We start from the raw sequence: 61348 nt of genomic DNA, 5'->3' as shown, positions 1-61348 counted from the left end.
AGTTGTGTAAGGTAGTAGTAGGAATGATGGACATAGTTCCGTTTTCAGTACAATACCAGGTGATATATTTGTGTTGATCCAAGTTTACACAGGGCAGGTCTACTTGGCAACAGTGAAACACTGTGATGGAGATGTGTGAATGAGCCTAAAATGTTGAGGGGACATGTGGTGAGAGAAACCAAGTTAGCATTGTGTTAGTAGCTGTAGTTACGTTCCTGTGAAATGTCAGTCAGATGTAATCCAGTTTGGTGAATGTTGTTATTACAGGAAGAATTGCTAGTGCAAAACAAAGAGTGATAGATTTAGTATCTGAAAGCAGTTAATAACTGAGTAGCTACTGGTGTCATGTGACACAAACTGGTTTGTGATGTTGCTGTCTATTCCAAAATCCTGAAGCTAGCTAGTGTTTTGTGTCTTGACTGCCTCTGTATCTGCTTATGTGCTAGAGCTTCTGTGTATGTGACATGATGAATATTGCATTCAGGGTTTGTCCAATCTTTCTGCTAGACACAGGATGAGAGGTGCATCAGCTGTATTTGTGAACAGCATCGACTTGTATGACATTGATGGGATTCAAAGTGCTGTCAAAATAGTAGAGCCTCACATCTAAATACTATATGTTAATACTAGCATACTGGTCTGCTTTCTAAACACTTCAGTGTTGTGGTATTCATTGGCTGACACTTTTGAATTTAATTTAGGTAACTATATGTAGTGGCAGATTGCCAGACATGTGGGAAAATACTTTGTGCGTCACACCAGTGAAATTTGTACATGACTTGCTTGTGCACCACAGATTTGCTGTAATAGTTGGTTTTTAGGTGAAGGGCAGTGGCTTATTACACAGGCAGATATGCTTCAGTTAAGAATCTGATGAGGTGTCACCTGCAGTCTGTATTATGAGGCTGCAGCTGGATAGCAAGGCCACTAGGAAAGTTACTTGAAACATAATGTTAAATGAACTTCTTGTAAAGGGGTAGCTTGCACACTTAATGATTAAAGAGACATCTTCCTTCACATGTTTATTTATGGTGCTGAAACAATTATGGCATCAGCTGCAGCCATGAAGATGAATAAAGTTAAATGTTGTGGGTCTTTGTGCAGTCAGTATGTGATAGTGGCATACAGGCACCAGAAGCTTTGTAGGCGTTAGAGAAAAATAAATATTAGGTAATGCAAGCTAATTTTAGAGCGCTAGAGTGTATTTAAGCAGTAGTGTGAGTGAAAGTATGTGAGTGAGAAAGATTTGGAACATGCAGCTATCTTGTGTAAAGTTGATGTAAGGTTTCCAAATGTTGTGTGTGGCAGTAGGTGTGTGTTATGAAATAACGTGATTGAGACAGTAGGGAGAGATGTTGTGACAGCAGAGTGTGATACTGAGGAAGAGAAGAGGCTTTTGCCTGTGCTAGGCTTAGTCTTAGACTGGCTGTGATTTGTGTCAGGTTTGTGAATGAGCTGAAGGGGTGCTAGTGACATGTACTTGTGTCAGTGTAGTTGTGGTTTTGGTGTGCTTGCTGAGTTGTTATTAGAGTGACATTTTAGATGTGCATTGGTGATGTAAGGGATAGGTTTATTGCCAGTTTTATCATGTTCTGTTGTGAATGAAAGAGAGTGGAGGAGAACTGCGTAAATGGACAGCATAGTTTGTGACAAGTGGGTGCAGATATGAAGCGAAACTTGTGTAGGTGGCTGAGGGTATTAGCAGCTGATGTGAGACATGAGAGAGTGAGATTGCGAAAAAAATGTGGAACGCTTCACGATTTTGCGTGTCATCCTTGCGCAGGGGCCATGCTAATCTTCTCTGTATCGTTCCAATTTTAGTATATGTACCGCCGAAGCGAGTACATTCGTGGAGCCCGCTGAAATTGTATATATAGTTATGGCGTCGCGTCAAATATGGTTCGGCTTGGACGTAGCTTTACGCAGCTCTGGCGAGGAACACAAGGCCTGCCGAGTGCTAATCTGTGAATTAATTACTGCGAGGTGTCGTTCTTAGTAAGTGGCAGCTCTGTTAACCGTATTATTTGGCAGTATTGGATGTAAAACTTAGATCGTAGAGTCGCTTGCTCTCGCAGCATCCACCCAGAGCAGCAGCAGCAGGTTCACACAGCTGCCGCTAGGCGGCAGCAAGACATGATGGCACGTATTGTCGCCATGTTCTCACATTCCGAGTTATAGGCATACCTATGAAACACACTTCTCTAATGTGTGGGATAAATGGCGCTGATTGGAGCTGGTAGCAGGTCTTGAAGACTCTCAAAACAAGCGAATATTTTTGCGAAACTGTCTTCACTGCTAACACAAATTGCATTACTCTTTCAGTGGTACTTTCTCACGATACTAATCGATTTAATGACAGAGTGCAAGGCAACTTTTAACTCACACATCAAGTACAGCACAAGAAGACACAGTGTGTGAAAATCTAAATTATTGAGTAACTCCTATTCATCCAATGGCGCCAGAAGACAATAGTGACTGCAAAAAGAGACACAGTAGCCTCACGAACCATTAAAAACACCATTCATATTGCACACTTTGAAACACAGCAGTGTAGGTCACTACTAGCGCATGGATGGGTGAATGCGAGTTGTGTAAGGTAGTAGTAGGAATGATGGACATAGTTCCGTTTTCAGTACAATACCAGGTGATATATTTGTGTTGATCCAAGTTTACACAGGGCAGGTCTACTTGGCAACAGTGAAACACTGTGATGGAGATGTGTGAATGAGCCTAAAATGTTGAGGGGACATGTGGTGAGAGAAACCAAGTTAGCATTGTGTTAGTAGCTGTAGTTATGTTCCTGTGAAATGTCAGTCAGATGTAATCCAGTTTGGTGAATGTTGTTATTACAGGAAGAATTGCTAGTGCAAAACAAAGAGTGATAGATTTAGTATCTGAAAGCAGTTAATAACTGAGTAGCTACTGGTGTCATGTGACACAAACTGGTTTGTGATGTTGCTGTCTATTCCAAAATCCTGAAGCTAGCTAGTGTTTTGTGTCTTGACTGCCTCTGTATCTGCTTATGTGCTAGAGCTTCTGTGTATGTGACATGATGAATATTGCATGCAGGGTTTGTCCAATCTTTCTGCTAGACACAGGATGAGAGGTGCATCAGCTGTAATTGTGAACAGCATCGACTTGTATGACATTGATGGGATTCAAAGTGCTGTCAAAATAGTAGAGCCTCACATCTAAATACTATATGTTAATACTAGCATACTGGTCTGCTTTCTAAACACTTCAGTGTTGTGGTATTCATTGGCTGACACTTTTGAATTTAATTTAGGTAACTATATGTAGTGGCAGATTGCCAGACATGTGGGAAAATACTTTGTGCGTCACACCAGTGAAATTTGTACATGACTTGCTTGTGCACCACAGATTTGCTGTAATAGTTGGTTTTTAGGTGAAGGGCAGTGGCTTATTACACAGGCAGATATGCTTCAGTTAAGAATCTGATGAGGTGTCACCTGCAGTCTGTATTATGAGGCTGCAGCTGGATAGCAAGGCCACTAGGAAAGTTACTTGAAACATAATGTTAAATGAACTTCTTGTAAAGGGGTAGCTTGCACACTTAATGATTAAAGAGACATCTTCCTTCACATGTTTATTTATGGTGCTGAAACAATTATGGCATCGGCTGCAGCCATGAAGATGAATAAAGTTAAATGTTGTGGGTCTGTGTGCAGTCAGTATGTGATAGTGGCATACAGGCACCAGAAGCTTTGTAGGCGTTAGAGAAAAATAAATATTAGGTAATGCAAGCTAATTTTAGAGCGCTAGAGTGTATTTAAGCAGTAGTGTGAGTGAAAGTATGTGAGTGAGAAAGATTTGGAACATGCAGCTATCTTGTGTAAAGTTGATGTAAGGTTTCCAAATGTTGTGTGTGGCAGTAGGTGTGTGTTATGAAATGACGTGATTGAGACAGTAGGAAGAGATGTTGTGACAGCAGAGTGTGATACTGAGGAAGAGAAGAGGCTTTTGCCTGTGCTAGGCTTAGTCTTAGACTGGCTGTGATTTGTGTCAGGTTTGTGAGTGAGCTGAAGGGGTGCTAGTGACATGTACTTGTGTCAGTGTAGTTGTGGTTTTGGTGTGCTTGCTGAGTTGTTATTAGAGTGACATTTTAGATGTGCATTGGTGATGTAAGGGATAGGTTTATTACCAGTTTTATCATGTTCTGTTGTGAATGAAAGAGAGTGGAGGAGAACTGCGTAAATGGACAGCATAGTTTGTGACAAGTGGGTGCAGATATGAATCGAAACTTGTGTAGGTGGCTGAGGGTATTAGCAGCTGATGTGAGACATGAGAGAGTGAGATTGCGAAAAAAATGTGGAACGCTTCACGATTTTGCGTGTCATCCTTGCGCAGGGGCCATGCTAATCTTCTCTGTATCGTTCCAATTTTAGTATATGTACCGCCGAAGCGAGTACATTCGAGGAGCCCTCTGAAATTGTATATATAGTTATGGCGTCGCGTCAAATATGGTTCGGCTTGGACGTAGCTTTACGCAGCTCTGGCGAGGAACACAAGGCCTGCCGAGTGCTAATCTGTGAATTAATTACTGCGAGGTGTCGTTCTTAGTAAGTGGCAGCTCTGTTAACCGTATTATTTGGCAGTATTGGATGTAAAACTTAGATCGTAGAGTCGCTTGCTCTCGCAGCATCCACCCAGAGCAGCAGCAGCAGGTTCACACAGCTGCCGCTAGGCGGCAGCAAGACGTGATGGCACGTAATGTCGCCATGTTCTCACATTCCGAGTTTAGTGTCTTATAGGCATACCTATGAAACACACTTCTCTAATGTGTGGGATAAATGGCGCTGATTGGAGCTGGTAGCAGGTCTTGAAGACTCTCAAAACAAGCGAATATTTTTGCGAAACTGTCTTCACTGCTAACACAAACTGCATTACTCTTTCAGTGGTACTTTCTCACGATACTAATCGATTTAATGACAGAGTGCAAGGCAACTTTTAACTCACACATCAAGTACAGCACAAGAACACAGTGTGTGACCATCTAAATTATTGAGTAACTCCTATTCATCCAATGGCGCCAGAAGACAATAGTGACTGCAAAAAGAGACACAGTAGCCTCACGAACCATTAAAAACACCATTCATATTGCACACTTTGAAACACAGCAGTGTAGGTCACTACTAGCGCATGGATGGGTGAATGCGAGTTGTGTGAGGTAGTAGTAGGAATGATGGACATAGTTCCGTTTTCAGTACAATACCAGGTGATATATTTGTGTTGATCCAAGTTTACACAGGGCAGGTCTACTTGGCAACAGTGAAACACTGTGATGGAGATGTGTGAATGAGCCTAAAATGTTGAGGGGACATGTGGTGAGAGAAACCAGGTTAGCATTGTGTTAGTAGCTGTAGTTATGTTCCTGTGAAATGTCAGTCAGATGTAATCCAGTTTGGTGAATGTTGTTATTACAGGAAGAATTGCTAGTGCAAAACAAAGAGTGATAGATTTAGTATCTGAAAGCAGTTAATAACTGAGTAGCTACTGGTGTCATGTGACACAAACTGGTTTGTGATGTTGGTGTCTATTCCAAAATCCTGAAGCTTGCTAGTGTTTTGTGTCTTGACTGCCTCTGTATCTGCTTATGTGCTAGAGCTTCTGTGTATGTGACATGATGAATATTGCATGCAGGGTTTGTCCAATCTTTCTGCTAGACACAGGATGAGAGGTGCATCAGCTGTATTTGTGAACAGCATCGACTTGTATGACATTGATGGGATTCAAAGTGTTGTCAAAATAGTAGAGCCTCACATCTAAATACTATATGTTAATACTAGCATACTGGTCTGCTTTCTAAACACTTCAGTGTTGTGGTATTCATTGGCTGACACTTTTGAATTTAATTTAGGTAACTATATGTAGTGGCAGATTGCCAGACATGTGGGAAACTACTTTGTGCGTCACACCAGTGAAATTTGTACATGACATGCTTGTGCACCACAGATTTGCTGTAATAGTTGGTTTTTAGGTGAAGGGCAGTGGCTTATTACACAGGCAGATATGCTTCAGTTAAGAATCTGATGAGGTGTCACCTGCAGTCTGTATTATGAGGCTGCAGCTGGATAGCAAGGCCACTAGGAAAGTTACTTGAAACATAATGTTAAATGAACTTCTTGTAAAGGGGTAGCTTGCACACTTAATGATTAAAGAGACATCTTCCTTCACATGTTTATTTATGGTGCTGAAACAATTATGGCATCGGCTGCAGCCATGAAGATGAATAAAGTTAAATGTTGTGGGTCTGTGTGCAGTCAGTATGTGATAGTGGCATACAGGCACCAGAAGCTTTGTAGGCGTTAGAGAAAAATAAATATTAGGTAATGCAAGCTAATTTTAGAGCGCTAGAGTGTATTTAAGCAGTAGTGTGAGTGAAAGTATGTGAGTGAGAAAGATTTGGAACATGCAGCTATCTTGTGTAAAGTTGATGTAAGGTTTCCAAATGTTGTGTGTGGCAGCAGGTGTGTGTTATGAAATGACGTGATTGAGACAGTGGGAAGAGATGTTGTGACAGCAGAGTGTGATACTGAGGAAGAGAAGAGGCTTTTGCCTGTGCTAGGCTTAGTCTTAGACTGGCTGTGATTTGTGTCAGGTTTGTGAATGAGCTGAAGGGGTGCTAGTGACATGTACTTGTGTCAGTGTAGTTGTGGTTTTGGTGTGCTTGCTGAGTTGTTATTAGAGTGACATTTTAGATGTGCATTGGTGATGTAAGGGATAGGTTTATTGCCAGTTTTATCATGTTCTGTTGTGAATGAAAGAGAGTGGAGGAGAACTGCGTAAATGGACAGCATAGTTTGTGACAAGTGGGTGCAGATATGAAGCGAAACTTGTGTAGGTGGCTGAGGGTATTAGCAGCTGATGTGAGACATGAGAGAGTGAGATTGCGAAAAAAATGTGGAACGCTTCACGATTTTGCGTGTCATCCTTGCGCAGGGGCCATGCTAATCTTCTCTGTATCGTTCCAATTTTAGTATATGTACCGCCGAAGCGAGTACATTCGAGGAGTCCTCTGAAATTGTATATATAGTTATGGCGTCGCGTCAAATATGGTTCGGCTTGGACGTAGCTTTACGCAGCTCTGGCGAGGAACACAAGGCCTGCCGAGTGCTAATCTGTGAATTAATTACTGCGAGGTGTCGTTCTTAGTAAGTGGCAGCTCTGTTAACTGTATTATTTGGCAGTATTGGATGTAAAACTTAGATCGTAGAGTCGCTTGCTCTCGCAGCATCCACCCAGAGCAGCAGCAGCAGGTTCACACAGCTGCCGCTAGGCGGCAGCAAGACATGATGGCACGTATTGTCGCCATGTTCTCACATTCCGAGTTTAGTGTCTTATAGGCATACCTATGAAACACACTTCTCTAATGTGTGGGATAAATGGCGCTGATTGGAGCTGGTAGCAGGTCTTGAAGACTCTCAAAACAAGCGAATATTTTTGCGAAACTGTCTTCACTGCTAACACAAATTGCATTACTCTTTCAGTGGTACTTTCTCACGATACTAATCGATTTAATGACAGAGTGCAAGGCAACTTTTAACTCACACATCAAGTACAGCACAAGAAGACACAGTGTGTGAAAATCTAAATTATTGAGTAACTCCTATTCATCCAATGGCGCCAGAAGACAATAGTGACTGCAAAAAGAGACACAGTAGCCTCACGAACCATTAAAAACACCATTCATATTGCACACTTTGAAACACAGCAGTGTAGGTCACTACTAGCGCATGGATGGGTGAATGCGAGTTGTGTAAGGTAGTAGTAGGAATGATGGACATAGTTCCGTTTTCAGTACAATACCAGGTGATATATTTGTGTTGATCCAAGTTTACACAGGGCAGGTCTACTTGGCAACAGTGAAACACTGTGATGGAGATGTGTGAATGAGCCTAAAATGTTGAGGGGACATGTGGTGAGAGAAACCAAGTTAGCATTGTGTTAGTAGCTGTAGTTATGTTCCTGTGAAATGTCAGTCAGATGTAATCCAGTTTGGTGAATGTTGTTATTACAGGAAGAATTGCTAGTGCAAAACAAAGAGTGATAGATTTAGTATCTGAAAGCAGTTAATAACTGAGTAGCTACTGGTGTCATGTGACACAAACTGGTTTGTGATGTTGCTGTCTATTCCAAAATCCTGAAGCTAGCTAGTGTTTTGTGTCTTGACTGCCTCTGTATCTGCTTATGTGCTAGAGCTTCTGTGTATGTGACATGATGAATATTGCATGCAGGGTTTGTCCAATCTTTCTGCTAGACACAGGATGAGAGGTGCATCAGCTGTAATTGTGAACAGCATCGACTTGTATGACATTGATGGGATTCAAAGTGCTGTCAAACTAGTAGAGCCTCACATCTAAATACTATATGTTAATACTAGCATACTGTTCTGCTTTCTAAACACTTCAGTGTTGTGGTATTCATTGGCTGACACTTTTGAATTTAATTTAGGTAACTATATGTAGTGGCAGATTGCCAGACATGTGGGAAAATACTTTGTGCGTCACACCAGTGAAATTTGTACATGACTTGCTTGTGCACCACAGATTTGCTGTAATAGTTGGTTTTTAGGTGAAGGGCAGTGGCTTATTACACAGGCAGATATGCTTCAGTTAAGAATCTGATGAGGTGTCACCTGCAGTCTGTATTATGAGGCTGCAGCTGGATAGCAAGGCCACTAGGAAAGTTACTTGAAACATAATGTTAAATGAACTTCTTGTAAAGGGGTAGCTTGCACACTTAATGATTAAAGAGACATCTTCCTTCACATGTTTATTTATGGTGCTGATACAATTATGGCATCAGCTGCAGCCATGAAGATGAATAAAGTTAAATGTTGTGGGTCTGTGTGCAGTCAGTATGTGATAGTGGCATACAGGCACCAGAAGCTTTGTAGGCGTTAGAGAAAAATAAATATTAGGTAATGCAAGCTAATTTTAGAGCGCTAGAGTGTATTTAAGCAGTAGTGTGAGTGAAAGTATGTGAGTGAGAAAGATTTGGAACATGCAGCTATCTTGTGTAAAGTTGATGTAAGGTTTCCAAATGTTGTGTGTGGCAGTAGGTGTGTGTTATGAAATGACGTGATTGAGACAGTAGGAAGAGATGTTGTGACAGCAGAGTGTTATACTGAGGAAGAGAAGAGGCTTTTGCCTGTGCTAGGCTTAGTCTTAGACTGGCTGTGATTTGTGTCAGGTTTGTGAATGAGCTGAAGGGGTGCTAGTGACATGTACTTGTGTCAGTGTAGTTGTGGTTTTGGTGTGCTTGCTGAGTTGTTATTAGAGTGACATTTTAGATGTGCATTGGTGATGTAAGGGATAGGTTTATTGCCAGTTTTATCATGTTCTGTTGTGAATGAAAGAGAGTGGAGGAGAACTGCGTAAATGGACAGCATAGTTTGTGACAAGTGGGTGCAGATATGAAGCGAAACTTGTGTAGGTGGCTGAGGGTATTAGCAGCTGATGTGAGACATGAGAGAGTGAGATTGCGAAAAAAATGTGGAACGCTTCACGATTTTGCGTGTCATCCTTGCGCAGGGGCCATGCTAATCTTCTCTGTATCGTTCCAATTTTAGTATATGTACCGCCGAAGCGAGTACATTCGAGGAGCCCTCTGAAATTGTATATATAGTTATGGCGTCGCGTCAAATATGGTTCGGCTTGGACGTAGCTTTACGCAGCTCTGGCGAGGAACACAAGGCCTGCCGAGTGCTAATCTGTGAATTAATTACTGCGAGGTGTCGTTCTTAGTAAGTGGCAGCTCTGTTAACCGTATTATTTGGCAGTATTGGATGTAAAACTTAGATCGTAGAGTCGCTTGCTCTCGCAGCATCCACCCAGAGCAGCAGCAGCAGGTTCACACAGCTGCCGCTAGGCGGCAGCAAGACATGATGGCACGTATTGTCGCCATGTTCTCACATTCCGAGTTTAGTGTCTTATAGGCATACCTATGAAACACACTTCTCTAATGTGTGGGATAAATGGCGCTGATTGGAGCTGGTAGCAGGTCTTGAAGACTCTCAAAACAAGCGAATATTTTTGCGAAACTGTCTTCACTGCTAACACAAATTGCATTACTCTTTCAGTGGTACTTTCTCACGATACTAATCGATTTAATGACAGAGTGCAAGGCAACTTTTAACTCACACATCAAGTACAGCACAAGAAGACACAGTGTGTGAAAATCTAAATTATTGAGTAACTCCTATTCATCCAATGGCGCCAGAAGACAATAGTGACTGCAAAAAGAGACACAGTAGCCTCACGAACCATTAAAAACACCATTCATATTGCACACTTTGAAACACAGCAGTGTAGGTCACTACTAGCGCATGGATGGGTGAATGCGAGTTGTGTAAGGTAGTAGTAGGAATGATGGACATAGTTCCGTTTTCAGTACAAGACCAGGTGATATATTTGTGTTGATCCAAGTTTACACAGGGCAGGTCTACTTGGCAACAGTGAAACACTGTGATGGAGATGTGTGAATGAGCCTAAAATGTTGAGGGGACATGTGGTGAGAGAAACCAAGTTAGCATTGTGTTAGTAGCTGTAGTTATGTTCCTGTGAAATGTCAGTCAGATGTAATCCAGTTTGGTGAATGTTGTTATTACAGGAAGAATTGCTAGTGCAAAACAAAGAGTGATAGATTTAGTATCTGAAAGCAGTTAATAACTGAGTAGCTACTGGTGTCATGTGACACAAACTGGTTTGTGATGTTGCTGTCTATTCCAAAATCCTGAAGCTAGCTAGTGTTTTGTGTCTTGACTGCCTCTGTATCTGCTTATGTGCTAGAGCTTCTGTGTATGTGACATGATGAATATTGCATGCAGGGTTTGTCCAATCTTTCTGCTAGACACAGGATGAGAGGTGCATCAGCTGTAATTGTGAACAGCATCGACTTGTATGACATTGATGGGATTCAAAGTGCTGTCAAAATAGTAGAGCCTCACATCTAAATACTATATGTTAATACTAGCATACTGGTCTGCTTTCTAAACACTTCAGTGTTGTGGTATTCATTGGCTGACACTTTTGAATTTAATTTAGGTAACTATATGTAGTGGCAGATTGCCAGACATGTGGGAAAATACTTTGTGCGTCACACCAGTGAAATTTGTACATGACTTGCTTGTGCACCACAGATTTGCTGTAATAGTTGGTTTTTAGGTGAAGGGCAGTGGCTTATTACACAGGCAGATATGCTTCAGTTAAGAATCTGATGAGGTGTCACCTGCAGTCTGTATTATGAGGCTGCAGCTGGATAGCAAGGCCACTAGGAAAGTTACTTGAAACATAATGTTAAATGAACTTCTTGTAAAGGGGTAGCTTGCACACTTAATGATTAAAGAGACATCTTCCTTCACATGTTTATTTATGGTGCTGAAACAATTATGGCATCAGCTGCAGCCATGAAGATGAATAAAGTTAAATGTTGTGGGTCTTTGTGCAGTCAGTATGTGATAGTGGCATACAGGCACCAGAAGCTTTGTAGGCGTTAGAGAAAAATAAATATTAGGTAATGCAAGCTAATTTTAGAGCGCTAGAGTGTATTTAAGCAGTAGTGTGAGTGAAAGTATGTGAGTGAGAAAGATTTGGAACATGCAGCTATCTTGTGTAAAGTTGATGTAAGGTTTCCAAATGTTGTGTGTGGCAGTAGGTGTGTGTTATGAAATGACGTGATTGAGACAGTAGGAAGAGATGTTGTGACAGCAGAGTGTGATACTGAGGAAGAGAAGAGGCTTTTGCCTGTGCTAGGCTTAGTCTTAGACTGGCTGTGATTTGTGTCAGGTTTGTGAATGAGCTGAAGGGGTGCTAGTGACATGTACTTGTGTCAGTGTAGTTGTGGTTTTGGTGTGCTTGCTGAGTTGTTATTAGAGTGACATTTTAGATGTGCATTGGTGATGTAAGGGATAGGTTTATTGCCAGTTTTATCATGTTCTGTTGTGAATGAAAGAGAGTGGAGGAGAACTGCGTAAATGGACAGCATAGTTTGTGACAAGTGGGTGCAGATATGAAGCGAAACTTGTGTAGGTGGCTGAGGGTATTAGCAGCTGATGTGAGACATGAGAGAGTGAGATTGCGAAAAAAATGTGGAACGCTTCACGATTTTGCGTGTCATCCTTGCGCAGGGGCCATGCTAATCTTCTCTGTATCGTTCCAATTTTAGTATATGTACCGCCGAAGCGAGTACATTCGAGGAGCCCTCTGAAATTGTATATATAGTTATGGCGTCGCGTCAAATATGGTTCGGCTTGGACGTAGCTTTACGCAGCTCTGGCGAGGAACACAAGGCCTGCCGAGTGCTAATCTGTGAATTAATTACTGCGAGGTGTCGTTCTTAGTAAGTGGCAGCTCTGTTAACCGTATTATTTGGCAGTATTGGATGTAAAACTTAGATCGTAGAGTCGCTTGCTCTCGCAGCATCCACCCAGAGCAGCAGCAGCAGGTTCACACAGCTGCCGCTAGGCGGCAGCAAGACATGATGGCACGTATTGTCGCCATGTTCTCACATTCCGAGTTTAGTGTCTTATAGGCATACCTATGAAACACACTTCTCTAATGTGTGGGATAAATGGCGCTGATTGGAGCTGGTAGCAGGTCTTGAAGACTCTCAAAACAAGCGAATATTTTTGCGAAACTGTCTTCACTGCTAACACAAATTGCATTACTCTTTCAGTGGTACTTTCTCACGATACTAATCGATTTAATGACAGAGTGCAAGGCAACTTTTAACTCACACATCAAGTACAGCACAAGAACACAGTGTGTGACCATCTAAATTATTGAGTAACTCCTATTCATCCAATGGCGCCAGAAGACAATAGTGACTGCAAAAAGAGACACAGTAGCCTCACGAACCATTAAAAACACCATTCATATTGCACACTTTGAAACACAGCAGTGTAGGTCACAACTAGCGCATGGATGGGTGAATGCGAGTTGTGTGAGGTAGTAGTAGGAATGATGGACATAGTTCCGTTTTCAGTACAATACCAGGTGATATATTTGTGTTGATCCAAGTTTACACAGGGCAGGTCTACTTGGCAACAGTGAAACACTGTGATGGAGATGTGTGAATGAGCCTAAAATGTTGAGGGGACATGTGGTGAGAGAAACCAAGTTAGCATTGTGTTAGTAGCTGTAGTTATGTTCCTGTGAAATGTCAGTCAGATGTAATCCAGTTTGGTGAATGTTGTTATTACAGGAAGAATTGCTAGTGCAAAACAAAGAGTGATAGATTTAGTATCTGAAAGCAGTTAATAACTGAGTAGCTACTGGTGTTATGTGACACAAACTGGTTTGTGATGTTGCTGTCTATTCCAAAATCCTGAAGCTAGCTAGTGTTTTGTGTCTTGACTGCCTCTGTATCTGCTTATGTGCTAGAGCTTCTGTGTATGTGACATGATGAATATTGCATGCAGGGTTTGTCCAATCTTTCTGCTAGACACAGGATGAGAGGTGCATCAGCTGTAATTGTGAACAGCATCGACTTGTATGACATTGATGGGATTCAAAGTGCTGTCAAAATAGTAGAGCCTCACATCTAAATACTGTATGTTAATACTAGCATACTGGTCTGCTTTCTAAACACTTCAGTGTTGTGGTATTCATTGGCTGACACTTTTGAATTTAATGTAGGTAACTATATGTAGTGGTAGATTGCCAGACATGTGGGAAAATACTTTGTGCGTCACACCAGTGAAATTTGTACATGACTTGCTTGTGCACCACAGATTTGCTGTAATAGTTGGTTTTTAGGTGAAGGGCAGTGGCTTATTACACAGGCAGATATGCTTCAGTTAAGAATCTGATGAGGTGTCACCTGCAGTCTGTATTATGAGGCTGCAGCTGGATAGCAAGGCCACTAGGAAAGTTACTTGAAACATAATGTTAAATGAACTTCTTGTAAAGGGGTAGCTTGCACACTTAATGATTAAAGAGACATCTTCCTTCACATGTTTATTTATGGTGCTGAAACAATTATGGCATCAGCTGCAGCCATGAAGATGAATAAAGTTAAATGTTGTGGGTCTGTGTGCAGTCAGTATGTGATAGTGGCATACAGGCACCAGAAGCTTTGTAGGCGTTAGAGAAAAATAAATATTAGGTAATGCAAGCTAATTTTAGAGCGCTAGAGTGTATTTAAGCAGTAGTGTGAGTGAAAGTATGTGAGTGAGAAAGATTTGGAACATGCAGCTATCTTGTGTAAAGTTGATGTAAGGTTTCCAAATGTTGTGTGTGGCAGTAGGTGTGTGTTATGAAATGACGTGATTGAGACAGTAGGAAGAGATGTTGTGACAGCAGAGTGTGATACTGAGGAAGAGAAGAGGCTTTTGCCTGTGCTAGGCTTAGTCTTAGACTGGCTGTGATTTGTGTCAGGTTTGTGAATGAGCTGAAGGGGTGCTAGTGACATGTACTTGTGTCAGTGTAGTTGTGGTTTTGGTGTGCTTGCTGAGTTGTTATTAGAGTGACATTTTAGATGTGCATTGGTGATGTAAGGGATAGGTTTATTGCCAGTTTTATCATGTTCTGTTGTGAATGAAAGAGAGTGGAGGAGAACTGCGTAAATGGACAGCATAGTTTGTGACAAGTGGGTGCAGATATGAAGCGAAACTTGTGTAGGTGGCTGAGGGTATTAGCAGCTGATGTGAGACATGAGAGAGTGAGATTGCGAAAAAAATGTGGAACGCTTCACGATTTTGCGTGTCATCCTTGCGCAGGGGCCATGCTAATCTTCTCTGTATCGTTCCAATTTTAGTATATGTACCGCCGAAGCGAGTACATTCGAGGAGCCCTCTGAAATTGTATATATAGTTATGGCGTCGCGTCGAATATGGTTCGGCTTGGACGTAGCTTTACGCAGCTCTGGCGAGGAACACAAGGCCTGCCGAGTGCTAATCTGTGAATTAATTACTGCGAGGTGTCGTTCTTAGTAAGTGGCAGCTCTGTTAACCGTATTATTTGGCAGTATTGGATGTAAAACTTAGATCGTAGAGTCGCTTGCTCTCGCAGCATCCACCCAGAGCAGCAGCAGCAGGTTCACACAGCTGCCGCTAGGCGGCAGCAAGACATGATGGCACGTATTGTCGCCATGTTCTCACATTCCGAGTTTAGTGTCTTATAGGCATACCTATGAAACACACTTCTCTAATGTGTGGGATAAATGGCGCTGATTGGAGCTGGTAGCAGGTCTTGAAGACTCTCAAAACAAGCGAATATTTTTGCGAAACTGTCTTCACTGCTAACACAAACTGCATTACTCTTTCAGTGGTACTTTCTCACGATACTAATCGATTTAATGACAGAGTGCAAGGCAACTTTTAACTCACACATCAAGTACAGCACAAGAACACAGTGTGTGACCATCTCAATTATTGAGTAACTCCTATTCATCCAATGGCGCCAGAAGACAATAGTGACTGCAAAAAGAGACACAGTAGCCTCACGAACCATTAAAAACACCATTCATATTGCACACTTTGAAACACAGCAGTGTAGGTCACTACTAGCGCATGGATGGGTGAATGCGAGTTGTGTGAGGTAGTAGTAGGAATGATGGACATAGTTCCGTTTTCAGTACAATACCAGGTGATATATTTGTGTTGATCCAAGTTTACACAGGGCAGGTCTACTTGGCAACAGTGAAACACTGTGATGGAGATGTGTGAATGAGCCTAAAATGTTGAGGGGACATGTGGTGAGAGAAACCAGGTTAGCATTGTGTTAGTAGCTGTAGTTATGTTCCTGTGAAATGTCAGTCAGATGTAATCCAGTTTGGTGAATGTTGTTATTACAGGAAGAATTGCTAGTGCAAAACAAAGAGTGATAGATTTAGTATCTGAAAGCAGTTAATAACTGAGTAGCTACTGGTGTCATGTGACACAAACTGGTTTGTGATGTTGCTGTCTATTCCAAAATCCTGAAGCTTGCTAGTGTTTTGTGTCTTGACTGCCTCTGTATCTGCTTATGTGCTAGAGCTTCTGTGTATGTGACATGATGAATATTGCATGCAGGGTTTGTCCAATCTTTCTGCTAGACACAGGATGAGAGGTGCATCAGCTGTAATTGTGAACAGCATCGACTTGTATGACATTGATGGGATTCAAAGTGCTGTCAAAATAGTAGAGCCTCACATCTAAATACTATATGTTAATACTAGCATACTGGTCTGCTTTCTAAACACTTCAGTGTTGTGGTATTCATTGGCTGACACTTTTGAATTTAATTTAGGTAACTATATGTAGTGGCAGATTGCCAGACATGTGGGAAAATACTTTGTGCGTCACACCAGTGAAATTTGTACATGACTTGCTTGTGCACCACAGATTTGCTGTAATAGTTGGTTTTTAGGTGAAGGGCAGTGGCTTATTACACAGGCAGATATGCTTCAGTTAAGAATCTGATGAGGTGTCACCTGCAGTCTGTATTATGAGGCTGCAGCTGGATAGCAAGGCCACTAGGAAAGTTACTTGAAACATAATGTTAAATGAACTTCTTGTAAAGGGGTAGCTTGCACACTTAATGATTAAAGAGACATCTTCCTTCACATGTTTATTTATGGTGCTGAAACAATTATGGCATCAGCTGCAGCCATGAAGATGAATAAAGTTAAATGTTGTGGGTCTGTGTGCAGTCAGTATGTGATAGTGGCATACAGGCACCAGAAGCTTTGTAGGCGTTAGTGAAAAATAAATATTAGGTAATGCAAGGTAATTTTAGAGCGCTAGAGTGTATTTAAGCAGTAGTGTGAGTGAAAGTATGTGAGTGAGAAAGATTTGGAACATGCAGCTATCTTGTGTAAAGTTGATGTAAGGTTTCCAAATGTTGTGTGTGGCAGTAGGTGTGTGTTATGAAATGACGTGATTGAGACAGTAGGAAGAGATGTTGTGACAGCAGAGTGTGATACTGAGGAAGAGAAGAGGCTTTTGCCTGTGCTAGGCTTAGTCTTAGACTGGCTGTGATTTGTGTCAGGTTTGTGAATGAGCTGAAGGGGTGCTAGTGACATGTACTTGTGTCAGTGTAGTTGTGGTTTTGGTGTGCTTGCTGAGTTGTTATTAGAGTGACATTTTAGATGTGCATTGGTGATGTAAGGGATAGGTTTATTGCCAGTTTTATCATGTTCAGTTGTGAATGAAAGAGAGTGGAGGAGAACTGCGTAAATGGACAGCATAGTTTGTGACAAGTGGGTGCAGATATGAAGCGAAACTTGTGTAGGTGGCTGAGGGTATTAGCAGCTGATGTGAGACATGAGAGAGTGAGATTGCGAAAAAAATGTGGAACGCTTCACGATTTTGCGTGTCATCCTTGCGCAGGGGCCATGCTAATCTTCTCTGTATCGTTCCAATTTTAGTATATGTACCGCCGAAGCGAGTACATTCGAGGAGCCCTCTGAAATTTTATATATAGTTATGGCGTCGTGTCAAATATGGTTTGGCTTGGACGTAGCTTTACGCAGCTCTGGCGAGGAACACAAGGCCTGCCGAGTGCTAATCTGTGAATTAATTACTGCGAGGTGTCGTTCTTAGTAAGTGGCAGCTCTGTTAACTGTATTATTTGGCAGTATTGGATGTAAAACTTAGATCGTAGAGTCGCTTGCTCTCGCAGCATCCACCCAGAGCAGCAGCAGCAGGTTCACACAGCTGCCGCTAAGCGGCAGCAAGACGTGATGGCACGTATTGTCGCCATGTTCTCACATTCCGAGTTTAGTGTCTTATAGGCATACCTATGAAACACACTTCTCTAATGTGTGGGATAAATGGCGCTGATTGGAGCTGGTAGCAGGTCTTGAAGACTCTCAAAACAAGCGAATATTTTTGCGAAACTGTCTTCACTGCTAACACAAACTGCATTACTCTTTCAGTGGTACTTTCTCACGATACTAATCGATTTAATGACAGAGTGCAAGGCAACTTTTAACTCACACATCAAGTGCAGCACAAGAACACAGTGTGTGACCATCTAAATTATTGAGTAACTCCTATTCATCCAATGGCGCCAGAAGACAATAGTGACTGCAAAAAGAGACACAGTAGCCTCACGAACCATTAAAAACACCATTCATATTGCACACTTTGAAACACAGCAGTGTAGGTCACTACTAGCGCTTGGATGGGTGAATGTGAGTTGTGTGAGGTAGTAGTAGGAATGATGGACATACACTTCTGGAAATGAAAAAAAAGAACACACTGACACCGGTGTGTCAGACCCACCATACTTGCTCCGGACACTGCGAGAGGGCTGTACAAGCAATGATCACACGCACGGCACAGCGGACACACCAGGAACCGCGGTGTTGGCCGTCGAATGCCGCTAGCTGTGCAGCATTTGTGCACCGCCGCCGTCAGTGTCAGCCAGTTTGCCGTGGCATACGGAGCTCCATCGCAGTCTTTAACACTGGTAGCATGCCGCGACAGCGTGGACGTGAACCGTATGTGCAGTTGACGGACTTTGAGCGAGGGCGTATAGTGGGCATGCGGGAGGCCGGGTGGACGTACCGCCGAATTGCTCAACACGTGGGGCGTGAGGTCTCCACAGTACATCGATGTTGTCGCCAGTGGTCGGCGGAAGGTGCACGTGCCCGTCGACCTGGGACCGGACCGCAGCGACGCACGGATGCACGCCAAGACCGTAGGAACCTACGCAGTGCCGTAGGGGACCGCACCGCCACTTCCCAGCAATTTAGGGACACTGTTGCTCCTGGGGTATCGGCGAGGACCATTCGCAACCGTCTCCATGAAGCTGGGCTACGGTCCCGCACACCGTTAGGCCGTCTTCCGCTCACGCCCCAACATCGTGCAGCCCGCCTCCAGTGGTGTCGCGACAGGCGTGAATGGAGGGACGAATGGAGACGTGTCGTCTTCAGCGATGAGAGTCGCTTCTGCCTTGGTGCCAATGATGGTCGTATGCGTGTTTGGCGCCGTGCAGGTGAGCGCCACAATCAGGACTGCATACGACCGAGGCCCACAGGGCCAACACCCGGCATCATGGTGTGGGGAGCGATCTCCTACACTGGCCGTACTCCACTGGTGATCGTGGAGGGGACACTGAATAGTGCACGGTACATCCAAACCATCATCGAACCCGTCGTTCTACCGTTCCTAGACCGGCAAGGTAACTTGCTGTTCCAACAGGACAATGCACGTCCGCATGTATCCCGTGCCACCCAACGTGCTCTAGAAGGTGTAAGTCAACTACCCTGGCCAGCAAATCTCCGGATCTGTCCCCCATTGAGCATGTTTGGGACTGGATAAAGCGTCGTCTCACGCGGTCTGCACGTCCAGCACGAACGCTGGTCCAACAGAGGCGCCAGGTGGAAATGGCATGGCAAGCCATTCCACAGGACTACATCCAGCATCTCTACGATCGTCTCCATGGGACAATAGCAGCCTGCATTGCTGCGAAAGGTGGATATACACTGTACTAGTGTCGATATTGTGCATGCTCTGTTGCCTGTGTCTATGTGCCTGTGGTTCTGTCAGTGTGATCATGTGATGTATCTGACCACAGGAATGTGTCAATAAAGTTTCCCCTTCCTGGGACAATGAATTCACGGTGTTCCTATTTCAATTTCCAGGAGTGTAGTTCCGTTTTCAGTACAATACCAGGTGATATATTTGTGTTGATCCAAGTTTACACAGGGCAGGTCTACTTGGCAACAGTGAAACACTGTGATGGAGATGTGTGAATGAGCCTAAAATGTTGAGGGGACATGTGGTGAGAGAAACCAGGTTAGCATTGTGTTAGTAGCTGTAGTTATGTTCCTGTGAAATGTCAGTCAGATGTAATCCAGTTTGGTGAATGTTGTTATTACAGGAAGAATTGCTAGTGCAAAACAAAGAGTGATAGATTTAGTATCTGAAAGCAGTTAATAACTGAGTAGCTACTGGTGTCATGTGACACAAACTGGTTTGTGATGTTGGTGTCTATTCCAAAATCCTAAAGCTTGCTAGTGTTTTGTGTCTTGACTGCCTCTGTATCTGCTTATGTGCTAGAGCTTCTGTGTATGTGACATGATGAATATTGCATGCAGGGTTTGTCCAATCTTTCTGCTAGACACAGGATGAGTGGTGCATCAGCTGTAATTGTGAACAGCATCGACTTGTATGACATTGATGGGATTCAAAGTGTTGTCAAAATAGTAGAACCTCACATCTAAATACTATATGTTAATACTAGCATACTGGTCTGCTTTCTAAACACTTCAGTGTTGTGGTATTCATTGGCTGACACTTTTGAATTTAATTTAGGTAACTATATGTAGTGGCAGATTGCCAGACATGTGGGAAAATACTTTGCGCGTCACACCAGTGAAATTTGTACATGACATGCTTGTGCACCACAGATTTGCTGTAATAGTTGGTTTTTAGGTGAAGGGCAGTGGCTTATTACACAGGCAGATATGCTTCAGTTAAGAATCTGATGAGGTGTCACCTGCAGTCTGTATTATGAGGCTGCAGCTGGATAGCAAGGCCACTAGGAAAGTTACTTGAAACATAATGTTAAATGAACTTCTTGTAAAGGGGTAGCTTGCACACTTAATGATTAAAGAGACATCTTCCTTCTCATGTTTATTTATGGTGCTGAAACAATTATGGCATCAGCTGCAGCCATGAAGATGAATAAAGTTAAATGTTGTGGGTCTGTGTGCAGTCAGTATGTGATAGTGGCATACAGGCACCAGAAGCTTTGTAGGCGTTAGAGAAAAATAAATATTAGGTAATGCAAGGTAATTTTAGAGCGCTAGAGTGTATTTAAGCAGTAGTGTGAGTGAAAGTATGTGAGTGAGAAAGATTTGGAACATGCAGCTATCTTGTGTAAAGTTGATGTAAGGTTTCCAAATGTTGTGTGTGGCAGTAGGTGTGTGTTATGAAATGACGTGATTGAGACAGTAGGAAGAGATGTTGTGACAGCAGAGTGTGATACTGAGGAAGAGAAGAGGCTTTTGCCTGTGCTAGGCTTAGTCTTAGACTGGCTGTGATTTGTGTCAGGTTTGTGAATGAGCTGAAGGGGTGCTAGTGACATGTACTTGTGTCAGTGTAGTTGTGGTTTTGGTGTGCTTGCTGAGTTGTTATTAGAGTGACATTTTAGATGTGCATTGGTGATGTAAGGGATAGGTTTATTGCCAGTTTTATCATGTTCTGTTGTGAATGAAAGAGAGTGGAGGAGAACTGCGTAAATGGACAGCATAGTTTGTGACAAGTGGGTGCAGATATGAAGCGAAACTTGTGTAGGTGGCTGAGGGTATTAGCAGCTGATGTGAGACATGAGAGAGTGAGATTGCGAAAAAAATGTGGAACGCTTCACGATTTTGCGTGTCATCCTTGCGCAGGGGCCATGCTAATCTTCTCTGTATCGTTCCAATTTTAGTATATGTACCGCCGAAGCGAGTACATTCGAGGAGCCCTCTGAAATTGTATATATAGTTATGGCGTCGCGTCAAATATGGTTCGGCTTGGACGTAGCTTTACGCAGCTCTGGCGAGGAACACAAGGCCTGCCGAGTGCTAATCTGTGAATTAATTACTGCGAGGTGTCGTTCTTAGTAAGTGGCAGCTCTGTTAACCGTATTATTTGGCAGTATTGGATGTAAAACTTAGATCGTAGAGTCGCTTGCTCTCGCAGCATCCACCCAGAGCAGCAGCAGCAGGTGCACACAGCTGCCGCTAGGCGGCAGCAAGACATGATGGCACGTATTGTCGCCATGTTCTCACATTCCGAGTTTAGTGTCTTATAGGCATACCTATGAAACACACTTCTCTAATGTGTGGGATAAATGGCGCTGATTGGAGCTGGTAGCAGGTCTTGAAGACTCTCAAAACAAGCGAATATTTTTGCGAAACTGTCTTCACTGCTAACACAAATTGCATTACTCTTTCAGTGGTACTTTCTCACGATACTAATCGATTTAATGACAGAGTGCAAGGCAACTTTTAACTCACACATCAAGTACAGCACAAGAAGACACAGTGTGTGACCATCTAAATTATTGAGTAACTCCTATTCATCCAATGGCGCCAGAAGACAATAGTGACTGCAAAAAGAGACACAGTGGCCTCACGAACCATTAAAAACACCATTCATATTGCACACTTTGAAACACAGCAGTGTAGGTCACTACTAGCGCATGGATGGGTGAATGCGAGTTGTGTGAGGTAGTAGTAGGAATGATGGACATAGTTCCGTTTTCAGTACAATACCAGGTGATATATTTGTGTTGATCCAAGTTTACACAGGGCAGGTCTACTTGGCAACAGTGAAACACTGTGATGGAGATGTGTGAATGAGCCTAAAATGTTGAGGGGACATGTGGTGAGAGAAACCAGGTTAGCATTGTGTTAGTAGCTGTAGTTATGTTCCTGTGAAATGTCAGTCAGATGTAATCCAGTTTGGTGAATGTTGTTATTACAGGAAGAATTGCTAGTGCAAAACAAAGAGTGATAGATTTAGTATCTGAAAGCAGTTAATAACTGAGTAGCTACTGGTGTCATGTGACACAAACTGGTTTGTGATGTTGCTGTCTATTCCAAAATCCTGAAGCTAGCTAGTGTTTTGTGTCTTGACTGCCTCTGTATCTGCTTATGTGCTAGAGCTTCTGTGTATGTGACATGATGAATATTGCATGCAGGCTTTGTCCAATCTTTCTGCTAGACACAGGATGAGAGGTGCATCAGCTGTAATTGTGAACAGCATCGACTTGTATGACATTGATGGGATTCAAAGTGCTGTCAAAATAGTAGAGCCTCACATCTAAATACTATATGTTAATACTAGCATACTGGTCTGCTTTCTAAACACTTCAGTGTTGTGGTATTCATTGGCTGACACTTTTGAATTTAATTTAGGTAACTATATGTAGTGGCAGATTGCCAGACATGTGGGAAAATACTTTGTGCGTCACACCAGTGAAATTTGTACATGACTTGCTTGTGCACCACAGATTTGCTGTAATAGTTGGTTTCTAGGTGAAGGGCAGTGGCTTATTACACAGGCAGATATGCTTCAGTTAAGAATCTGATGAGGTGTCACCTGCAGTCTGTATTATGAGGCTGCAGCTGGATAGCAAGGCCACTAGGAAAGTTACTTGAAACATAATGTTAAATGAACTTCTTGTAAAGGGGTAGCTTGCACACTTAATGATTAAAGAGACATCTTCCTTCACATGTTTATTTATGGTGCTGAAACAATTATGGCATCAGCTGCAGCCATGAAGATGAATAAAGTTAAATGTTGTGGGTCTTTGTGCAGTCAGTATGTGATAGTGGCATACAGGCACCAGAAGCTTTGTAGGCGTTAGAGAAAAATAAATATTAGGTAATGCAAGCTAATTTTAGAGCGCTAGAGTGTATTTAAGCAGTAGTGTGAGTGAAAGTATGTGAGTGAGAAAGATTTGGAACATGCAGCTATCTTGTGTAAAGTTGATGTAAGGTTTCCAAATGTTGTGTGTGGCAGTAGGTGTGTGTTATGAAATGACGTGATTGAGACAGTAGGAAGAGATGTTGTGACAGCAGAGTGTGATACTGAGGAAGAGAAGAGGCTTTTGCCTGTGCTAGGCTTAGTCTTAGACTGGCTGTGATTTGTGTCAGGTTTGTGAATGAGCTGAAGGGGTGCTAGTGACATGTACTTGTGTCAGTGTAGTTGTGGTTTTGGTGTGCTTGCTGAGTTGTTATTAGAGTGACATTTTAGATGTGCATTGGTGATGTAAGGGATAGGTTTATTGCCAGTTTTATCATGTTCTGTTGTGAATGAAAGAGAGTGGAGGAGAACTGCGTAAATGGACAGCATAGTTTGTGACAAGTGGGTGCAGATATGAAGCGAAACTTGTGTAGGTGGCTGAGGGTATTAGCAGCTGATGTGAGACATGAGAGAGTGAGATTGCGAAAAAAATGTGGAACGCTTCACGATTTTGCGTGTCATCCTTGCGCAGGGGCCATGCTAATCTTCTCTGTATCGTTCCAATTTTAGTATATGTACCGCCGAAGCGAGTACATTCGAGGAGCCCTCTGAAATTTTATATATAGTTATGGCGTCGTGTCAAATATGGTTCGGCTTGGACGTAGCTTTACGCAGCTCTGGCGAGGAACACAAGGCCTGCCGAGTGCTAATCTGTGAATTAATTACTGCGAGGTGTCGTTCTTAGTAAGTGGCAGCTCTGTTAACTGTATTATTTGGCAGTATTGGATGTAAAACTTAGATCGTAGAGTCGCTTGCTCTCGCAGCATACACCCAGAGCAGCAGCAGCAGGTTCACACAGCTGCCGCTAAGCGGCAGCAAGACGTGATGGCACGTATTGTCGCCATGTTCTCACATTCCGAGTTTAGTGTCTTATAGGCATACCTATGAAACACACTTCTCTAATGTGTGGGATAAATGGCGCTGATTGGAGCTGGTAGCAGGTCTTGAAGACTCTCAAAACAAGCGAATATTTTTGCGAAACTGTCTTCACTGCTAACACAAACTGCATTACTCTTTCAGTGGTACTTTCTCACGATACTAATCGATTTAATGACAGAGTGCAAGGCAACTTTTAACTCACCCATCAAGTGCAGCACAAGAACACAGTGTGTGACCATCTAAATTATTGAGTAACTCCTATTCATCCAATGGCGCCAGAAGACAATAGTGACTGCAAAAAGAGACACAGTAGCCTCACGAACCATTAAAAACACCATTCATATTGCACACTTTGAAACACAGCAGTGTAGGTCACTACTAGCGCATGGATGGGTGAATGTGAGTTGTGTGAGGTAGTAGTAGGAATGATGGACATAGTTCCGTTTTCAGTACAATACCAGGTGATATATTTGTGTTGATCCAAGTTTACACAGGGCAGGTCTACTTGGCAACAGTGAAACACTGTGATGGAGATGTGTGAATGAGCCTAAAATGTTGAGGGGACATGTGGTGAGAGAAACCAGGTTAGCATTGTGTTAGTAGCTGTAGTTATGTTCCTGTGAAATGTCAGTCAGATGTAATCCAGTTTGGTGAATGTTGTTATTACAGGAAGAATTGCTAGTGCAAAACAAAGAGTGATAGATTTAGTATCTGAAAGCAGTTAATAACTGAGTAGCTACTGGTGTCATGTGACACAAACTGGTTTGTGATGTTGCTGTCTATTCCAAAATCCTGAAGCTAGCTAGTGTTTTGTGTCTTGACTGCCTCTGTATCTGCTTATGTGCTAGAGCTTCTGTGTATGTGACATGATGAATATTGCATGCAGGCTTTGTCCAATCTTTCTGCTAGACACAGGATGAGAGGTGCATCAGCTGTAATTGTGAACAGCATCGACTTGTATGACATTGATGGGATTCAAAGTGCTGTCAAAATAGTAGAGCCTCACATCTAAATACTATATGTTAATACTAGCATACTGGTCTGCTTTCTAAACACTTCAGTGTTGTGGTATTCATTGGCTGACACTTTTGAATTTAATTTAGGTAACTATATGTAGTGGCAGATTGCCAGACATGTGGGAAAATACTTTGTGCGTCACACCAGTGAAATTTGTACATGACTTGCTTGTGCACCACAGATTTGCTGTAATAGTTGGTTTTTAGGTGAAGGGCAGTGGCTTATTACACAGGCAGATATGCTTCAGTTAAGAATCTGATGAGGTGTCACCTGCAGTCTGTATTATGAGGCTGCAGCTGGATAGCAAGGCCACTAGGAAAGTTACTTGAAACATAATGTTAAATGAACTTCTTGTAAAGGGGTAGCTTGCACACTTAATGATTAAAGAGACATCTTCCTTCACATGTTTATTTATGGTGCTGAAACAATTATGGCATCAGCTGCAGCCATGAAGATGAATAAAGTTAAATGTTGTGGGTCTGTGTGCAGTCAGTATGTGATAGTGGCATACAGGCACCAGAAGCTTTGTAGGCGTTAGAGAAAAATAAATATTAGGTAATGCAAGGTAATTTTAGAGCGCTAGAGTGTATTTAAGCAGTAGTGTGAGTGAAAGTATGTGAGTGAGAAAGATTTGGAACATGCAGCTATCTTGTGTAAAGTTGATGTAAGGTTTCCAAATGTTGTGTGTGGCAGTAGGTGTGTGTTATGAAATGACGTGATTGAGACAGTAGGAAGAGATGTTGTGACAGCAGAGTGTGATACTGAGGACGAGAAGAGGCTTTTGCCTGTGCTAGGCTTAGTCTTAGACTGGCTGTGATTTGTGTCAGGTTTGTGAATGAGCTGAAGGGGTGCTAGTGACATGTACTTGTGTCAGTGTAGTTGTGGTTTTGGTGTGCTTGCTGAGTTGTTATTAGAGTGACATTTTAGATGTGCATTGGTGATGTAAGGGATAGGTTTATTGCCAGTTTTATCATGTTCTGTTGTGAATGAAAGAGAGTGGAGGAGAACTGCGTAAATGGACAGCATAGTTTGTGACAAGTGGGTGCAGATATGAAGCGAAACTTGTGTAGGTGGCTGAGGGTATTAGCAGCTGATGTGAGACATGAGAGAGTGAGATTGCGAAAAAAATGTGGAACGCTTCACGATTTTGCGTGTCATCCTTGCGCAGGGGCCATGCTAATCTTCTCTGTATCGTTCCAATTTTAGTATATGTACCGCCGAAGCGAGTACATTCGAGGAGCCCTCTGAAATTGTATATATAGTTATGGCGTCGCGTCAAATATGGTTCGGCTTGGACGTAGCTTTACGCAGCTCTGGCGAGGAACACAAGGCCTGCCGAGTGCTAATCTGTGAATTAATTACTGCGAGGTGTCGTTCTTAGTAAGTGGCAGCTCTGTTAACTGTATTATTTGGCAGTATTGGATGTAAAACTTAGATCGTAGAGTCGCTTGCTCTCGCAGCATCCACCCAGAGCAGCAGCAGCAGGTTCACACAGCTGCCGCTAAGCGGCCGCAAGACGTGATGGCACGTATTGTCGCCATGTTCTCACATTCCGAGTTTAGTGTCTTATAGGCATACCTATGAAACACACTTCTCTAATGTGTGGGATAAATGGCGCTGATTGGAGCTGGTAGCAGGTCTTGAAGACTCTCAAAACAAGCGAATATTTTTGCGAAACTGTCTTCACTGCTAACACAAACTGCATTACTCTTTCAGTGGTACTTTCTCACGATACTAATCGATTTAATGACAGAGTGCAAGGCAACTTTTAACTCACACATCAAGTACAGCACAAGAAGACACAGTGTGTGACCATCTAAATTATTGAGTAACTCCTATTCATCCAATGGCGCCAGAAGACAATAGTGACTGCAAAAAGAGACACAGTAGCCTCACGAACCATTAAAAACACCATTCATATTGCACACTTTGAAACACAGCAGTGTAGGTCACTACTAGCGCATGGATGGGTGAATGCGAGTTGTGTGAGGTAGTAGTAGGAATGATGGACATAGTTCCGTTTTCAGTACAATACCAGGTGATATATTTGTGTTGATCCAAGTTTACACAGGGCAGGTCTACTTGGCAACAGTGAAACACTGTGATGGAGATGTGTGAATGAGCCTAAAATGTTGAGGGGACATGTGGTGAGAGAAACCAGGTTAGCATTGTGTTAGTAGCTGTAGTTATGTTCCTGTGAAATGTCAGTCAGATGTAACCCAGTTTGGTGAATGTTGTTATTACAGGAAGAATTGCTAGTGCAAAACAAAGAGTGATAGATTTAGTATCTGAAAGCAGTTAATAACTGAGTAGCTACTGGTGTCATGTGACACAAACTGGTTTGTGATGTTGGTGTCTATTCCAAAATCCTAAAGCTTGCTAGTGTTTTGTGTCTTGACTGCCTCTGTATCTGCTTATGTGCTAGAGCTTCTGTGTATGTGACATGATGAATATTGCATGCAGGGTTTGTCCAATCTTTCTGCTAGACACAGGATGAGAGGTGCATCAGCTGTAATTGTGAACAGCATCGACTTGTATGACATTGATGGGATTCAAAGTGTTGTCAAAATAGTAGAGCCTCACATCTAAATACTATATGTTAATACTAGCATACTGGTCTGCTTTCTAAACACTTCAGTGTTGTGGTATTCATTGGCTGACACTTTTGAATTTAATTTAGGTAACTATATGTAGTGGCAGATTGCCAGACATGTGGGAAAATACTTTGTGCGTCACACCAGTGAAATTTGTACATGACATGCTTGTGCACCACAGATTTGCTGTAATAGTTGGTTTTTAGGTGAAGGGCAGTGGCTTATTACACAGGCAGATATGCTTCAGTTAAGAATCTGATGAGGTGTCACCTGCAGTCTGTATTATGAGGCTGCAGCTGGATAGCAAGGCCACTAGGAAAGTTACTTGAAACATAATGTTAAATGAACTTCTTGTAAAGGGGTAGCTTGCACACTTAATGATTAAAGAGACATCTTCCTTCACATGTTTATTTATGGTGCTGAAACAATTATGGCATCGGCTGCAGCCATGAAGATGAATAAAGTTAAATGTTGTGGGTCTGTGTGCAGTCAGTATGTGATAGTGGCATACAGGCACCAGAAGCTTTGTAGGCGTTAGAGAAAAATAAATATTAGGTAATGCAAGCTAATTTTAGAGCGCTAGAGTGTATTTAAGCAGTAGTGTGAGTGAAAGTATGTGAGTGAGAAAGATTTGGAACATGCAGCTATCTTGTGTAAAGTTGATGTAAGGTTTCCAAATGTTGTGTGTGGCAGTAGGTGTGTGTTATGAAATGACGTGATTGAGACAGTAGGAAGAGATGTTGTGACAGCAGAGTGTGATACTGAGGAAGAGAAGAGGCTTTTGCCTGTGCTAGGCTTAGTCTTAGACTGGCTGTGATTTGTGTCAGGTTTGTGAATGAGCTGAAGGGGTGCTAGTGACATGTACTTGTGTCAGTGTAGTTGTGGTTTTGGTGTGCTTGCTGAGTTGTTATTAGAGTGACATTTTAGATGTGCATTGGTGATGTAAGGGATAGGTTTATTGCCAGTTTTATCATGTTCTGTTGTGAATGAAAGAGAGTGGTGGAGAACTGCGTAAATGGACAGCATAGTTTGTGACAAGTGGGTGCAGATATGAATCGAAACTTGTGTAGGTGGCTGAGGGTATTAGCAGCTGATGTGAGACATGAGAGAGTGAGATTGCGAAAAAAATGTGGAACGCTTCACGATTTTGCGTGTCATCCTTGCGCAGGGGCCATGCTAATCTTCTCTGTATCGTTCCAATTTTAGTATATGTACCGCCGAAGCGAGTACATTCGAGGAGCCCTCTGAAATTGTATATATAGTTATGGCGTCGCGTCAAATAGGGTTCGGCTTGGACGTAGCTTTACGCAGCTCTGGCGAGGAACACAAGGCCTGCCGAGTGCTAATCTGTGAATTAATTACTGCGAGGTGTCGTTCTTAGTAAGTGGCAGCTCTGTTAACCGTATTATTTGGCAGTATTGGATGTAAAACTTAGATCGTAGAGTCGCTTGCTCTCGCAGCATCCACCCAGAGCAGCAGCAGCAGGTTCACACAGCTGCCGCTAGGCGGCAGCAAGACATGATGGCACGTATTGTCGCCATGTTCTCACATTCCGAGTTTAGTGTCTTATAGGCATACCTATGAAACACACTTCTCTAATGTGTGGGATAAATGGCGCTGATTGGAGCTGGTAGCAGGTCTTGAAGACTCTCAAAACAAGCGAATATTTTTGCGAAACTGTCTTCACTGCTAACACAAATTGCATTACTCTTTCAGTGGTACTTTCTCACGATACTAATCGATTTAATGACAGAGTGCAAGGCAACTTTTAACTCACACATCAAGTACAGCACAAGAAGACACAGTGTGTGACCATCTAAATTATTGAGTAACTCCTATTCATCCAATGGCGCCAGAAGACAATAGTGACTGCAAAAAGAGACACAGTAGCCTCACGAACCATTAAAAACACCATTCATATTGCACACTTTGAAACACAGCAGTGTAGGTCACTACTAGCGCATGGATGGGTGAATGCGAGTTGTGTAAGGTAGTAGTAGGAATGATGGACATAGTTCCGTTTTCAGTACAATACCAGGTGATATATTTGTGTTGATCCAAGTTTACACAGGGCAGGTCTACTTGGCAACAGTGAAACACTGTGATGGAGATGTGTGAATGAGCCTAAAATGTTGAGGGGACATGTGGTGAGAGAAACCAAGTTAGCATTGTGTTAGTAGCTGTAGTTATGTTCCTGTGAAATGTCAGTCAGATGTAATCCAGTTTGGTGAATGTTGTTATTACAGGAAGAATTGCTAGTGCAAAACAAAGAGTGATAGATTTAGTATCTGAAAGCAGTTAATAACTGAGTAGCTACTGGTGTCATGTGACACAAATTGGTTTGTGATGTTGCTGTCTATTCCAAAATCCTGAAGCTAGCTAGTGTTTTGTGTCTTGACTGCCTCTGTATCTGCTTATGTGCTAGAGCTTCTGTGTATGTGACATGATGAATATTGCATGCAGGGTTTGTCCAATCTTTCTGCTAGACACAGGATGAGAGGTGCATCAGCTGTAATTGTGAACAGCATCGACTTGTATGACATTGATGGGATTCAAAGTGCTGTCAAAATAGTAGAGCCTCACATCTAAATACTATATGTTAATACTAGCATACTGGTCTGCTTTCTAAACACTTCAGTGTTGTGGTATTCATTGGCTGACACTTTTGAATTTAATTTAGGTAACTATATGTAGTGGCAGATTGCCAGACATGTGGGAAAATACTTTGTGCGTCACACCAGTGAAATTTGTACATGACTTGCTTGTGCACCACAGATTTGCTGTAATAGTTGGTTTTTAGGTGAAGGGCAGTGGCTTATTACACAGGCAGATATGCTTCAGTTAAGAATCTGATGAGGTGTCACCTGCAGTCTGTATTATGAGGCTGCAGCTGGATAGCAAGGCCACTAGGAAAGTTACTTGAAACATAATGTTAAATGAACTTCTTGTAAAGGGGTAGCTTGCACACTTAATGATTAAAGAGACATCTTCCTTCACATGTTTATTTATGGTGCTGAAACAATTATGGCATCAGCTGCAGCCATGAAGATGAATAAAGTTAAATGTTGTGGGTCTGTGTGCAGTCAGTATGTGATAGTGGCATACAGGCACCAGAAGCTTTGTAGGCGTTAGAGAAAAATAAATATTAGGTAATGCAAGCTAATTTTAGAGCGCTAGAGTGTATTTAAGCAGTAGTGTGAGTGAAAGTATGTGAGTGAGAAAGATTTGGAACATGCAGCTATCTTGTGTAAAGTTGATGTAAGGTTTCCAAATGTTGTGTGTGGCAGTAGGTGTGTGTTATGAAATGACGTGATTGAGACAGTAGGAAGAGATGTTGTGACAGCAGAGTGTGATACTGAGGAAGAGAAGAGGCTTTTGCCTGTGCTAGGCTTAGTCTTAGACTGGCTGTGATTTGTGTCAGGTTTGTGAATGAGCTGAAGGGGTGCTAGTGACATGTACTTGTGTCAGTGTAGTTGTGGTTTTGGTGTGCTTGCTGAGTTGTTATTAGAGTGACATTTTAGATGTGCATTGGTGATGTAAGGGATAGGTTTATTGCCAGTTTTATCATGTTCTGTTGTGAATGAAAGAGAGTGGAGGAGAACTGCGTAAATGGACAGCATAGTTTGTGACAAGTGGGTGCAGATATGAAGCGAAACTTGTGTAGGTGGCTGAGGGTATTAGCAGCTGATGTGAGACATGAGAGAGTGAGATTGCGAAAAAAGTGTGGAACGCTTCACGATTTTGCGTGTCATCCTTGCGCAGGGGCCATGCTAATCTTCTCTGTATCGTTCCAATTTTAGTATATGTACCGCCGAAGCGAGTACATTCGAGGAGCCCTCTGAAATTGTATATATAGTTATGGCGTCGCGTCAAATATGGTTCGGCTTGGACGTAGCTTTACGCAGCTCTGGCGAGGAACACAAGGCCTGCCGAGTGCTAATCTGTGAATTAATTACTGCGAGGTGTCGTTCTTAGTAAGTGGCAGCTCTGTTAACCGTATTATTTGGCAGTATTGGATGTAAAACTTAGATCGTAGAGTCGCTTGCTCTCGCAGCATCCACCCAGAGCAGCAGCAGCAGGTTCACACAGCTGCCGCTAGGCGGCAGCAAGACATGATGGCACGTATTGTCGCCATGTTCTCACATTCCGAGTTTAGTGTCTTATAGGCATACCTATGAAACACACTTCTCTAATGTGTGGGATAAATGGCGCTGATTGGAGCTGGTAGCAGGTCTTGAAGACTCTCAAAACAAGCGAATATTTTTGCGAAACTGTCTTCACTGCTAACACAAATTGCATTACTCTTTCAGTGGTACTTTCTCACGATACTAATCGATTTAATGACAGAGTGCAAGGCAACTTTTAACTCACACATCAAGTACAGCACAAGAACACAGTGTGTGACCATCTAAATTATTGAGTAACTCCTATTCATCCAATGGCGCCAGAAGACAATAGTGACTGCAAAAAGAGACACAGTAGCCTCACGAACCATTAAAAACACCATTCATATTGCACACTTTGAAACACAGCAGTGTAGGTCACTACTAGCGCATGGATGGGTGAATGCGAGTTGTGTGAGGTAGTAGTAGGAATGATGGACATAGTTCCGTTTTCAGTACAATACCAGGTGATATATTTGTGTTGATCCAAGTTTACACAGGGCAGGTCTACTTGGCAACAGTGAAACACTGTGATGGAGATGTGTGAATGAGCCTAAAATGTTGAGGGGACATGTGGTGAGAGAAACCAGGTTAGCATTGTGTTAGTAGCTGTAGTTATGTTCCTGTGAAATGTCAGTCAGATGTAATCCAGTTTGGTGAATGTTGTTATTACAGGAAGAATTGCTAGTGCAAAACAAAGAGTGATAGATTTAGTATCTGAAAGCAGTTAATAACTGAGTAGCTACTGGTGTCATGTGACACAAACTGGTTTGTGATGTTGCTGTCTATTCCAAAATCCTGAAGCTAGCTAGTGTTTTGTGTCTTGACTGCCTCTGTATCTGCTTATGTGCTAGAGCTTCTGTGTATGTGACATGATGAATATTGCATGCAGGCTTTGTCCAATCTTTCTGCTAGACACAGGATGAGAGGTGCATCAGCTGTAATTGTGAACAGCATCGACTTGTATGACATTGATGGGATTCAAAGTGCTGTCAAAATAGTAGAGCCTCACATCTAAATACTATATGTTAATACTAGCATACTGGTCTGCTTTCTAAACACTTCAGTGTTGTGGTATTCATTGGCTGACACTTTTGAATTTAATTTAGGTAACTATATGTAGTGGCAGATTGCCAGACATGTGGGAAAATACTTTGTGCGTCACACCAGTGAAATTTGTACATGACTTGCTTGTGCACCACAGATTTGCTGTAATAGTTGGTTTTTAGGTGAAGGGCAGTGGCTTATTACACAGGCAGATATGCTTCAGTTAAGAATCTGATGAGGTGTCACCTGCAGTCTGTATTATGAGGCTGCAGCTGGATAGCAAGGCCACTAGGAAAGTTACTTGAAACATAATGTTAAATGAACTTCTTGTAAAGGGGTAGCTTGCACACTTAATGATTAAAGAGACATCTTCCTTCACATGTTTATTTATGGTGCTGAAACAATTATGGCATCAGCTGCAGCCATGAAGATGAATAAAGTTAAATGTTGTGGGTCTTTGTGCAGTCAGTATGTGATAGTGGCATACAGGCACCAGAAGCTTTGTAGGCGTTAGAGAAAAATAAATATTAGGTAATGCAAGGTAATTTTAGAGCGCTAGAGTGTATTTAAGCAGTAGTGTGAGTGAAAGTATGTGAGTGAGAAAGATTTGGAACATGCAGCTATCTTGTGTAAAGTTGATGTAAGGTTTCCAAATGTTGTGTGTGGCAGTAGGTGTGTGTTATGAAATGACGTGATTGAGACAGTAGGAAGAGATGTTGTGACAGCAGAGTGTGATACTGAGGAAGAGAAGAGGCTTTTGCCTGTGCTAGGCTTAGTCTTAGACTGGCTGTGATTTGTGTCAGGTTTGTGAATGAGCTGAAGGGGTGCTAGTGACATGTACTTGTGTCAGTGTAGTTGTGGTTTTGGTGTGCTTGCTGAGTTGTTATTAGAGTGACATTTTAGATGTGCATTGGTGATGTAAGGGATAGGTTTATTGCCAGTTTTATCATGTTCTGTTGTGAATGAAAGAGAGTGGAGGAGAACTGCGTAAATGGACAGCATAGTTTGTGACAAGTGGGTGCAGATATGAAGCGAAACTTGTGTAGGTGGCTGAGGGTATTAGCAGCTGATGTGAGACATGAGAGAGTGAGATTGCGAAAAAAATGTGGAACGCTTCACGATTTTGCGTGTCATCCTTGCGCAGGGGCCATGCTAATCTTCTCTGTATCGTTCCAATTTTAGTATATGTACCGCCGAAGCGAGTACATTCGAGGAGTCCTCTGAAATTGTATATATAGTTATGGCGTCGCGTCAAATATGGTTCGGCTTGGACGTAGCTTTACGCAGCTCTGGCGAGGAACACAAGGCCTGCCGAGTGCTAATCTGTGAATTAATTACTGCGAGGTGTCGTTCTTAGTAAGTGGCAGCTCTGTTAACCGTATTATTTGGCAGTATTGGATGTAAAACTTAGATCGTAGAGTCGCTTGCTCTCGCAGCATCCACCCAGAGCAGCAGCAGCAGGTTCACACAGCTGCCGCTAGGCGGCAGCAAGACATGATGGCACGTATTGTCGCCATGTTCTCACATTCCGAGTTTAGTGTCTTATAGGCATACCTATGAAACACACTTCTCTAATGTGTGGGATAAATGGCGCTGATTGGAGCTGGTAGCAGGTCTTGAAGACTCTCAAAACAAGCGAATATTTTTGCGAAACTGTCTTCACTGCTAACACAAATTGCATTACTCTTTCAGTGGTACTTTCTCACGATACTAATCGATTTAATGACAGAGTGCAAGGCAACTTTTAACTCACACATCAAGTACAGCACAAGAACACAGTGTGTGACCATCTAAATTATTGAGTAACTCCTATTCATCCAATGGCGCCAGAAGACAATAGTGACTGCAAAAAGAGACACAGTAGCCTCACGAACCATTAAAAACACCATTCATATTGCACACTTTGAAACACAGCAGTGTAGGTCACTACTAGCGCATGGATGGGTGAATGCGAGTTGTGTGAGGTAGTAGTAGGAATGATGGACATAGTTCCGTTTTCAGTACAATACCAGGTGATATATTTGTGTTGATCCAAGTTTACACAGGGCAGGTCTACTTGGCAACAGTGAAACACTGTGATGGAGATGTGTGAATGAGCCTAAAATGTTGAGGGGACATGTGGTGAGAGAAACCAGGTTAGCATTGTGTTAGTAGCTGTAGTTATGTTCCTGTGAAATGTCAGTCAGATGTAATCCAGTTTGGTGAATGTTGTTATTACAGGAAGAATTGCTAGTGCAAAACAAAGAGTGATAGATTTAGTATCTGAAAGCAGTTAATAACTGAGTAGCTACTGGTGTCATGTGACACAAACTGGTTTGTGATGTTGCTGTCTATTCCAAAATCCTGAAGCTAGCTAGTGTTTTGTGTCTTGACTGCCTCTGTATCTGCTTATGTGCTAGAGCTTCTGTGTATGTGACATGATGAATATTGCATGCAGGCTTTGTCCAATCTTTCTGCTAGACACAGGATGAGAGGTGCATCAGCTGTAATTGTGAACAGCATCGACTTGTATGACATTGATGGGATTCAAAGTGCTGTCAAAATAGTAGAGCCTCACATCTAAATACTATATGTTAATACTAGCATACTGGTCTGCTTTCTAAACACTTCAGTGTTGTGGTATTCATTGGCTGACACTTTTGAATTTAATTTAGGTAACTATATGTAGTGGCAGATTGCCAGACATGTGGGAAAATACTTTGTGCGTCACACCAGTGAAATTTGTACATGACTTGCTTGTGCACCACAGATTTGCTGTAATAGTTGGTTTTTAGGTGAAGGGCAGTGGCTTATTACACAGGCAGATATGCTTCAGTTAAGAATCTGATGAGGTGTCACCTGCAGTCTGTATTATGAGGCTGCAGCTGGATAGCAAGGCCACTAGGAAAGTTACTTGAAACATAATGTTAAATGAACTTCTTGTAAAGGGGTAGCTTGCACACTTAATGATTAAAGAGACATCTTCCTTCACATGTTTATTTATGGTGCTGAAACAATTATGGCATCAGCTGCAGCCATGAAGATGAATAAAGTTAAATGTTGTGGGTCTTTGTGCAGTCAGTATGTGATAGTGGCATACAGGCACCAGAAGCTTTGTAGGCGTTAGAGAAAAATAAATATTAGGTAATGCAAGCTAATTTTAGAGCGCTAGAGTGTATTTAAGCAGTAGTGTGAGTGAAAGTATGTGAGTGAGAAAGATTTGGAACATGCAGCTATCTTGTGTAAAGTTGATGTAAGGTTTCCAAATGTTGTGTGTGGCAGTAGGTGTGTGTTATGAAATGACGTGATTGAGACAGTAGGAAGAGATGTTGTGACAGCAGAGTGTGATACTGAGGAAGAGAAGAGGCTTTTGCCTGTGCTAGGCTTAGTCTTAGACTGGCTGTGATTTGTGTCAGGTTTGTGAATGAGCTGAAGGGGTGCTAGTGACATGTACTTGTGTCAGTGTAGTTGTGGTTTTGGTGTGCTTGCTGAGTTGTTATTAGAGTGACATTTTAGATGTGCATTGGTGATGTAAGGGATAGGTTTATTGCCAGTTTTATCATGTTCTGTTGTGAATGAAAGAGAGTGGAGGAGAACTGCGTAAATGGACAGCATAGTTTGTGACAAGTGGGTGCAGATATGAAGCGAAACTTGTGTAGGTGGCTGAGGGTATTAGCAGCTGATGTGAGACATGAGAGAGTGAGATTGCGAAAAAAATGTGGAACGCTTCACGATTTTGCGTGTCATCCTTGCGCAGGGGCCATGCTAATCTTCTCTGTATCGTTCCAATTTTAGTATATGTACCGCCGAAGCGAGTACATTCGAGGAGCCCTCTGAAATTGTATATATAGTTATGGCGTCGCGTCAAATATGGTTCGGCTTGGACGTAGCTTTACGCAGCTCTGGCGAGGAACACAAGGCCTGCCGAGTGCTAATCTGTGAATTAATTACTGCGAGGTGTCGTTCTTAGTAAGTGGCAGCTCTGTTAACCGTATTATTTGGCAGTATTGGATGTAAAACTTAGATCGTAGAGTCGCTTGCTCTCGCAGCATCCACCCAGAGCAGCAGCAGCAGGTTCACACAGCTGCCGCTAGGCGGCAGCAAGACATGATGGCACGTATTGTCGCCATGTTCTCACATTCCGAGTTTAGTGTCTTATAGGCATACCTATGAAACACACTTCTCTAATGTGTGGGATAAATGGCGCTGATTGGAGCTGGTAGCAGGTCTTGAAGACTCTCAAAACAAGCGAATATTTTTGCGAAACTGTCTTCACTGCTAACACAAATTGCATTACTCTTTCAGTGGTACTTTCTCACGATACTAATCGATTTAATGACAGAGTGCAAGGCAACTTTTAACTCACACATCAAGTACAGCACAAGAACACAGTGTGTGACCATCTAAATTATTGAGTAACTCCTATTCATCCAATGGCGCCAGAAGACAATAGTGACTGCAAAAAGAGACACAGTAGCCTCACGAACCATTAAAAACACCATTCATATTGCACACTTTGAAACACAGCAGTGTAGGTCACTACTAGCGCATGGATGGGTGAATGCGAGTTGTGTGAGGTAGTAGTAGGAATGATGGACATAGTTCCGTTTTCAGTACAATACCAGGTGATATATTTGTGTTGATCCAAGTTTACACAGGGCAGGTCTACTTGGCAACAGTGAAACACTGTGATGGAGATGTGTGAATGAGCCTAAAATGTTGAGGGGACATGTGGTGAGAGAAACCAGGTTAGCATTGTGTTAGTAGCTGTAGTTATGTTCCTGTGAAATGTCAGTCAGATGTAATCCAGTTTGGTGAATGTTGTTATTACAGGAAGAATTGCTAGTGCAAAACAAAGAGTGATAGATTTAGTATCTGAAAGCAGTTAATAACTGAGTAGCTACTGGTGTCATGTGACACAAACTGGTTTGTGATGTTGCTGTCTATTCCAAAATCCTGAAGCTTGCTAGTGTTTTGTGTCTTGACTGCCTCTGTATCTGCTTATGTGCTAGAGCTTCTGTGTATGTGACATGATGAATATTGCATGCAGGGTTTGTCCAATATTTCTGCTAGACACAGGATGAGAGGTGCATCAGCTGTAATTGTGAACAGCATCGACTTGTATGACATTGATGGGATTCAAAGTGCTGTCAAAATAGTAGAGCCTCACATCTAAATACTATATGTTAATACTAGCATACTGGTCTGCTTTCTAAACACTTCAGTGTTGTGGTATTCATTGGCTGACACTTTTGAATTTAATTTAGGTAACTATATGTAGTGGCAGATTGCCAGACATGTGGGAAAATACTTTGTGCGTCACACCAGTGAAATTTGTACATGACTTGCTTGTGCACCACAGATTTGCTGTAATAGTTGGTTTTTAGGTGAAGGGCAGTGGCTTATTACACAGGCAGATATGCTTCAGTTAAGAATCTGATGAGGTGTCACCTGCAGTCTGTATTATGAGGCTGCAGCTGGATAGCAAGGCCACTAGGAAAGTTACTTGAAACATAATGTTAAATGAACTTCTTGTAAAGGGGTAGCTTGCACACTTAATGATTAAAGAGACATCTTCCTTCACATGTTTATTTATGGTGCTGAAACAATTATGGCATCAGCTGCAGCCATGAAGATGAATAAAGTTAAATGTTGTGGGTCTGTGTGCAGTCAGTATGTGATAGTGGCATACAGGCACCAGAAGCTTTGTAGGCGTTAGTGAAAAATAAATATTAGGTAATGCAAGCTAATTTTAGAGCGCTAGAGTGTATTTAAGCAGTAGTGTGAGTGAAAGTATGTGAGTGAGAAAGATTTGGAACATGCAGCTATCTTGTGTAAAGTTGATGTAAGGTTTCCAAATGTTGTGTGTGGCAGTAGGTGTGTGTTATGAAATGACGTGATTGAGACAGTAGGAAGAGATGTTGTGACAGCAGAGTGTGATACTGAGGAAGAGAAGAGGCTTTTGCCTGTGCTAGGCTTAGTCTTAGACTGGCTGTGATTTGTGTCAGGTTTGTGAATGAGCTGAAGGGGTGCTAGTGACATGTACTTGTGTCAGTGTAGTTGTGGTTTTGGTGTGCTTGCTGAGTTGTTATTAGAGTGACATTTTAGATGTGCATTGGTGATGTAAGGGATAGGTTTATTGCCAGTTTTATCATGTTCTGTTGTGAATGAAAGAGAGTGGAGGAGAACTGCGTAAATGGACAGCATAGTTTGTGACAAGTGGGTGCAGATATGAAGCGAAACTTGTGTAGGTGGCTGAGGGTATTAGCAGCTGATGTGAGACATGAGAGAGTGAGATTGCGAAAAAAATGTGGAACGCTTCACGATTTTGCGTGTCATCCTTGCGCAGGGGCCATGCTAATCTTCTCTGTATCGTTCCAATTTTAGTATATGTACCGCCGAAGCGAGTACATTCGAGGAGCCCTCTGAAATTGTATATATAGTTATGGCGTCGCGTCAAATATGGTTCGGCTTGGACGTAGCTTTACGCAGCTCTGGCGAGGAACACAAGGCCTGCCGAGTGCTAATCTGTGAATTAATTACTGCGAGGTGTCGTTCTTAGTAAGTGGCAGCTCTGTTAACCGTATTATTTGGCAGTATTGGATGTAAAACTTAGATCGTAGAGTCGCTTGCTCTCGCAGCATCCACCCAGAGCAGCAGCAGCAGGTTCACACAGCTGCCGCTAGGCGGCAGCAAGACATGATGGCACGTATTGTCGCCATGTTCTCACATTCCGAGTTTAGTGTCTTATAGGCATACCTATGAAACACACTTCTCTAATGTGTGGGATAAATGGCGGTGATTGGAGCTGGTAGCAGGTCTTGAAGACTCTCAAAACAAGCGAATATTTTTGCGAAACTGTCTTCACTGCTAACACAAATTGCATTACTCTTTCAGTGGTACTTTCTCACGATACTAATCGATTTAATGACAGAGTGCAAGGCAACTTTTAACTCACACATCAAGTACAGCACAAGAACACAGTGTGTGACCATCTAAATTATTGAGTAACTCCTATTCATCCAATGGCGCCAGAAGACAATAGTGACTGCAAAAAGAGACACAGTAGCCTCACGAACCATTAAAAACACCATTCATATTGCACACTTTGAAACACAGCAGTGTAGGTCACTACTAGCGCATGGATGGGTGAATGCGAGTTGTGTGAGGTAGTAGTAGGAATGATGGACATAGTTCCGTTTTCAGTACAATACCAGGTGATATATTTGTGTTGATCCAAGTTTACACAGGGCAGGTCTACTTGGCAACAGTGAAACACTGTGATGGAGATGTGTGAATGAGCCTAAAATGTTGAGGGGACATGTGGTGAGAGAAACCAGGTTAGCATTGTGTTAGTAGCTGTAGTTATGTTCCTGTGAAATGTCAGTCAGATGTAATCCAGTTTGGTGAATGTTGTTATTACAGGAAGAATTGCTAGTGCAAAACAAAGAGTGATAGATTTAGTATCTGAAAGCAGTTAATAACTGAGTAGCTACTGGTGTCATGTGACACAAACTGGTTTGTGATGTTGCTGTCTATTCCAAAATCCTGAAGCTTGCTAGTGTTTTGTGTCTTGACTGCCTCTGTATCTGCTTATGTGCTAGAGCTTCTGTGTATGTGACATGATGAATATTGCATGCAGGGTTTGTCCAATCTTTCTGCTAGACACAGGATGAGAGGTGCATCAGCTGTAATTGTGAACAGCATCGACTTGTATGACATTGATGGGATTCAAAGTGCTGTCAAAATAGTAGAGCCTCACATCTAAATACTATATGTTAATACTAGCATACTGGTCTGCTTTCTAAACACTTCAGTGTTGTGGTATTCATTGGCTGACACTTTTGAATTTAATTTAGGTAACTATATGTAGTGGCAGATTGCCAGACATGTGGGAAAATACTTTGTGCGTCACACCAGTGAAATTTGTACATGACTTGCTTGTGCACCACAGATTTGCTGTAATAGTTGGTTTTTAGGTGAAGGGCAGTGGCTTATTACACAGGCAGATATGCTTCAGTTAAGAATCTGATGAGGTGTCACCTGCAGTCTGTATTATGAGGCTGCAGCTGGATAGCAAGGCCACTAGGAAAGTTACTTGAAACATAATGTTAAATGAACTTCTTGTAAAGGGGTAGCTTGCACACTTAATGATTAAAGAGACATCTTCCTTCACATGTTTATTTATGGTGCTGAAACAATTATGGCATCAGCTGCAGCCATGAAGATGAATAAAGTTAAATGTTGTGGGTCTGTGTGCAGTCAGTATGTGATAGTGGCATACAGGCACCAGAAGCTTTGTAGGCGTTAGTGAAAAATAAATATTAGGTAATGCAAGCTAATTTTAGAGCGCTAGAGTGTATTTAAGCAGTAGTGTGAGTGAAAGTATGTGAGTGAGAAAGATTTGGAACATGCAGCTATCTTGTGTAAAGTTGATGTAAGGTTTCCAAATGTTGTGTGTGGCAGTAGGTGTGTGTTATGAAATGACGTGATTGAGACAGTAGGAAGAGATGTTGTGACAGCAGAGTGTGATACTGAGGAAGAGAAGAGGCTTTTGCCTGTGCTAGGCTTAGTCTTAGACTGGCTGTGATTTGTGTCAGGTTTGTGAATGAGCTGAAGGGGTGCTAGTGACATGTACTTGTGTCAGTGTAGTTGTGGTTTTGGTGTGCTTGCTGAGTTGTTATTAGAGTGACATTTTAGATGTGCATTGGTGATGTAAGGGATAGGTTTATTGCCAGTTTTATCATGTTCTGTTGTGAATGAAAGAGAGTGGAGGAGAACTGCGTAAATGGACAGCATAGTTTGTGACAAGTGGGTGCAGATATGAAGCGAAACTTGTGTAGGTGGCTGAGGGTATTAGCAGCTGATGTGAGACATGAGAGAGTGAGATTGCGAAAAAAATGTGGAATGCTTCACGATTTTGCGTGTCATCCTTGCGCAGGGGCCATGCTAATCTTCTCTGTATCGTTCCAATTTTAGTATATGTACCGCCGAAGCGAGTACATTCGAGGAGCCCTCTGAAATTGTATATATAGTTATGGCGTCGCGTCAAATATGGTTCGGCTTGGACGTAGCTTTACGCAGCTCTGGCGAGGAACACAAGGCCTGCCGAGTGCTAATCTGTGAATTAATTACTGCGAGGTGTCGTTCTTAGTAAGTGGCAGCTCTGTTAACCGTATTATTTGGCAGTATTGGATGTAAAACTTAGATCGTAGAGTCGCTTGCTCTCGCAGCATCCACCCAGAGCAGCAGCAGCAGGTTCACACAGCTGCCGCTAGGCGGCAGCAAGACATGATGGCACGTATTGTCGCCATGTTCTCACATTCCGAGTTTAGTGTCTTATAGGCATACCTATGAAACACACTTCTCTAATGTGTGGGATAAATGGCGCTGATTGGAGCTGGTAGCAGGTCTTGAAGACTCTCAAAACAAGCGAATATTTTTGCGAAACTGTCTTCACTGCTAACACAAATTGCATTACTCTTTCAGTGGTACTTTCTCACGATACTAATCGATTTAATGACAGAGTGCAAGGCAACTTTTAACTCACACATCAAGTACAGCACAAGAACACAGTGTGTGACCATCTAAATTATTGAGTAACTCCTATTCATCCAATGGCGCCAGAAGACAATAGTGACTGCAAAAAGAGACACAGTAGCCTCACGAACCATTAAAAACACCATTCATATTGCACACTTTGAAACACAGCAGTGTAGGTCACTACTAGCGCATGGATGGGTGAATGCGAGTTGTGTGAGGTAGTAGTAGGAATGATGGACATAGTTCCGTTTTCAGTACAATACCAGGTGATATATTTGTGTTGATCCAAGTTTACACAGGGCAGGTCTACTTGGCAACAGTGAAACACTGTGATGGAGATGTGTGAATGAGCCTAAAATGTTGAGGGGACATGTGGTGAGAGAAACCAGGTTAGCATTGTGTTAGTAGCTGTAGTTATGTTCCTGTGAAATGTCAGTCAGATGTAATCCAGTTTGGTGAATGTTGTTATTACAGGAAGAATTGCTAGTGCAAAACAAAGAGTGATAGATTTAGTATCTGAAAGCAGTTAATAACTGAGTAGCTACTGGTGTCATGTGACACAAACTGGTTTGTGATGTTGCTGTCTATTCCAAAATCCTGAAGCTAGCTAGTGTTTTGTGTCTTGACTGCCTCTGTATCTGCTTATGTGCTAGAGCTTCTGTGTATGTGACATGATGAATATTGCATGCAGGCTTTGTCCAATCTTTCTGCTAGACACAGGATGAGAGGTGCATCAGCTGTAATTGTGAACAGCATCGACTTGTATGACATTGATGGGATTCAAAGTGCTGTCAAAATAGTAGAGCCTCACATCTAAATACTATATGTTAATACTAGCATACTGGTCTGCTTTCTAAACACTTCAGTGTTGTGGTATTCATTGGCTGACACTTTTGAATTTAATTTAGGTAACTATATGTAGTGGCAGATTGCCAGACATGTGGGAAAATACTTTGTGCGTCACACCAGTGAAATTTGTACATGACTTGCTTGTGCACCACAGATTTGCTGTAATAGTTGGTTTTTAGGTGAAGGGCAGTGGCTTATTACACAGGCAGATATGCTTCAGTTAAGAATCTGATGAGGTGTCACCTGCAGTCTGTATTATGAGGCTGCAGCTGGATAGCAAGGCCACTAGGAAAGTTACTTGAAACATAATGTTAAATGAACTTCTTGTAAAGGGGTAGCTTGCACACTTAATGATTAAAGAGACATCTTCCTTCACATGTTTATTTATGGTGCTGAAACAATTATGGCATCAGCTGCAGCCATGAAGATGAATAAAGTTAAATGTTGTGGGTCTTTGTGCAGTCAGTATGTGATAGTGGCATACAGGCACCAGAAGCTTTGTAGGCGTTAGAGAAAAATAAATATTAGGTAATGCAAGCTAATTTTAGAGCGCTAGAGTGTATTTAAGCAGTAGTGTGAGTGAAAGTATGTGAGTGAGAAAGATTTGGAACATGCAGCTATCTTGTGTAAAGTTGATGTAAGGTTTCCAAATGTTGTGTGTGGCAGTAGGTGTGTGTTATGAAATGACGTGATTGAGACAGTAGGAAGAGATGTTGTGACAGCAGAGTGTGATACTGAGGAAGAGAAGAGGCTTTTGCCTGTGCTAGGCTTAGTCTTAGACTGGCTGTGATTTGTGTCAGGTTTGTGAATGAGCTGAAGGGGTGCTAGTGACATGTACTTGTGTCAGTGTAGTTGTGGTTTTGGTGTGCTTGCTGAGTTGTTATTAGAGTGACATTTTAGATGTGCATTGGTGATGTAAGGGATAGGTTTATTGCCAGTTTTATCATGTTCTGTTGTGAATGAAAGAGAGTGGAGGAGAACTGCGTAAATGGACAGCATAGTTTGTGACAAGTGGGTGCAGATATGAAGCGAAACTTGTGTAGGTGGCTGAGGGTATTAGCAGCTGATGTGAGACATGAGAGAGTGAGATTGCGAAAAAAATGTGGAACGCTTCACGATTTTGCGTGTCATCCTTGCGCAGGGGCCATGCTAATCTTCTCTGTATCGTTCCAATTTTAGTATATGTACCGCCGAAGCGAGTACATTCGAGGAGCCCTCTGAAATTGTATATATAGTTATGGCGTCGCGTCAAATATGGTTCGGCTTGGACGTAGCTTTACGCAGCTCTGGCGAGGAACACAAGGCCTGCCGAGTGCTAATCTGTGAATTAATTACTGCGAGGTGTCGTTCTTAGTAAGTGGCAGCTCTGTTAACCGTATTATTTGGCAGTATTGGATGTAAAACTTAGATCGTAGAGTCGCTTGCTCTCGCAGCATCCACCCAGAGCAGCAGCAGCAGGTTCACACAGCTGCCGCTAGGCGGCAGCAAGACATGATGGCACGTATTGTCGCCATGTTCTCACATTCCGAGTTTAGTGTCTTATAGGCATACCTATGAAACACACTTCTCTAATGTGTGGGATAAATGGCGCTGATTGGAGCTGGTAGCAGGTCTTGAAGACTCTCAAAACAAGCGAATATTTTTGCGAAACTGTCTTCACTGCTAACACAAATTGCATTACTCTTTCAGTGGTACTTTCTCACGATACTAATCGATTTAATGACAGAGTGCAAGGCAACTTTTAACTCACACATCAAGTACAGCACAAGAACACAGTGTGTGACCATCTAAATTATTGAGTAACTCCTATTCATCCAATGGCGCCAGAAGACAATAGTGACTGCAAAAAGAGACACAGTAGCCTCACGAACCATTAAAAACACCATTCATATTGCACACTTTGAAACACAGCAGTGTAGGTCACTACTAGCGCATGGATGGGTGAATGCGAGTTGTGTGAGGTAGTAGTAGGAATGATGGACATAGTTCCGTTTTCAGTACAATACCAGGTGATATATTTGTGTTGATCCAAGTTTACACAGGGCAGGTCTACTTGGCAACAGTGAAACACTGTGATGGAGATGTGTGAATGAGCCTAAAATGTTGAGGGGACATGTGGTGAGAGAAACCAGGTTAGCATTGTGTTAGTAGCTGTAGTTATGTTCCTGTGAAATGTCAGTCAGATGTAATCCAGTTTGGTGAATGTTGTTATTACAGGAAGAATTGCTAGTGCAAAACAAAGAGTGATAGATTTAGTATCTGAAAGCAGTTAATAACTGAGTAGCTACTGGTGTCATGTGACACAAACTGGTTTGTGATGTTGCTGTCTATTCCAAAATCCTGAAGCTAGCTAGTGTTTTGTGTCTTGACTGCCTCTGTATCTGCTTATGTGCTAGAGCTTCTGTGTATGTGACATGATGAATATTGCATGCAGGCTTTGTCCAATCTTTCTGCTAGACACAGGATGAGAGGTGCATCAGCTGTAATTGTGAACAGCATCGACTTGTATGACATTGATGGGATTCAAAGTGCTGTCAAAATAGTAGAGCCTCACATCTAAATACTATATGTTAATACTAGCATACTGGTCTGCTTTCTAAACACTTCAGTGTTGTGGTATTCATTGGCTGACACTTTTGAATTTAATTTAGGTAACTATATGTAGTGGCAGATTGCCAGACATGTGGGAAAATACTTTGTGCGTCACACCAGTGAAATTTGTACATGACTTGCTTGTGCACCACAGATTTGCTGTAATAGTTGGTTTTTAGGTGAAGGGCAGTGGCTTATTACACAGGCAGATATGCTTCAGTTAAGAATCTGATGAGGTGTCACCTGCAGTCTGTATTATGAGGCTGCAGCTGGATAGCAAGGCCACTAGGAAAGTTACTTGAAACATAATGTTAAATGAACTTCTTGTAAAGGCGTAGCTTGCACACTTAATGATTAAAGAGACATCTTCCTTCACATGTTTATTTATGGTGCTGAAACAATTATGGCATCAGCTGCAGCCATGAAGATGAATAAAGTTAAATGTTGTGGGTCTTTGTGCAGTCAGTATGTGATAGTGGCATACAGGCACCAGAAGCTTTGTAGGCGTTAGAGAAAAATAAATATTAGGTAATGCAAGCTAATTTTAGAGCGCTAGAGTGTATTTAAGCAGTAGTGTGAGTGAAAGTATGTGAGTGAGAAAGATTTGGAACATGCAGCTATCTTGTGTAAAGTTGATGTAAGGTTTCCAAATGTTGTGTGTGGCAGTAGGTGTGTGTTATGAAATGACGTGATTGAGACAGTAGGAAGAGATGTTGTGACAGCAGAGTGTGATACTGAGGAAGAGAAGAGGCTTTTGCCTGTGCTAGGCTTAGTCTTAGACTGGCTGTGATTTGTGTCAGGTTTGTGAATGAGCTGAAGGGGTGCTAGTGACATGTACTTGTGTCAGTGTAGTTGTGGTTTTGGTGTGCTTGCTGAGTTGTTATTAGAGTGACATTTTAGATGTGCATTGGTGATGTAAGGGATAGGTTTATTGCCAGTTTTATCATGTTCTGTTGTGAATGAAAGAGAGTGGAGGAGAACTGCGTAAATGGACAGCATAGTTTGTGACAAGTGGGTGCAGATATGAAGCGAAACTTGTGTAGGTGGCTGAGGGTATTAGCAGCTGATGTGAGACATGAGAGAGTGAGATTGCGAAAAAAATGTGGAATGCTTCACGATTTTGCGTGTCATCCTTGCGCAGGGGCCATGCTAATCTTCTCTGTATCGTTCCAATTTTAGTATATGTACCGCCGAAGCGAGTACATTCGAGGAGCCCTCTGAAATTGTATATATAGTTATGGCGTCGCGTCAAATATGGTTCGGCTTGGACGTAGCTTTACGCAGCTCTGGCGAGGAACACAAGGCCTGCCGAGTGCTAATCTGTGAATTAATTACTGCGAGGTGTCGTTCTTAGTAAGTGGCAGCTCTGTTAACCGTATTATTTGGCAGTATTGGATGTAAAACTTAGATCGTAGAGTCGCTTGCTCTCGCAGCATCCACCCAGAGCAGCAGCAGCAGGTTCACACAGCTGCCGCTAGGCGGCAGCAAGACATGATGGCACGTATTGTCGCCATGTTCTCACATTCCGAGTTTAGTGTCTTATAGGCATACCTATGAAACACACTTCTCTAATGTGTGGGATAAATGGCGCTGATTGGAGCTGGTAGCAGGTCTTGAAGACTCTCAAAACAAGCGAATATTTTTGCGAAACTGTCTTCACTGCTAACACAAATTGCATTACTCTTTCAGTGGTACTTTCTCACGATACTAATCGATTTAATGACAGAGTGCAAGGCAACTTTTAACTCACACATCAAGTACAGCACAAGAACACAGTGTGTGACCATCTAAATTATTGAGTAACTCCTATTCATCCAATGGCGCCAGAAGACAATAGTGACTGCAAAAAGAGACACAGTAGCCTCACGAACCATTAAAAACACCATTCATATTGCACACTTTGAAACACAGCAGTGTAGGTCACTACTAGCGCATGGATGGGTGAATGCGAGTTGTGTGAGGTAGTAGTAGGAATGATGGACATAGTTCCGTTTTCAGTACAATACCAGGTGATATATTTGTGTTGATCCAAGTTTACACAGGGCAGGTCTACTTGGCAACAGTGAAACACTGTGATGGAGATGTGTGAATGAGCCTAAAATGTTGAGGGGACATGTGGTGAGAGAAACCAGGTTAGCATTGTGTTAGTAGCTGTAGTTATGTTCCTGTGAAATGTCAGTCAGATGTAATCCAGTTTGGTGAATGTTGTTATTACAGGAAGAATTGCTAGTGCAAAACAAAGAGTGATAGATTTAGTATCTGAAAGCAGTTAATAACTGAGTAGCTACTGGTGTCATGTGACACAAACTGGTTTGTGATGTTGCTGTCTATTCCAAAATCCTGAAGCTAGCTAGTGTTTTGTGTCTTGACTGCCTCTGTATCTGCTTATGTGCTAGAGCTTCTGTGTATGTGACATGATGAATATTGCATGCAGGCTTTGTCCAATCTTTCTGCTAGACACAGGATGAGAGGTGCATCAGCTGTAATTGTGAACAGCATCGACTTGTATGACATTGATGGGATTCAAAGTGCTGTCAAAATAGTAGAGCCTCACATCTAAATACTATATGTTAATACTAGCATACTGGTCTGCTTTCTAAACACTTCAGTGTTGTGGTATTCATTGGCTGACACTTTTGAATTTAATTTAGGTAACTATATGTAGTGGCAGATTGCCAGACATGTGGGAAAATACTTTGTGCGTCACACCAGTGAAATTTGTACATGACTTGCTTGTGCACCACAGATTTGCTGTAATAGTTGGTTTTTAGGTGAAGGGCAGTGGCTTATTACACAGGCAGATATGCTTCAGTTAAGAATCTGATGAGGTGTCACCTGCAGTCTGTATTATGAGGCTGCAGCTGGATAGCAAGGCCACTAGGAAAGTTACTTGAAACATAATGTTAAATGAACTTCTTGTAAAGGCGTAGCTTGCACACTTAATGATTAAAGAGACATCTTCCTTCACATGTTTATTTATGGTGCTGAAACAATTATGGCATCAGCTGCAGCCATGAAGATGAATAAAGTTAAATGTTGTGGGTCTTTGTGCAGTCAGTATGTGATAGTGGCATACAGGCACCAGAAGCTTTGTAGGCGTTAGAGAAAAATAAATATTAGGTAATGCAAGCTAATTTTAGAGCGCTAGAGTGTATTTAAGCAGTAGTGTGAGTGAAAGTATGTGAGTGAGAAAGATTTGGAACATGCAGCTATCTTGTGTAAAGTTGATGTAAGGTTTCCAAATGTTGTGTGTGGCAGTAGGTGTGTGTTATGAAATGACGTGATTGAGACAGTAGGAAGAGATGTTGTGACAGCAGAGTGTGATACTGAGGAAGAGAAGAGGCTTTTGCCTGTGCTAGGCTTAGTCTTAGACTGGCTGTGATTTGTGTCAGGTTTGTGAATGAGCTGAAGGGGTGCTAGTGACATGTACTTGTGTCAGTGTAGTTGTGGTTTTGGTGTGCTTGCTGAGTTGTTATTAGAGTGACATTTTAGATGTGCATTGGTGATGTAAGGGATAGGTTTATTGCCAGTTTTATCATGTTCTGTTGTGAATGAAAGAGAGTGGAGGAGAACTGCGTAAATGGACAGCATAGTTTGTGACAAGTGGGTGCAGATATGAAGCGAAACTTGTGTAGGTGGCTGAGGGTATTAGCAGCTGATGTGAGACATGAGAGAGTGAGATTGCGAAAAAAATGTGGAATGCTTCACGATTTTGCGTGTCATCCTTGCGCAGGGGCCATGCTAATCTTCTCTGTATCGTTCCAATTTTAGTATATGTACCGCCGAAGCGAGTACATTCGAGGAGCCCTCTGAAATTGTATATATAGTTATGGCGTCGCGTCAAATATGGTTCGGCTTGGACGTAGCTTTACGCAGCTCTGGCGAGGAACACAAGGCCTGCCGAGTGCTAATCTGTGAATTAATTACTGCGAGGTGTCGTTCTTAGTAAGTGGCAGCTCTGTTAACCGTATTATTTGGCAGTATTGGATGTAAAACTTAGATCGTAGAGTCGCTTGCTCTCGCAGCATCCACCCAGAGCAGCAGCAGCAGGTTCACACAGCTGCCGCTAGGCGGCAGCAAGACATGATGGCACGTATTGTCGCCATGTTCTCACATTCCGAGTTTAGTGTCTTATAGGCATACCTATGAAACACACTTCTCTAATGTGTGGGATAAATGGCGCTGATTGGAGCTGGTAGCAGGTCTTGAAGACTCTCAAAACAAGCGAATATTTTTGCGAAACTGTCTTCACTGCTAACACAAATTGCATTACTCTTTCAGTGGTACTTTCTCACGATACTAATCGATTTAATGACAGAGTGCAAGGCAACTTTTAACTCACACATCAAGTACAGCACAAGAACACAGTGTGTGACCATCTAAATTATTGAGTAACTCCTATTCATCCAATGGCGCCAGAAGACAATAGTGACTGCAAAAAGAGACACAGTAGCCTCACGAACCATTAAAAACACCATTCATATTGCACACTTTGAAACACAGCAGTGTAGGTCACTACTAGCGCATGGATGGGTGAATGCGAGTTGTGTGAGGTAGTAGTAGGAATGATGGACATAGTTCCGTTTTCAGTACAATACCAGGTGATATATTTGTGTTGATCCAAGTTTACACAGGGCAGGTCTACTTGGCAACAGTGAAACACTGTGATGGAGATGTGTGAATGAGCCTAAAATGTTGAGGGGACATGTGGTGAGAGAAACCAGGTTAGCATTGTGTTAGTAGCTGTAGTTATGTTCCTGTGAAATGTCAGTCAGATGTAATCCAGTTTGGTGAATGTTGTTATTACAGGAAGAATTGCTAGTGCAAAACAAAGAGTGATAGATTTAGTATCTGAAAGCAGTTAATAACTGAGTAGCTACTGGTGTCATGTGACACAAACTGGTTTGTGATGTTGCTGTCTATTCCAAAATCCTGAAGCTTGCTAGTGTTTTGTGTCTTGACTGCCTCTGTATCTGCTTATGTGCTAGAGCTTCTGTGTATGTGACATGATGAATATTGCATGCAGGGTTTGTCCAATATTTCTGCTAGACACAGGATGAGAGGTGCATCAGCTGTAATTGTGAACAGCATCGACTTGTATGACATTGATGGGATTCAAAGTGCTGTCAAAATAGTAGAGCCTCACATCTAAATACTATATGTTAATACTAGCATACTGGTCTGCTTTCTAAACACTTCAGTGTTGTGGTATTCATTGGCTGACACTTTTGAATTTAATTTAGGTAACTATATGTAGTGGCAGATTGCCAGACATGTGGGAAAATACTTTGTGCGTCACACCAGTGAAATTTGTACATGACTTGCTTGTGCACCACAGATTTGCTGTAATAGTTGGTTTTTAGGTGAAGGGCAGTGGCTTATTACACAGGCAGATATGCTTCAGTTAAGAATCTGATGAGGTGTCACCTGCAGTCTGTATTATGAGGCTGCAGCTGGATAGCAAGGCCACTAGGAAAGTTACTTGAAACATAATGTTAAATGAACTTCTTGTAAAGGGGTAGCTTGCACACTTAATGATTAAAGAGACATCTTCCTTCACATGTTTATTTATGGTGCTGAAACAATTATGGCATCAGCTGCAGCCATGAAGATGAATAAAGTTAAATGTTGTGGGTCTGTGTGCAGTCAGTATGTGATAGTGGCATACAGGCACCAGAAGCTTTGTAGGCGTTAGTGAAAAATAAATATTAGGTAATGCAAGCTAATTTTAGAGCGCTAGAGTGTATTTAAGCAGTAGTGTGAGTGAAAGTATGTGAGTGAGAAAGATTTGGAACATGCAGCTATCTTGTGTAAAGTTGATGTAAGGTTTCCAAATGTTGTGTGTGGCAGTAGGTGTGTGTTATGAAATGACGTGATTGAGACAGTAGGAAGAGATGTTGTGACAGCAGAGTGTGATACTGAGGAAGAGAAGAGGCTTTTGCCTGTGCTAGGCTTAGTCTTAGACTGGCTGTGATTTGTGTCAGGTTTGTGAATGAGCTGAAGGGGTGCTAGTGACATGTACTTGTGTCAGTGTAGTTGTGGTTTTGGTGTGCTTGCTGAGTTGTTATTAGAGTGACATTTTAGATGTGCATTGGTGATGTAAGGGATAGGTTTATTGCCAGTTTTATCATGTTCTGTTGTGAATGAAAGAGAGTGGAGGAGAACTGCGTAAATGGACAGCATAGTTTGTGACAAGTGGGTGCAGATATGAAGCGAAACTTGTGTAGGTGGCTGAGGGTATTAGCAGCTGATGTGAGACATGAGAGAGTGAGATTGCGAAAAAAATGTGGAACGCTTCACGATTTTGCGTGTCATCCTTGCGCAGGGGCCATGCTAATCTTCTCTGTATCGTTCCAATTTTAGTATATGTACCGCCGAAGCGAGTACATTCGAGGAGCCCTCTGAAATTGTATATATAGTTATGGCGTCGCGTCAAATATGGTTCGGCTTGGACGTAGCTTTACGCAGCTCTGGCGAGGAACACAAGGCCTGCCGAGTGCTAATCTGTGAATTAATTACTGCGAGGTGTCGTTCTTAGTAAGTGGCAGCTCTGTTAACCGTATTATTTGGCAGTATTGGATGTAAAACTTAGATCGTAGAGTCGCTTGCTCTCGCAGCATCCACCCAGAGCAGCAGCAGCAGGTTCACACACCTGCCGCTAGGCGGCAGCAAGACATGATGGCACGTATTGTCGCCATGTTCTCACATTCCGAGTTTAGTGTCTTATAGGCATACCTATGAAACACACTTCTCTAATGTGTGGGATAAATGGCGGTGATTGGAGCTGGTAGCAGGTCTTGAAGACTCTCAAAACAAGCGAATATTTTTGCGAAACTGTCTTCACTGCTAACACAAATTGCATTACTCTTTCAGTGGTACTTTCTCACGATACTAATCGATTTAATGACAGAGTGCAAGGCAACTTTTAACTCACACATCAAGTACAGCACAAGAACACAGTGTGTGACCATCTAAATTATTGAGTAACTCCTATTCATCCAATGGCGCCAGAAGACAATAGTGACTGCAAAAAGAGACACAGTAGCCTCACGAACCATTAAAAACACCATTCATATTGCACACTTTGAAACACAGCAGTGTAGGTCACTACTAGCGCATGGATGGGTGAATGCGAGTTGTGTGAGGTAGTAGTAGGAATGATGGACATAGTTCCGTTTTCAGTACAATACCAGGTGATATATTTGTGTTGATCCAAGTTTACACAGGGCAGGTCTACTTGGCAACAGTGAAACACTGTGATGGAGATGTGTGAATGAGCCTAAAATGTTGAGGGGACATGTGGTGAGAGAAACCAGGTTAGCATTGTGTTAGTAGCTGTAGTTATGTTCCTGTGAAATGTCAGTCAGATGTAATCCAGTTTGGTGAATGTTGTTATTACAGGAAGAATTGCTAGTGCAAAACAAAGAGTGATAGATTTAGTATCTGAAAGCAGTTAATAACTGAGTAGCTACTGGTGTCATGTGACACAAACTGGTTTGTGATGTTGCTGTCTATTCCAAAATCCTGAAGCTTGCTAGTGTTTTGTGTCTTGACTGCCTCTGTATCTGCTTATGTGCTAGAGCTTCTGTGTATGTGACATGATGAATATTGCATGCAGGGTTTGTCCAATCTTTCTGCTAGACACAGGATGAGAGGTGCATCAGCTGTAATTGTGAACAGCATCGACTTGTATGACATTGATGGGATTCAAAGTGCTGTCAAAATAGTAGAGCCTCACATCTAAATACTATATGTTAATACTAGCATACTGGTCTGCTTTCTAAACACTTCAGTGTTGTGGTATTCATTGGCTGACACTTTTGAATTTAATTTAGGTAACTATATGTAGTGGCAGATTGCCAGACATGTGGGAAAATACTTTGTGCGTCACACCAGTGAAATTTGTACATGACTTGCTTGTGCACCACAGATTTGCTGTAATAGTTGGTTTTTAGGTGAAGGGCAGTGGCTTATTACACAGGCAGATATGCTTCAGTTAAGAATCTGATGAGGTGTCACCTGCAGTCTGTATTATGAGGCTGCAGCTGGATAGCAAGGCCACTAGGAAAGTTACTTGAAACATAATGTTAAATGAACTTCTTGTAAAGGGGTAGCTTGCACACTTAATGATTAAAGAGACATCTTCCTTCACATGTTTATTTATGGTGCTGAAACAATTATGGCATCAGCTGCAGCCATGAAGATGAATAAAGTTAAATGTTGTGGGTCTGTGTGCAGTCAGTATGTGATAGTGGCATACAGGCACCAGAAGCTTTGTAGGCGTTAGTGAAAAATAAATATTAGGTAATGCAAGCTAATTTTAGAGCGCTAGAGTGTATTTAAGCAGTAGTGTGAGTGAAAGTATGTGAGTGAGAAAGATTTGGAACATGCAGCTATCTTGTGTAAAGTTGATGTAAGGTTTCCAAATGTTGTGTGTGGCAGTAGGTGTGTGTTATGAAATGACGTGATTGAGACAGTAGGAAGAGATGTTGTGACAGCAGAGTGTGATACTGAGGAAGAGAAGAGGCTTTTGCCTGTGCTAGGCTTAGTCTTAGACTGGCTGTGATTTGTGTCAGGTTTGTGAATGAGCTGAAGGGGTGCTAGTGACATGTACTTGTGTCAGTGTAGTTGTGGTTTTGGTGTGCTTGCTGAGTTGTTATTAGAGTGACATTTTAGATGTGCATTGGTGATGTAAGGGATAGGTTTATTGCCAGTTTTATCATGTTCTGTTGTGAATGAAAGAGAGTGGAGGAGAACTGCGTAAATGGACAGCATAGTTTGTGACAAGTGGGTGCAGATATGAAGCGAAACTTGTGTAGGTGGCTGAGGGTATTAGCAGCTGATGTGAGACATGAGAGAGTGAGATTGCGAAAAAAATGTGGAACGCTTCACGATTTTGCGTGTCATCCTTGCGCAGGGGCCATGCTAATCTTCTCTGTATCGTTCCAATTTTAGTATATGTACCGCCGAAGCGAGTACATTCGAGGAGCCCTCTGAAATTGTATATATAGTTATGGCGTCGCGTCAAATATGGTTCGGCTTGGACGTAGCTTTACGCAGCTCTGGCGAGGAACACAAGGCCTGCCGAGTGCTAATCTGTGAATTAATTACTGCGAGGTGTCGTTCTTAGTAAGTGGCAGCTCTGTTAACCGTATTATTTGGCAGTATTGGATGTAAAACTTAGATCGTAGAGTCGCTTGCTCTCGCAGCATCCACCCAGAGCAGCAGCAGCAGGTTCACACAGCTGCCGCTAGGCGGCAGCAAGACATGATGGCACGTATTGTCGCCATGTTCTCACATTCCGAGTTTAGTGTCTTATAGGCATACCTATGAAACACACTTCTCTAATGTGTGGGATAAATGGCGCTGATTGGAGCTGGTAGCAGGTCTTGAAGACTCTCAAAACAAGCGAATATTTTTGCGAAACTGTCTTCACTGCTAACACAAATTGCATTACTCTTTCAGTGGTACTTTCTCACGATACTAATCGATTTAATGACAGAGTGCAAGGCAACTTTTAACTCACACATCAAGTACAGCACAAGAAGACACAGTGTGTGACCATCTAAATTATTGAGTAACTCCTATTCATCCAATGGCGCCAGAAGACAATAGTGACTGCAAAAAGAGACACAGTAGCCTCACGAACCATTAAAAACACCATTCATATTGCACACTTTGAAACACAGCAGTGTAGGTCACTACTAGCGCATGGATGGGTGAATGCGAGTTGTGTGAGGTAGTAGTAGGAATGATGGACATAGTTCCGTTTTCAGTACAATACCAGGTGATATATTTGTGTTGATCCAAGTTTACACAGGGCAGGTCTACTTGGCAACAGTGAAACACTGTGATGGAGATGTGTGAATGAGCCTAAAATGTTGAGGGGACATGTGGTGAGAGAAACCAGGTTAGCATTGTGTTAGTAGCTGTAGTTATGTTCCTGTGAAATGTCAGTCAGATGTAATCCAGTTTGGTGAATGTTGTTATTACAGGAAGAATTGCTAGTGCAAAACAAAGAGTGATAGATTTAGTATCTGAAAGCAGTTAATAACTGAGTAGCTACTGGTGTCATGTGACACAAACTGGTTTGTGATGTTGCTGTCTATTCCAAAATCCTGAAGCTAGCTAGTGTTTTGTGTCTTGACTGCCTCTGTATCTGCTTATGTGCTAGAGCTTCTGTGTATGTGACATGATGAATATTGCATGCAGGCTTTGTCCAATCTTTCTGCTAGACACAGGATGAGAGGTGCATCAGCTGTAATTGTGAACAGCATCGACTTGTATGACATTGATGGGATTCAAAGTGCTGTCAAAATAGTAGAGCCTCACATCTAAATACTATATGTTAATACTAGCATACTGGTCTGCTTTCTAAACACTTCAGTGTTGTGGTATTCATTGGCTGACACTTTTGAATTTAATTTAGGTAACTATATGTAGTGGCAGATTGCCAGACATGTGGGAAAATACTTTGTGCGTCACACCAGTGAAATTTGTACATGACTTGCTTGTGCACCACAGATTTGCTGTAATAGTTGGCTTTTAGGTGAAGGGCAGTGGCTTATTACACAGGCAGATATGCTTCAGTTAAGAATCTGATGAGGTGTCACCTGCAGTCTGTATTATGAGGCTGCAGCTGGATAGCAAGGCCACTAGGAAAGTTACTTGAAACATAATGTTAAATGAACTTCTTGTAAAGGGGTAGCTTGCACACTTAATGATTAAAGAGACATCTTCCTTCACATGTTTATTTATGGTGCTGAAACAATTATGGCATCAGCTGCAGCCATGAAGATGAATAAAGTTAAATGTTGTGGGTCTGTGTGCAGTCAGTATGTGATAGTGGCATACAGGCACCAGAAGCTTTGTAGGCGTTAGTGAAAAATAAATATTAGGTAATGCAAGCTAATTTTAGAGCGCTAGAGTGTATTTAAGCAGTAGTGTGAGTGAAAGTATGTGAGTGAGAAAGATTTGGAACATGCAGCTATCTTGTGTAAAGTTGATGTAAGGTTTCCAAATGTTGTGTGTGGCAGTAGGTGTGTGTTATGAAATGACGTGATTGAGACAGTAGGAAGAGATGTTGTGACAGCAGAGTGTGATACTGAGGAAGAGAAGAGGCTTTTGCCTGTGCTAGGCTTAGTCTTAGACTGGCTGTGATTTGTGTCAGGTTTGTGAATGAGCTGAAGGGGTGCTAGTGACATGTACTTGTGTCAGTGTAGTTGTGGTTTTGGTGTGCTTGCTGAGTTGTTATTAGAGTGACATTTTAGATGTGCATTGGTGATGTAAGGGATAGGTTTATTGCCAGTTTTATCATGTTCTGTTGTGAATGAAAGAGAGTGGAGGAGAACTGCGTAAATGGACAGCATAGTTTGTGACAAGTGGGTGCAGATATGAAGCGAAACTTGTGTAGGTGGCTGAGGGTATTAGCAGCTGATGTGAGACATGAGAGAGTGAGATTGCGAAAAAAATGTGGAACGCTTCACGATTTTGCGTGTCATCCTTGCGCAGGGGCCATGCTAATCTTCTCTGTATCGTTCCAATTTTAGTATATGTACCGCCGAAGCGAGTACATTCGAGGAGCCCTCTGAAATTGTATATATAGTTATGGCGTCGCGTCAAATATGGTTCGGCTTGGACGTAGCTTTACGCAGCTCTGGCGAGGAACACAAGGCCTGCCGAGTGCTAATCTGTGAATTAATTACTGCGAGGTGTCGTTCTTAGTAAGTGGCAGCTCTGTTAACCGTATTATTTGGCAGTATTGGATGTAAAACTTAGATCGTAGAGTCGCTTGCTCTCGCAGCATCCACCCAGAGCAGCAGCAGCAGGTTCACACAGCTGCCGCTAGGCGGCAGCAAGACATGATGGCACGTATTGTCGCCATGTTCTCACATTCCGAGTTTAGTGTCTTATAGGCATACCTATGAAACACACTTCTCTAATGTGTGGGATAAATGGCGCTGATTGGAGCTGGTAGCAGGTCTTGAAGACTCTCAAAACAAGCGAATATTTTTGCGAAACTGTCTTCACTGCTAACACAAATTGCATTACTCTTTCAGTGGTACTTTCTCACGATACTAATCGATTTAATGACAGAGTGCAAGGCAACTTTTAACTCTCACATCAAGTACAGCACAAGAAGACACAGTGTGTGACCATCTAAATTATTGAGTAACTCCTATTCATCCAATGGCGCCAGAAGACAATAGTGACTGCAAAAAGAGACACAGTAGCCTCACGAACCATTAAAAACACCATTCATATTGCACACTTTGAAACACAGCAGTGTAGGTCACTACTAACGCATGGATGGGTGAATGCGAGTTGTGTAAGGTAGTAGTAGGAATGATGGACATAGTTCCGTTTTCAGTACAATACCAGGTGATATATTTGTGTTGATCCAAGTTTACACAGGGCAGGTCTACTTGGCAACAGTGAAACACTGTGATGGAGATGTGTGAATGAGCCTAAAATGTTGAGGGGACATGTGGTGAGAGAAACCAAGTTAGCATTGTGTTAGTAGCTGTAGTTATGTTCCTGTGAAATGTCAGTCAGATGTAATCCAGTTTGGTGAATGTTGTTATTACAGGAAGAATTGCTAGTGCAAAACAAAGAGTGATAGATTTAGTATCTGAAAGCAGTTAATAACTGAGTAGCTACTGGTGTCATGTGACACAAACTGGTTTGTGATGTTGCTGTCTATTCCAAAATCCTGAAGCTAGCTAGTGTTTTGTGTCTTGACTGCCTCTGTATCTGCTTATGTGCTAGAGCTTCTGTGTATGTGACATGATGAATATTGCATGCAGGGTTTGTCCAATCTTTCTGCTAGACACAGGATGAGAGGTGCATCAGCTGTAATTGTGAACAGCATCGACTTGTATGACATTGATGGGATTCAAAGTGCTGTCAAAATAGTAGAGCCTCACATCTAAATACTATATGTTAATACTAGCATACTGGTCTGCTTTCTAAACACTTCAGTGTTGTGGTATTCATTGGCTGACACTTTTGAATTTAATTTAGGTAACTATATGTAGTGGCAGATTGCCAGACATGTGGGAAAATACTTTGTGCGTCACACCAGTGAAATTTGTACATGACTTGCTTGTGCACCACAGATTTGCTGTAATAGTTGGTTTTTAGGTGAAGGGCAGTGGCTTATTACACAGGCAGATATGCTTCAGTTAAGAATCTGATGAGGTGTCACCTGCAGTCTGTATTATGAGGCTGCAGCTGGATAGCAAGGCCACTAGGAAAGTTACTTGAAACATAATGTTAAATGAACTTCTTGTAAAGGGGTAGCTTGCACACTTAATGATTAAAGAGACATCTTCCTTCACATGTTTATTTATGGTGCTGAAACAATTATGGCATCAGCTGCAGCCATGAAGATGAATAAAGTTAAATGTTGTGGGTCTGTGTGCAGTCAGTATGTGATAGTGGCATACAGGCACCAGAAGCTTTGTAGGCGTTAGAGAAAAATAAATATTAGGTAATGCAAGCTAATTTTAGAGCGCTAGAGTGTATTTAAGCAGTAGTGTGAGTGAAAGTATGTGAGTGAGAAAGATTTGGAACATGCAGCTATCTTGTGTAAAGTTGATGTAAGGTTTCCAAATGTTGTGTGTGGCAGTAGGTGTGTGTTATGAAATGACGTGATTGAGACAGTAGGAAGAGATGTTGTGACAGCAGAGTGTGATACTGAGGAAGAGAAGAGGCTTTTGCCTGTGCTAGGCTTAGTCTTAGACTGGCTGTGATTTGTGTCAGGTTTGTGAATGAGCTGAAGGGGTGCTAGTGACATGTACTTGTGTCAGTGTAGTTGTGGTTTTGGTGTGCTTGCTGAGTTGTTATTAGAGTGACATTTTAGATGTGCATTGGTGATGTAAGGGATAGGTTTATTGCCAGTTTTATCATGTTCTGTTGTGAATGAAAGAGAGTGGAGGAGAACTGCGTAAATGGACAGCATAGTTTTTGACAAGTGGGTGCAGATATGAAGCGAAACTTGTGTAGGTGGCTGAGGGTATTAGCAGCTGATGTGAGACATGAGAGAGTGAGATTGCGAAAAAAATGTGGAACGCTTCACGATTTTGCGTGTCATCCTTGCGCAGGGGCCATGCTAATCTTCTCTGTATCGTTCCAATTTTAGTATATGTACCGCCGAAGCGAGTACATTCGAGGAGCCCTCTGAAATTGTATATATAGTTATGGCGTCGCGTCAAATATGGTTCGGCTTGGACGTAGCTTTACGCAGCTCTGGCGAGGAACACAAGGCCTGCCGAGTGCTAATCTGTGAATTAATTACTGCGAGGTGTCGTTCTTAGTAAGTGGCAGCTCTGTTAACCGTATTATTTGGCAGTATTGGATGTAAAACTTAGATCGTAGAGTCGCTTGCTCTCGCAGCATCCACCCAGAGCAGCAGCAGCAGGTTCACACAGCTGCCGCTAGGCGGCAGCAAGACATGATGGCACGTATTGTCGCCATGTTCTCACATTCCGAGTTTAGTGTCTTATAGGCATACCTATGAAACACACTTCTCTAATGTGTGGGATAAATGGCGCTGATTGGAGCTGGTAGCAGGTCTTGAAGACTCTCAAAACAAGCGAATATTTTTGCGAAACTGTCTTCACTGCTAACACAAATTGCATTACTCTTTCAGTGGTACTTTCTCACGATACTAATCGATTTAATGACAGAGTGCAAGGCAACTTTTAACTCACACATCAAGTACAGCACAAGAAGACACAGTGTGTGACCATCTAAATTATTGAGTAACTCCTATTCATCCAATGGCGCCAGAAGACAATAGTGACTGCAAAAAGAGACACAGTAGCCTCACGAACCATTAAAAACACCATTCATATTGCACACTTTGAAACACAGCAGTGTAGGTCACTACTAGCGCATGGATGGGTGAATGCGAGTTGTGTAAGGTAGTAGTAGGAATGATGGACATAGTTCCGTTTTCAGTACAATACCAGGTGATATATTTGTGTTGATCCAAGTTTACACAGGGCAGGTCTACTTGGCAACAGTGAAACACTGTGATGGAGATGTGTGAATGAGCCTAAAATGTTGAGGGGACATGTGGTGAAAGAAACCAAGTTAGCATTGTGTTAGTAGCTGTAGTTATGTTCCTGTGAAATGTCAGTCAGATGTAATCCAGTTTGGTGAATGTTGTTATTACAGGAAGAATTGCTAGTGCAAAACAAAGAGTGATA

At 42.2% G+C, this 61348-nt stretch overlaps 23 non-coding genes across 23 annotated transcripts; all 23 read right to left on the bottom strand.

The window, feature by feature from the left end:
* Nucleotides 1-1738: 1738 nt before the first annotated feature.
* On the bottom strand, nt 1739-1845 carry LOC124620837. The gene has a single exon (XR_006980358.1). It is a non-coding gene; the product is annotated as a U6 spliceosomal RNA (small nuclear RNA).
* A 2478-nt stretch (nt 1846-4323) lies between these two features.
* Nucleotides 4324-4430, bottom strand: LOC124620836. The gene has a single exon (XR_006980357.1). It is a non-coding gene; the product is annotated as a U6 spliceosomal RNA (small nuclear RNA).
* Nucleotides 4431-6915: 2485 nt separating this feature from the next.
* Nucleotides 6916-7022, bottom strand: LOC124620835. The gene has a single exon (XR_006980356.1). It is a non-coding gene; the product is annotated as a U6 spliceosomal RNA (small nuclear RNA).
* Nucleotides 7023-9509: 2487 nt separating this feature from the next.
* Nucleotides 9510-9616, bottom strand: LOC124620834. Its single transcript, XR_006980355.1, has one exon. It is a non-coding gene; the product is annotated as a U6 spliceosomal RNA (small nuclear RNA).
* Nucleotides 9617-12103: 2487 nt separating this feature from the next.
* LOC124620833 lies at nt 12104-12210 on the bottom strand. The gene has a single exon (XR_006980354.1). It is a non-coding gene; the product is annotated as a U6 spliceosomal RNA (small nuclear RNA).
* A 2485-nt stretch (nt 12211-14695) lies between these two features.
* Nucleotides 14696-14802, bottom strand: LOC124620832. Its single transcript, XR_006980353.1, has one exon. It is a non-coding gene; the product is annotated as a U6 spliceosomal RNA (small nuclear RNA).
* A 2485-nt stretch (nt 14803-17287) lies between these two features.
* LOC124620831 lies at nt 17288-17394 on the bottom strand. The gene has a single exon (XR_006980352.1). It is a non-coding gene; the product is annotated as a U6 spliceosomal RNA (small nuclear RNA).
* A 3909-nt stretch (nt 17395-21303) lies between these two features.
* Nucleotides 21304-21410, bottom strand: LOC124620830. The gene has a single exon (XR_006980351.1). It is a non-coding gene; the product is annotated as a U6 spliceosomal RNA (small nuclear RNA).
* A 2487-nt stretch (nt 21411-23897) lies between these two features.
* Nucleotides 23898-24004, bottom strand: LOC124620829. The gene has a single exon (XR_006980350.1). It is a non-coding gene; the product is annotated as a U6 spliceosomal RNA (small nuclear RNA).
* Nucleotides 24005-26489: 2485 nt separating this feature from the next.
* LOC124620828 lies at nt 26490-26596 on the bottom strand. Its single transcript, XR_006980349.1, has one exon. It is a non-coding gene; the product is annotated as a U6 spliceosomal RNA (small nuclear RNA).
* A 2487-nt stretch (nt 26597-29083) lies between these two features.
* On the bottom strand, nt 29084-29190 carry LOC124620826. Its single transcript, XR_006980348.1, has one exon. It is a non-coding gene; the product is annotated as a U6 spliceosomal RNA (small nuclear RNA).
* Nucleotides 29191-31677: 2487 nt separating this feature from the next.
* LOC124620878 lies at nt 31678-31784 on the bottom strand. The gene has a single exon (XR_006980392.1). It is a non-coding gene; the product is annotated as a U6 spliceosomal RNA (small nuclear RNA).
* A 2485-nt stretch (nt 31785-34269) lies between these two features.
* LOC124620825 lies at nt 34270-34376 on the bottom strand. The gene has a single exon (XR_006980347.1). It is a non-coding gene; the product is annotated as a U6 spliceosomal RNA (small nuclear RNA).
* A 2485-nt stretch (nt 34377-36861) lies between these two features.
* LOC124620824 lies at nt 36862-36968 on the bottom strand. The gene has a single exon (XR_006980346.1). It is a non-coding gene; the product is annotated as a U6 spliceosomal RNA (small nuclear RNA).
* Nucleotides 36969-39453: 2485 nt separating this feature from the next.
* Nucleotides 39454-39560, bottom strand: LOC124620823. Its single transcript, XR_006980345.1, has one exon. It is a non-coding gene; the product is annotated as a U6 spliceosomal RNA (small nuclear RNA).
* Nucleotides 39561-42045: 2485 nt separating this feature from the next.
* LOC124620873 lies at nt 42046-42152 on the bottom strand. Its single transcript, XR_006980388.1, has one exon. It is a non-coding gene; the product is annotated as a U6 spliceosomal RNA (small nuclear RNA).
* Nucleotides 42153-44637: 2485 nt separating this feature from the next.
* LOC124620821 lies at nt 44638-44744 on the bottom strand. Its single transcript, XR_006980344.1, has one exon. It is a non-coding gene; the product is annotated as a U6 spliceosomal RNA (small nuclear RNA).
* A 2485-nt stretch (nt 44745-47229) lies between these two features.
* On the bottom strand, nt 47230-47336 carry LOC124620872. The gene has a single exon (XR_006980387.1). It is a non-coding gene; the product is annotated as a U6 spliceosomal RNA (small nuclear RNA).
* A 2485-nt stretch (nt 47337-49821) lies between these two features.
* Nucleotides 49822-49928, bottom strand: LOC124620871. Its single transcript, XR_006980386.1, has one exon. It is a non-coding gene; the product is annotated as a U6 spliceosomal RNA (small nuclear RNA).
* A 2485-nt stretch (nt 49929-52413) lies between these two features.
* On the bottom strand, nt 52414-52520 carry LOC124620820. The gene has a single exon (XR_006980343.1). It is a non-coding gene; the product is annotated as a U6 spliceosomal RNA (small nuclear RNA).
* Nucleotides 52521-55005: 2485 nt separating this feature from the next.
* LOC124620819 lies at nt 55006-55112 on the bottom strand. Its single transcript, XR_006980342.1, has one exon. It is a non-coding gene; the product is annotated as a U6 spliceosomal RNA (small nuclear RNA).
* Nucleotides 55113-57599: 2487 nt separating this feature from the next.
* Nucleotides 57600-57706, bottom strand: LOC124620818. Its single transcript, XR_006980341.1, has one exon. It is a non-coding gene; the product is annotated as a U6 spliceosomal RNA (small nuclear RNA).
* Nucleotides 57707-60193: 2487 nt separating this feature from the next.
* On the bottom strand, nt 60194-60300 carry LOC124620817. Its single transcript, XR_006980340.1, has one exon. It is a non-coding gene; the product is annotated as a U6 spliceosomal RNA (small nuclear RNA).
* Nucleotides 60301-61348: the final 1048 nt, after the last annotated feature.

Source organism: Schistocerca americana, chromosome 6 (genome assembly GCF_021461395.2).
Source record: "Schistocerca americana isolate TAMUIC-IGC-003095 chromosome 6, iqSchAmer2.1, whole genome shotgun sequence".
In the NCBI taxonomy this organism is placed as follows: domain Eukaryota; kingdom Metazoa; phylum Arthropoda; class Insecta; order Orthoptera; family Acrididae; genus Schistocerca; species Schistocerca americana.
The sequence above is the reverse complement of the archived record's forward strand: the minus strand, read 5'-3'. Positions and strand labels throughout refer to the sequence as shown.